We start from the raw sequence: 72,089 nt of genomic DNA on the forward strand, positions 1-72,089 counted from the left end.
TTTAGGGGAATTGATTTCAGAGAGTAAAACAAAAACAAAAAAAAACAAACATGTGAGCATTGAACAAAAGAAATTACACATCTCCTTCAAACTAGGTTATAGAATGCGATTTTCACCATAATTAAGAGCTTATTAATAAAATTAATTATCCATCATTGATTATATATATATATATATTTCAAACATAAAAATCAAACTTTGATTTATAAGTGAAATCATGTTTACTTGTGTGTTCATTAAGGGATGTTGCTCACAATATGCCCATTTAAGAGAAAAACCAAATGTAAAAAAAAAGAATATATATATATTGGATGTTGATTATGGAATAAATTATATATCTCCTTCATTTTGAGCAACCCACTAGTAAAATGTTCATGTGATACAATTCTTTGTGAATTTGTAATTTAAATAAATTGATTCGATGCCTAAGAATCTCTTTAGACACTAGTTTTTATACACTACATAGCTTTATCTTATAATCCAACAAAGTGTTACTAGATTTCAAACAAAATTGGCTAAAAAATGCTTTAATAAAATATTGAAATATTTTTTTTATAACAAAAAATAAAATTCTTTATTCTTTAAATGCCACATATCAACTTCATATATGCATCTCCCTCATATTAAGACCCAGTTGGATTTTTTTCTTTCAATTATGATATATATATATATATATATATATCATTTTGTCGAAATTTGTGTCCCTCTTAAAATAAAAATAAAATATCCTCTAAATAAAAAGACAATGTTGGTTATAATAAAAAATAAAAAAGAATATGCATGTTTAGTTAGTTTTAATTAAAAACATTATAAAAGATCAATGATTGTAAAGATCAATGATCGCTTTATTTGTTGTTGATATTACAACTCAATGTGATAAAACTATTTCAATTATTCTTAGTCATAAATGAAATATTTCGATGTCGCTTGACATAAATATAATTTCATATCAACTTTAAGAAGAATAAAATAATTAGAAGTTAAAAAAATGTGAAAGTAATATATTTAAATCCTATACTTTTCAAAGAAAAAAAATTAAAATTGAAAATATATGTTATTGGTACCAACTTCATATATATCTATGTATAAAAGGAAAATGTTTAAAAAAATATTTTAATGTTGTACATAGTAAAATATTCAACGTCCAAAGCAGAAAAAGTAATTGAAAGTTTAAAAATAAAATTAAAAATATAATAAGAATACTAAGAGAGAGATGTATAATATAAAATTAATATGCGACATTTAGAAAAAATCATAAAAATAATTTTTTTTAACCTAGGTCATCAATAAAATATTTTAATATACAAGAATAAGTAATATTAATGTATACTAAAAATATACATTAATAATAAAAAAACATGTACATGTTATGTAAAATATTTTAATGTCAACTGTATATATATATATATATTATATTAGCAATTACTTGTTAAGAAGAGGTAATAAATAAATTTAACTTTACAACATGTTTACTTGTGCCTCATGAATGGAGACCCCAATTCCATTTAATAATTATTAAGTTTTAATTTATAAAATATTTCCAATTAACAAAATAAATTAAATTAATGAAATTTAAAATGTAAAGTTTGAACTTTGAAATTCTTAATTGAATCTTTACAAATATGAAATTTACAACAAATTGCTTATTCAACATTGCAATTGTCCTTCAACTACTATATCATAGCCATCTAATCTAACAACTCTCTTATACATCTTCAAAATTTGTATGGCCACATGTACCCTTGGATCTAGCTTGATCCTTTGCACACAAGTAAAGAATCCAACCATAGTCTCACTATAGTAGTCAAAGTTACCAGAGTAAAACAATGTAATGCCCCCTCTTGTATGAAGTGGGTGTTGGAGCATATTGTTCCATATATTATCAAGAAAATCCCATGATGTACATGAGATTTCCCTCCTTACCTGGTCTCTCACAAAATGTTGGGTTAGATTCATTGTGACTCTATCCATTGCCTCATATGGGTAGGCTGTGATGGGCTTGTCACTATTAACCAAGAAATATTTATTAAATATTCACTAAGAGAGAAAAACCCCCTTCCTAAAACCCATAAGGAGTCTCTGCAAACAAGTGAAGGTAAACCCTGCCCTCGAGGTTTTTTTTTAAAGATATTAGCATACCATTCTATAGAAACAAACATTTTCCTCCACTCTAATTGACAATTGAGAATGGATTAGGGTGATGGTACAACACAACAACGTTATTTTATTTGTGATGTTGTCATGAGTGCTTGAACATAAATGAATTTGGTGATGCTCATATTCTCCTCATTTCCTCCTTAACAACGTCAATTTTTCCGATATCCTCCAATATTAAATCAATGAAACATATAAATAAAAAAATATTATGGGTTATCTCTTCATTATCAATTTGTTAAGTACCACATAATCATCACCTTAGTAGTTATGTCTTGAAGAACATGCTCCACACCTATCTCTATGTTGAATTTATCCAACAAATTATAGAAAATGGAGCATCCTCAAATTTTGTTATTAACAAATCAACACTTAAAAAGAGAAGATCAATAGCTGAGATAAATATAAGCGATTATACAAACACTGCCACTAAATTACATTTATATTGGATAGTGAAGTTTCATATTTCATATGTCACAACATATAAAATTTTCAGTGTCTTAAAGATGCAAAGACAAGTCAAGCTCCACATATTTTGTATTAAAAATGGTCTTGTTTCAATCAACAACTCGTTGTAGATTGGTGCAATTATCATGACAAAAAATCAATATGGATCACTCTCTTGGCTCTGCATGGCCTTCAAACCTCTTGGCTTCTACATCAAAGTACACAATAAATAGATTCACAGTGAACCTCAACCTATAAGGTAGTTTCCTACCTAAATTATGAGGTATGTTATAGTGAAAATCTTTCATAGTGCTTGGTGATGTAAGCTCATTGTGACCTAAGTTCTTGCAGCAAGGTTATCAACCAACAAACAAAATTTCATTATAGATAATTTTTTCCATGACTTCCAAAATCCATTAGATTACCCTCTAATGCAAATTAAATATTATGTTTCTCAACAAATCAATATGAATCACTCTCTTAGCTCTCCATGGCCTTCAAACCTCTTCTCTTCTGCATCAAAGTACATAATGAGATAAATATCCTAGGCCATTGAAGCATATGCATACCAATATTCTCAATAGGATGCAGAAAGGATTCAATCTCCGAAGGCATTACACAACTGGGATCCATGCAATCCCCTATAGCCCCAATAGTGAAACCACTATGAGGGGCCATTTTATCGGGCTTCTCAGAAGATGGCAAAGAATGTCTACTTGATTGAAAGAGAACCCATTCCATGATAAAAAAAGAATGTCTTATGAGTCCTTAACAATACCCAAGTAGCATAATTTAGTACCCAAATGGAAAAAAAATATATTCTAAAACATTATGGTTCCTAAAGATGTGTTGTACATAAAGCATTTTCTATGCACATGGATATTGGTTGAAGGAGAATAATGTGTGGTGTAAACAAAGTGTTTGCTTGATGTGGTTGGACAACAATTTTCATTCTTTCCTTGGTGTTAATATTATTGAATATTCCATATCTGGTGGAATCAAGGAAGAACCTTATTTGGGCTCATTTATGAGCAAACAATAATGGCATCTGATTAGTGCAATAACATGTTTTCTAATTTGTAGATAGGGAAATCCTCATTCTCAAGTTTCTAACAAATTTTAAGTACTTTAAGCATTGATTTCATGATCTTTTCCCTTTTGATCATGAGCCACAATGGACCTTGTTCTTTTACCTCTAACATGCCCCACACACATTGTATGTAGATACTCAACCACAATTCTCTATGTTGTCATATAGTTCTCCAAAATGTTCAGCTTTTTGAAACCCTGTGAGATTTTCTCATGTTCCAATGCAGTAGGTTGAAGATTTTTGTCGTTGAAAGCCTCAACACCAAAGCTCCCAAGGCTCCTAGACTACTTGCATCCTCTCTCCTTCAAACATGAAATACTTGAGCTTCATGGTGATGGGTAGAATTTACCCTACACGTTGCTCTACTCCAACCTCTCCCCTCATCCAATCGTAGTGGACACAAAGAATGGAACTTTGGTTATGTTAGACCTACTTATTTCTAACCTATTATCAACAATTATTTATATTACAATGTATAACCTATCATGAGTTATTTAGGATTGCAGTGGCACATTTGAGTTTATAAATCTAGGAAATTTACATCATATTTGAACCTATCTTGTTGGAGTAGGGTTTCTTAACTTATGCACTTGATTGTTGTAGAATGTTCATATCCACAAGGTTGGGTTTGGCTATGTTTTATTTCATGAATGGGAGCTATGCTAGGGAATGCAGTTGGGGAAGGAATTCTGAAACTATGAATATGCAATATTGTTTGTAGCATTTGTGGAGATGTGTTGTACATAAAGCATTTTTTGTGCATATGGATATTGGTTGAAGGGGAATAATGTGTGATGTAAACAAAGTGTTTGCTTGATGTGGTTGGACAACACTTCCCATTCTTTCCTTGGTTTAATACTATTGAATATTCCATCTCTGGTGGAATCAAGGAAGAACCTTATTTGGGATGATTTCTGAGCAAACAATAATGGCATCTAATTAGTGCAGTAATAAGTTTTCTATTTTGTATATAGGGAAATCCTCATTCTCAAGTTTATAACAAGTATTGAAGTACTTTAAGCAGTTAATTCATTATATTATCCCTTTTGATCATGAGCCACAATGGAACTTGTTATTTTACCTCTAACATGTCCCACACACATTGTATGTAGATATTCAACCACAATTCTTTATGTTATCATATAGTTCTCCAAAATGTTAAGCTTATTGAAACCCCGTGAGATTTCCTCATGTTCCAACGCAATAGGTTGAATATTTTTGTTGTTGCAGGCCTCAACACCAAAGCTCCCAATGCTCCTAGACTACTTGCATCCTCTCTCCTTCAAACATCAAATAATTGAGCTTCATGGTGATGGGTGAACTTCGGCATACAAATTTATCTACTCCAACCTCTCCCCTCATCCAATCTAAGTGGACACAAAGAATGGAACTTTAGCTCTAATAGACCTACTTATTAACATCTTAATAAAAATTATTTATATTACACTCCATAACCTATCATGAATTATTTAGGATTGCAGTGGCACATTTGAGTTTATAAATCTAGGCCATTTACATCGTATTTGAACCTTCATCATATGGAGTCTGTATGTATATGTATTTGAAACCAAACAACCTGCAAGCATTAGCCACATAACTTGTTGGACTAGGGTGTCTTATCTTTTAATGTTACCCTAGAAGACATGCTAGGTTAATGTACTGTGTTGCACTCTCCTTAGCTATTGGGCTGCATGTTTTCATTATCCATGTTTCTTGGGATAGATGGCACTAAATTATTTGAGAACAATATAAAACCCCTAGGGACATCCCCCTCATACTACAAAGTCACTCTTCCATCCCAAGAAATTCATTAGGCCTATAAAAAATGACACACAAAATAAAGGCTAAGCTACATCATTTGTCATTAGACTTATATAATCTAATTCTTGGTAGTCATGTATCAATCTTGTGCCCGTGGCTTTTGGTATGAACTTCATTATTGTAGAATGTTCATATCCACAAGGTTGGGTTTGGCTATGTTTTTTTTCGTGAATGGGAGATATGTTAGGGAATGCAATCGGGGAAGGAATTCTAAAACTATGGATATGCAATATTGTTTTTCAGCATTTATGGAGATGTGTTGTATATAAAGCATTTTTCATGTGTATGGATATTGGCTAAAGGGGAATCATGTGTGGTGTGAACAAAGTATTTGCTTGATGTAGTTGGACAACAATTCCCATTCTTTCCTTAGTGTTACTATTATTGAATATTCCATCTCTAGTGGAATCAAGGAAGAACTTTATTTGGGTTGATTTCTGAGCAAACAATAATGGCATCTGATTAATGTAGTAACAAGTTTTCTAACTTGTAGATAGGGAAATCCTCATTCTCAAGTTTCTAACAAGTATTTAAGTACTTTAAGAAGTCACTTCATGATATTTCCCTTTTGATCATGAGCCACAATGGAACTTGTTTTTTACCTCTAACATGCCCCACACACATTGTATGTAGATATTCAACCACAATTCTCTATGTTGTCATATAGTTCTCCAAAATGTTAATGTTATTGTAACCCTGTGAGGTTTCCTCATGTTCTAAAGAAGCAGGTTGAATGTTTTTGTCATTGCAAGCCTCAAACCCAAAGCTCCCAAGGCTCATAGACTACTTGTATCCTCTCTCCTTCAAACATCAAATACTTAAGCTTCATAGTGATGGGTAAAATGAAAAACCACTTTGATTTCAACCATGAATATGGTAGGCCTAATACCTAATTCCAAACATTTGGCCTTGAGTTCCACTCAAAGAGGCTAACTTCAGAAGCAATTCTCCCAATGCATTCCTACAAATTCAAAAAAGCCTATCTTAAGGCACAACAACCCATGAGATACACCCATATAAGAGCCACAAGTGTCATAATTAAAATTACGTTTGTTTTCTCCATTCCTCTTTTAGATTCTTGACAACAACAATTCTATCAATTCAAGATTGAAAATATTGGCAAATATTGTTAGCTAGATTCTGTTGATGGAACAGACCAAAAATGTAGAATGTTATCCAACATTTAAACATTTTGACTCGGTCAAATTGCATAAAAATAAAACAAACTAAAATAAATATTTATAAAAATTCAAAGTTAAAGATGGATCCAGGTTGGTTATTCTCAAATTATATATTATATTATTTTATTATAATATAATAAAAATATAAGAAAGATGTTTAAAAAATATTGAGAGACAAACTTAATCTAATAATGTAGAGAGATGTATGGAAACACCATAATTAACACGGCATCCATGGTGGACATTAATAATATTTACCCTAACACTTTAAGATAATTTAAGAGAATGCAAAGGGAATTAATAATAATGATTAAGTTGTTATTGTTTCTAATACACTTTATTAATAATGAGTGGAAACCTATCGTGAATGCGAAGGGGATTAATAATGATGGTTAAGTTTTTATTGTTTCTAACACACTTTATTAATAATGAATGGAACCCTATTTTGACTGTAAAACACAATTTTATTCTTAATGCAAGTTCCATGTTAATAATGACCTATGTGTTTTTTTATTAGAATATTTTATAACTTTTTTGATGATTAAGTTTTTATTGTTTCTAACACACTTTATTAATAATGAATGGAACCCTATTTTGAATGTAAAACACAATTTTATTCTTAATGCAAGTTCCATGTTAATAATGACCTATGTGGTTTTTTATTAGAATATTTTATAACTTTTTATAATATAATGATAATTTTAGAATTAAAGTTTAAATTTTAGATTTGAGTTTTTTAAATTAAAAATGAATAATATAGTATGACAAACTTAATTCCTTGAGTCCAAACATTTGGCCTTGAGTTCCACTCAAAGAGGCTAACTTCAGAAGCAATTCTCCCATATGCATTCCTACAAATTCAAAAAAGTCTATCTTAAGACACTGCAACTTATGAGATACACCCATATAAGAGCTACAAGTGTCATAATTAAAATTACATTGAAAACGACAATTATATCAATTCAAAATTTCGAATCTTGCCAAATATTGTTAGTTGGACGTTGTCGATGGAAAAGACTAAAAATGTAGAATACATTTAAACATTTTGAAAAGACCAAAAATGTAGAATGTTATCCAACATTTAAACATTCTCATTGTCAAATTGCATAAAAATAAAATAAAATAAAATAAATAATTATAAACATCCAAAGTTAAAGATGGATCTAGGTTTGTTATTCTCAAATTATATATTATATAAATAAATAATTAGAAAGATCCAAAGTTAAAGATGGATCTAGGTTGGTTATTCACCGATTATATATTATATTATTTTATTATAATATAATAAAAATTATTATCATAGTTTATTATCCTCCTCCTAGTCTTTCTAATTTCCTTCGGACTTAGGGTTGTCCTCCCTTTTTCTGTGTGTTCTAGACCGATTTTCATATTCAGGGCTTGGCCTCCGCTATCGGTGGTTCTATCTATCAAAAAGGCTCTTCAAAATCCTTTCCTTCTCCTGCATTAATTCCGCTCGTAACCTTGTGATTCAACCCTTTAACTATTGCATTGTTTCATATAGAGCTGCATTAACATTTCGTGACTCTTCCCCCAACTGCACCCACATCTCAAGGCATCTTTCAGTTGTTGAATTAGGACCAACACCAGCAGTCGACCTTGGCGGTGTGTACCCCGTTCTCCTCATTCTCTTGACTGTTATCACAAATAAAAAAGAAACATATTGTTATTAACGAAAGAACAAGAAAACATATTATTGTCTCCCAAAGGCCACAATGATGAAAACTTGGCTCTGATACCACTTGTCACAACCCTAGGTGAATTCCCAAGTAAAATATAGAACAAGGAAGTATTTTATCATAACATAAAGTTGGATTATGCGGCAATTCATATTTTGGTGACTCTGTTATGTTATTTTTACTTTAAACTTTCATTGAGAAAGGCATTGCCAAACACCTCACCATTATTATTATATGTATTTGATATACTTATTTTATTATAATAAAATAGTGACCTTCATGCTGAGGCCAATGTGAGTTGAAATCAAACCTCCTATTCTTATTCCAATGTTCAATCAATGCACCATCAAACCATGTCATGCCTTATAAGCTTATTGTTTAGTTTAAATGTTTGTACATTCGATGGATAAGGTTGGTGGAAATTTTAATAGTGTTTTCCTTTATGTTTTTGAACCCTCTTGATGCCAATCTCTGCTCCGTCCATCTGTCGCTGTGACTTTGAGATTTGTTACCGATCGACAGCCCTCTGCACTGTGGTCAAATGGACGGTGTAGATTGAAAGATGGGTAACTAATTCTGCTACCCCTCTCGCTTTCCGACATCATTCAATATGGCTCAAGGTAGGGTTCTTGCCTCGGAGTTTTGCGAGGGTTTTCTACCTCCAATTCTGTTTTCAGGTTTCCACAACTCCAACACCAGCTATCGAATGGTTTTTTCGGTCCTGCTATTTGACTGGGGTCGTGGAAAGTGATAGCCATTCTTATACGTCTAATTCTATCTTCTTCCAGCCGACTGCAACTGTTCTAATGCCACTATGTTTTCCTTTTTTATTTCCAGTGTTTGGCTAATCATGAAGTCAAGGCTTATCCTTCCGCATCCGCTTATTTACAATGTGGGTGAGGCCTTAACCCTTCCCTTCACTTTCCATCTGGTTTGCGTTGACGGTCTTAACACCAAACGTTTTTACAATTCCAGGCCTATGGATGGACTACCTCAGTGTTGAAGATGATGACTGCAGGTGAACCTTTTTAATAGTTTAATAGATGTTTTTCATTTATGAGGTGATGACTTCTAACCTCTTTCTCACTTTTAGAATGCAGGTATCACCCAAACTCGTTTCCGGGGTTTTGTTTCAAAGTCTTTGTTCCTGGCCTTAACAATGTGTTTCCACATGTTTCCCCAGGTGTGTATTTCTCTGAGCTTTTCATGGAAAGGTTATATCTTAGCCCAATCGATAACTAGAAATAATAGTTTACTGTTTTTGTTATTTTAATTTATTAACCTCAGCTAGGAAGGCGAGGGTTTAGAATTTAAAGCTCTGTGCTTAATTTTTATGACCTGGACCGAAATGAAGAGGGTTTAGATTTTAAATCTCTATTCTTAACTGATGACCTTAGTCGGAACGACAAGGGTTTATGATGTTTCCCTTTAATTTATTAGCCGCGACAAACTATGACAGGCTCTGTTATGATTTTAATTGAAGAAATGTCTATATTTTAGCGTACTCGGTTTCAATTTTTTGCCTTGCTACATCGGTGATTCTTCACATGGACTGAATTATAAAATGTTCTTAACAAAGGCAGTTTTCTTCGAAGATTTGTTTTACCGAATGTAGACTTTTACAGGGTTTCCTCCCTCCCTTTGAAGTATATCCATTAATTTTATATTATTCAGAGAGTAGTTATATTTAAATGGTTACAGTCAATTGAGATGCTTCTGATCTACATTCATTTCTTTGTTTCAGAATTTATTATTCCAGAAATTTACTATTCTCTATAGGGGTTTCTATTTGTATAGCTTATACTTATTTATTTTCTTCTTCCATCAACCAATGAAGGGACTGTTCTGGGTACTGGTCCTCTCCGGTACCTCCAGAACTAACCCTCCCACGATTTAACTATAATATTGTTATCTTTAATCAATTATGGGTATTTGTTTAATTAATCAAAACAGTTGCAGCTGCCTTGTAACAATAGTCTCTTGTCAGTAATCTGTAATTAATTTCATTAATCAAACTAATGTCTTGATTGCTCCTTCAATCTCCTCTTCTTCTCAACACATAGTTTAGCTAATATCCACATTTTATGAGATACATTCTGCATAAATTGTCACCATTACTATAATTTCTAGAAAAAAAAAAATTCAAGAAAAAAATTCATAATAAGCAAATGTACATCATACATAGTATTTAAGAAACATTATTTATTTGATTTCTTTCCTCTCTGTGGTGTGCAACCACCAAAGTGAGCAATGCTCTTCCCAACCATGAGGTTAGTCACAGTCACTTACCACTTACTGCACATCCCCTAAGCTAGCTTAACCCAAAGTAGTTTTCTCTTTTTTCTCTTGATATTATGATCAATTGGGATTATGTTTTAGGCTATCTAATCCTTACCATAAATACCCCGACAGACTTCACTGGCCAACCCTTACCATAAATACCCCGACAGACTTCACTGGCCAACCAACTCTTGAGTTTGTTCCCTCTCTGTCTCTTCTCCTCTTGCCTCAAGTTCATGATACCCTCTTGGCCTTTTTCTGGGAATTTTTATCTCCAGAGGAGAAGTTTGGGTGAAGTAGTCATGATACCCTCTTGGCCTTTTTCTGGGAATTTTTATCTCCAGAGGAGAAGTAAGTTTGGGTAAGTAACTACTTCACCCACAACTGTCCAACTCCCTGGGTCAGCTTACTCTAGCATTTCCACTTAACCATGGTTTACACAAATAATAACATGATATAATTTTTATTAGAACCAGTCATACATTCATGTATTTCCATCTAAATGTCCTGGCCTTTCCATCACACACTTTTACGTTAATTCATTTCACTATAAAAGTAAATTAGCAACTTAAAGTTTTTGAAGTTACCAGGGGTCGTTACGCAGACATATTAGAGCAACAAGACTTGGTAATTCATACTTGGTACCTTCATAATCAATAACAAGCCCTCCTCCAATGTCAATGATCTTCATATTGGCATCCAGCTTAACCAACTCACAGTATATGTAAGTCGCTTCACTCACACCATGTCTAAGAACTTCAACACATTGGATCTGAAACTAAGTATGGAAATCAAGAAGCTCGAGACAATCCAACATCTATAATTTCTGCAATTTCTAAAAGATGTTGACGATCATGTTCGGTCCTCAAATTGGCTCGAACCCCAATAACAGGCTTTACAGTTAACTTGCGGCTCACACTCAACACCAAATCCAATTCTTCTTCTTTCTCAAGCACAATAATGCAATAAAAGTTCACGCTTCTGGCAGTAAGTACCACCGAAATATATTCTTGATATTTGAGCGGCATGGGTCATTACTATAACGAACTTCAAACCAATGTTTACTATAACAAATAATGAATTTCGAACGCAGTGTTTTCCACAACCTATAACGAACTTCCAACCAATGTTTACTATAACAAATAACGAACTTCCAACACAACGTTTTCCACAACCTTTAATGATCCAAGGGTGGAATTTTCAACGACACAAACCATTCACCATGGCATAAAACTTGATATTCCATATACTGCAAATCCAAATAGCGCCGGTGTCTACAACCATGGCATACATTACCAATCGCCTTCTCTGCCCAAAATCTCTTCTCCATCGCCGTGTAATATCCCCATTCCAATGCTTCTACAGTACCAGTACAGAGTGCTCAAAACTTGTCCAAACAGTACCAGTACAGAGTGCTCAAAACTTGTCCAAACAGAGTGCCCTGCCCTACCCCAAGTAAAGATCTTAACAATTTCAGTACCAGATCCAACCCACCAAAGCTTTTTGAAATCTTCGCGCAGCAGCGATCACAGCCGCCGACTCCCAGTACCGATATCAGCGCCCTTATCGATACCAGATCTTCAAACCATTCACCATGGCACATAGGGGAATTATTTCCACGGGGAAATTCCTTATGGCATAATTATTTAGAAGAAATTTTTTATATATCATATAAAGTAATATATATATATATATATATATTTAATAGTTAAAATATTTGAAGTGGTCTCACTATTTTACAATTGGTCTTTTTTTAGGTTATATTTTTTTGTCATGAAATTCAACAAAGATTTTTTGGGCTTACAAGTTTAAGTTATGTACTCTATATAGCATTTAAAAATACAATTTAAAGAATGAAAAATTACACATTGAGACATAATCATTAATTCATTGGGATCTTTAAAGGGACAAGAGTGATGCAATTTTTTTTTACAAGAGGTTCGCACTTGAAGAGATTTGATCCCTTAAGTGCATGCTAGATTCGTTCTTAATATATATATACTTAGTTAATTATTATTATTATTTTTAATGTTGTCACATGAGGTCATTGTCTTGATGTTGACTATGAATTGACTTCATATGGTTATATTAGTTCATGGTCAACCTTTAAATATATTTTATCATAAATAAAATATGGTTTTCCAACTTTATCTTTATTGACTTCATATGATTACATTAGTTTATGGTAAACCTTTAAATATTTTTTTTTTTCAGAGAGAAAATCCACATATGGCCGAAGCCTACAGATATTTTTAAAATACGGCCGAAGCCAGCAGAATATGGCCAAAGCCAGTAGCAGTTCAAAATTGAGACTGGGGGTGCGAAAGCCAACCGCCCCAGTCGTCCTAACATGCACGTCATATATATTTTACCATAAATAAAATATGGTTTTCCAACTTTATCTTTTTATATAAATACATATGAAATTGATAGTAAAATATATTATATAACATGAATATTTAAATATATTTTACCATAAATAAAATATAGTTTTCCAACTTTATCTTTTTATATAAATACATATGAAATTGATATTAAAATATATTATATAACATGAATATTTAAATATTCTGCTCAAAGCCTTCTTTGGAATATTATAAAAGGCCAAAAATCTATACATCTCTCTCACACTAAAAAGAAAAAATATAACTTGTTTTTTCGTTTTTTTAATATATTATTTTATATAAAAAAATTATAATGCAAAAATTGAATAAAGGGTGGCACTTCCAGAAATTTAATCTCTTTGAACACCTACATTCCAAATAAAAATTATATATATATATAAATTATGAAACATATAAAAAAAGTCCATACACATTTGCATGCATACAAATGTGTATGGATTATATATATATATATATGATGGTTATTAAAGAAACTTTTAAAATAAAATGGGTCTCAGGAGGGGAGGAGTTATAAGCTCTAAATAAATCTAGTTATAAGTACTCTTAGGGGCTTGGAAGAAGAACCAATAACCAAATTGAAATGTATGGTCTTTTGCTTGGACCTTCTATACTATATATCACTTATATCGTGGGCGTTGAGGTTAATTCTCTTCCAGAGGTGCCCAAAGACTATCCATTCGAGATGGGTTGGCTTCCTAGAATCTATATATGATAATAGGCACTTCTTGGAAGAGGAGGCTCTCTCTTTTACTTAATTTACAGAGGGGAGAATTTATACTATGGCAATAGTCGTGTACCAGGAAACACGACAATCTCTTGGGCTATTAAGGTCTCATTGTCTGTGCAAGATGTTTCATTTCATTCATGTTCGATTCGAGGAATTCTAATTGACGAATTTTCTTAGGCTTGGGAGTGCGTGTACGTGAAAATAAATTTTATTACATACTCAATTAGCAGAGGGGAGAGTTTAATCCATGTTGATAACTTCGAATTGAGCATCACAACAACTTCAGGAGCTAAATGTCTTATTATTTGTTCACGAAGTCTCTGTTTATTCTTGTTTGCTTCATGCCAACCTAATTTGAAACTCTACTCATGCTTGGGAGTGCTCTTTTATGCTAGCCTAGTTTCCTCTTTTGGGTCCTAGTTTCCTCTTTTGGGTCCTTGTTAATTCAAGTACATCTCTTCCCTACGTGTGGATTTATCTTTTAAATTAGCTCTATGTGATGCTTGGCTTCTGTTCTGTGGCTTTTGTAACCCTAGCTTTGTGAACAATTGTAACCCATTTGTTCCTCTCGGTTTGGAGTGGCCACTCTACCCTTGCCCTTATGGTGTTTTCACTTGGCCCTGGTCTTTCATTATTTCTTTTGCTTCGCCTGACAACTTTCCCATTGGACCTTTATCTCCCCTAAGCCTTTTCCTCTTTAACCCCTGGAAGTTGCTCTCCTATAACCAAACCATGTCAACTAGGAATAAAAATTTTCAGGTCCTAGGGGGCATCAGTGTCTATATAAGTTGCTCCCAAAAAATTTAAGCTTTACAAATGGAGAATTTGGATATCAACTAGAAAATTCCTGGCAAACAATGATCTCCATCTCTCTTATGGAGGAGATCTAATCCCTTAAAGATAAAATTTCCCACCAAGACGATGAAAGTGAGGCATACATAGGAAGTTAGAATACCTAAAGTGTTTGATTAAGACAAATGAAATTCCACAAGTACAACATCTAGTCGCCCCATGGGACAATTGTAGTCTAATCTCAAAAGGCCTCTAGCAGAAGTTCTCTCTCCTTATCTATGATGATCTCTTATTGTAAATGTGTTTTATTACTTGACCAATTTTTTAATGTCTATGTATGTTAGCCTTTTGTAGTAGTCAGTTTTCAATTTAGTCTTTTAAATGCTCCTATTAGACTCTCTAGAGAGAGGATCTTCTGCAATAAGAAACATTGTACCAGATTTCTCGTGTATTGGATTCATCTAGTCTCAAATTTTAATAGAAAATTTACTCATTTATCTTAAAAAAAAAAGAAATTTAAAAATAAAGTTTGAAATATTACGGCTATAAACATGAATCTATTATTATTTAAATACCTTTTAATGAAATAGGTATATAATAAAAAAGTTTGAAATATTAGGGCTATAAATATGAATCTATTATTATTTAACTACCTTTTAATGAAATAGGTATATAATAATTTTTTTAATGTAATTTTATTAATAAAAAAGTTATTATTTTTTCGTATTGAATATACATTATATTTTATTATTATTACTATTATTTTTTATTTTATGTAATGCTTTACTACAACATTATTTGTTACAATATATTTTTCATCCTAAATTATAAAACCTGAAATGAAATTATTAATGTTTTATGATAATTTAATTATATATGTATATATAAACATTGTTTTTTATTTATTAAATATTATAGCTGAAATTCAGCAAATGTGTGCCACTTGATTTACATAGGCCATGGTTATCATATGTGACTAGAGAAATATTGTACACTCTTCAGATTCATCAATCTATCTAACCATAAACCCTTTAAAAATACCAATGTTTTCATGTTTTGGTTGACAACCTACAAATGGACATTACCGGCGTGTTAAGTGGCGTGGCCATGAGCTTTCCGAGGAAATCATTGCTTCCAAGAGCAATAGAGAATACCTAGTTACCACCTATTTATAATTTAACATAGGCAAATGTAAGAAAGGATAGGTGTGTCCCACAGTGTTGTACTATACTAGTTACCATGGATGCGCCCCATGGTGGAGACCAGATGGATGTAATGAAATAAAGCATAGTTTTTTTTAGCAAAGAGAAAACATTGAAATCATATTAATATGAAGTTATCCAATACATATATATACCCAAAAAGTCATGATAGTCTACTAATTCCCCGAAAACAACATAAAAACACACCATAATTCTAACACCATTGTCAGTAATTTGGAACCCATGGTGACTCTGTTATGTTATTTTTACTTTAAACTTTCATTGAGAAAGGCATTGCCAAACACCTCACCATTATTATTATATGTATTTGATATACTTATTTCATATAGTAAAATAGAGACCTTCATGCTGAGGCCAATGTGAGTTGAAATCAAACCTCCTATTCTTATTCCAATGTTCAATCAATGCACCATCAAACCATGTCCTTCCTTATAATCTTATTGCTTAATTTAAATGTTTGTACATTCGATGGATAATGTTGGTGGAAATTTTAATAGTGGTTTCCTTTATGTTTTTGAACCCTCTTGATGCCAATCTCTGCTCCGTCCATCTGTCGCTGTGACTTTGAGATTTGTTACCGATCGACAGCCCTCTGCACTGTGGTCAAATGGACGGTGTAGATTGAAAGATGGGTAACTAATTCTGCTACCCCGCTCGCTTTCCGACATCATTCAATATGGCTCAAGGTAGGGTTCTTGCCTCGGAGTTTTGCGAGGGTTTTCTACCTCCAATTCTGTTTTCAGGTTTCCACAACTCCAACACCAGCTATCGAATGGTTTTTTCGGTCCTGCTATTTGACTGGGGTCGTGGAAAGTGATAGCCATTCTTATACGTCTAATTCTATCTTCTTCCAGCCGACTGCAACTGTTCTAATGCCACTATGTTTTCCTTTTTTATTTCCAGTGTTTGGCTAATCATGAAGTCAAGGCTTATCCTTCCGCATCCGCTTATTTACAATGTGGGTGAGGCCTTAACCCTTCCCTTCACTTTCCATCTGGTTTGCGTTGATGGTCTTAACACCAAACGTTTTTACAATTCCAGGCCTATGGATGGACTACCTCAGTGTTGAAGATGATGACTGCAGGTGAACCTTTTTAATAGTTTAATAGATGTTTTTCATTTATGAGGTGATGACTTCTAACCTCTTTCTCACTTTTAGAATGCAGGTATCACCCAAACTCGTTTCCGGGGTTTTGTTTCAAAGTCTTTGTTCCTGGCCTTAACAATGTGTTTCCACATGTTTCCCCAGGTGTGTATTTCTCTGAGCTTTTCATGGAAAGGTTATATCTTAGCCCAATCGATAACTAGAAATAATAGTTTACTGTTTTTGTTATTTTAATTTATTAACCTCAGCTAGGAAGGCGAGGGTTTAGAATTTAAAGCTCTGTGCTTAATTTTTATGACCTGGACCGAAATGAAGAGGGTTTAGATTTTAAATCTCTATTCTTAACTGATGACCTTAGTCGGAACGACAAGGGTTTATGATGTTTCCCTTTAATTTATTAGCCGCGACAAACTATGACAGGCTCTGTTATGATTTTAATTGAAGAAATGTCTATATTTTAGCGTACTCGGTTTCAATTTTTTGCCTTGCTACATCGGTGATTCTTCACATGGACTGAATTATAAAATGTTCTTAACAAAGGCAGTTTTCTTCGAAGATTTGTTTTACCGAATGTAGACTTTTACAGGGTTTCCTCCCTCCCTTTGAAGTATATCCATTAATTTTATATTATTCAGAGAGTAGTTATATTTAAATGGTTACAGTCAATTGAGATGCTTCTGATCTACATTCATTTCTTTGTTTCAGAATTTATTATTCCAGAAATTTACTATTCTCTATAGGGTTTTCTATTTGTATAGATTATACTTATTTATTTTCTTCTTCCATCAACCAATGAAGGGACTGTTCTGGGTACTGGTCCTCTCCGGTACCTCCAGAACTAACCCTCCCACGATTTAACTATAATATTGTTATCTTTAATCAATTATGGGTATTTGTTTAATTAATCAAAACAGTTGCAGCTGCCTTGTAACAATAGTCTCTTGTCAGTAATCTGTAATTAATTTCATTAATCAAACTAATGTCTTGATTGCTCCTTCAATCTCCTCTTCTTCTCAACACATAGTTTAGCTAATATCCACATTTTATGAGATACATTCTGCATAAATTGTCACCATTACTATAATTTCTAGAAAAAAAAAAAATTCAAGAAAAAAATTCATAATAAGCAAATGTACATCATACATAGTATTTAAGAAACATTATTTATTTGATTTAACATTATTTATTTGATTTCTTTCCTCTCTGTGGTGTGCAACCACCAAAGTGAGCAATGCTCTTCCCAACCATGAGGTTAGTCACAGTCACTTACCACTTACTGCACATCCCCTAAGCTAGCTTAACCCAAAGTAGTTTTCTCTTTATATTATGATCAATTGGGATTATGTTTTAGGCTATCTAATCCTTACCATAAATACCCCGACAGACTTCACTGGCCAACCCTTACCATAAATACCCCGACAGACTTCACTGGCCAACCAACTCTTGAGTTTGTTCCCTCTCTGTCTCTTCTCCTCTTGCCTCAAGTTCATGATACCCTCTTGGCCTTTTTCTGGGAATTTTTATCTCCAGAGGAGAAGTTTGGGTGAAGTAGTCATGATACCCTCTTGGCCTTCTTCTGGGAATTTTTATTTCCAGAGGAGAAGTTTGGGTAAGTAACTACTTCACCCACAACTGTCCAACTCCCTGGGTCAGCTTACTCTAGCATTTCCACTTAACCATGGTTTACACAAATAATAACATGATATAATTTTTATTAGAACCAGTCATACATTCATGTATTTCCATCTAAATGTCCTGGCCTTTCCATCACACACTTTTACGTTAATTCATTTAACTATAAAAGTAAATTAGCAACTTAAAGTTTTTGAAGTTACCAGGGGTCGTTACGCAGACATATTAGAGCAACAAGACTTGGTAATTCATACTTGGTACCTTCATAATCAATAACAAGCCCTCCTCCAATGTCAATGATCTTCATATTGGCATCCAGCTTAACCAACTCACAGTATATGTAAGTCGCTTCACTCACACCATGTCTAAGAACTTCAACACATTGGATCTGAAACTAAGTATGGAAATCAAGAAGCTCGAGACAATCCAACATCTATAATTTCTGCAATTTCTAAAAGATGTTGACGATCATGTTCGGTCCTCAAATTGGCTCGAACTCCAATAACAGGCTTTACAGTTAACTTGCGGCTCACACTCAACACCAAATCCAATTCTTCTTCTTTCTCAAGCACAATAATGCAATAAAAGTTCACGCTTCTGGCAGTAAGTGCCACCGAAATATATTCTTGATATTTGAGCGGCATGGGTCATTACTATAATGAACTTCAAACCAATGTTTACTATAACAAATAATGAATTTCGAACGCAGTGTTTTCCACAACCTGTAACGAACTTCCAACCAATGTTTACTATAACAAATAACGAACTTCCAACACAACGTTTTCCACAACCTTTAATGATCCAAGGGTGGAATTTTTTTAATCGTCTGTCATATCAGATCAACGACACAAACCATTCACCATGGCATAAAACTTGATATTCCATATACTGCAAATCCAAATAGCGCCGGTGTCTACAACCATGGCATACATTACCAATCGCCTTCTCTGCCCAAAATCTCTTCTCCATCGCCGTGTAATATCCCCATTCCAATGCTTCTACAGTACCAGTACAGAGTGCTCAAAACTTGTCCAAACAGAGTGCCCTGCCCTACCCCAAGTAAAGATCTTAACAATCTCACTACCAGATCCAACCCACCAAAGCTTTTTGAAATCTTCGCGCAGCAGCGATCACAGCCGCCGACTCCCAGTACCGATATCAGCGCCCTTATCGATACCAGATCTTCAAACCATTCACCATGGCACATAGGGGAATTATTTCCAGGGGAAATTCCTTATGGCATAATTATTTAGAAGAAATTTTTTATATATCATATAAAGTAATATATATATCTATATATATATATATATATTTAATAGTTAAAATAGTCTCACTATTTTACAATTGGTCTTTTTTTAGGTTATATTTTTTTGTCATGAAATTCAACAAAGATTTTTTGGGCTTACAAGATTAAGTTATGTACTCTATATAGCATTTAAAAATACAATTTAAAGAATGAAAAATTACACATTGAGACATAATCATTAATTCATTGGGATCTTTAAAGGGATAAGAGTGATGCAATTTTGTTTTACAAGAGGTTCGCACTTGAAGAGATTTGATCCCTTAAGTGCATGCTAGATTCGTGCTTAATATATATATACTTAGTTAATTATTATTATTATTTTTAATGTTGTCACATGAGGTCATTGTCTTGATGTTGACTATGAATTGACTTCATATGATTATATTAGTTTATGGTCAACCTTTAAATATATTTTACCATAAATAAAATATGGTTTTCCAACTTTATCTTTATTGACTTCATATGATTACATTAGTTTATGGTAAACCTTTAAATATATTTTTTTTCAGAGAGAAAATCCACATATGGGCGAAGCCTACAGATATTTTTACAATACGGCCAAAGCCAGCAGAATATGGCCGAAGCCAGCAGAATACAGCGTAGCAGTTCAAAATCGCCCAGCGAGAGGCTGCCGCAGGACTCGATCACGACTGGGGGTGCGAAAGCCAACCCCCCCAGTCGTCCTAACATGCACGTCATATATATTTTACCATAAATAAAATATGGTTTTCCAACTTTATCTTTTTATATAAATACATATGAAATTGATATTAAAATATATTATATAACATGAATATTTAAATATATTTTACCATAAATAAAATATAGTTTTCCAACTTTATCTTTTTATATAAATACATATGAAATTGATATTAAAATATATTATATAACATGAATATTTAAATATTCTGCTCAAAGCCTTCTTCGGAATATTATAAAAGGCCAAAAATCTATACATCTCTCTCACACTAAAAAGAAAAAATATAACTTGTTTTTTCGTTTTTTTAATATATTATTTTATATAAAAAAATTATAATGCAAAAATTGAATAAAGGGTGGCACTTCCAGAAATTTAATCTCTTTGAACACCTACATTCCAAATTAAAATTATATATATATAAATTATGAAACATATAAAAAAAGTCCATACACATTTGCATGCATACAAATGTGTATGGATTATATATATATATATATATATGATGGTTATTAAAGAAATTTTTAAAATAAAATGGGTCTCAGGAGGGGAGGAGTTATAAGCTCTAAATAAATCTAGTTATAAGTACTCTTAGGGGCTTGGAAGAAGAACCAATAACCAAGTTGAAATGTATGGTCTTTTGCTTGGACCTTCTATACTATATATCACTTATATCGTGGGCGTTGAGGTTAATTCTCTTCCAGAGGTGCCCAAAGACTATCCATTCGAGATGGGTTGGCTTCCTAGAATCTATATATGATAATAGGCACTTCTTGGAAGAGGAGGCTCTCTCTTTTACTTAATTTACAGAGGGGAGAATTTATATTATGGCAATAGTCGTGTACCAGGAAACACGACAATCTCTTGGGCTATTAAGGTCTCATTGTCTGTGCAAGATGTTTCATTTCATTCATGTTCGATTCGAGGAATTCTAATTGACGAATTTTCTTAGGCTTGGGAGTGCATGTACGTGAAAATAAATTTTATTACATACTCAATTAGCAGAGGGGAGAGTTTAATCCATGTTGATAACTTCGAATTGAGCATCACAACAACTTCAGGAGCTAAATGTCTTATTATTTGTTCACAAAGTCTCTGTTTATTCTTGTTTGCTTCATGCCAACCTAATTTGAAACTCTACTCATGCTTGGGAGTGCTCTTTTATGCTAGCCTAGTTTCCTCTTTTGGGTCCTTGTTAATTCAAGTACATCTCTTCCCTACGTGTGGATTTATCTTTTAAATTAGCTCTATGTGATGCTTGGCTTCTGTTCTGTGGCTTTTGTAACCCTAGCTTTGTGAACAATTGTAATCCATTTGTTCCTCTCGGTTTGGAGTGGCCACTCTACCCTTGCCCTTATGGTGTTTTCACTTGGCCCTGGTCTTTCATTATTTCTTTTGCTTCGCCTGACAACTTTCCCATTGGACCTTTATCTCCCCTAAGCCTTTTCCTCTTTAACACCTGGAAGTTGCTCTCCTATAACCAAACCATGTCAACTAGGAACAAAAATTTTCAGGTCCTAGGGGGCATCAGTGTCTATATAAGTTGCTCCCAAAAAATTTAAGCTTTACAAATGGAGAATTTGGATATCAACTAGAAAATTCCTGGCAAACAATGATCTCCATCTCTCTTATGGAGGAGATCTAATCCCTTAAAGATAAAATTTCCCACCAAGACGATGAAAGTGAGGCATACATAGGAAGTTAGAATACCTAAAGTGTTTGATTAAGACAAATGAAATTCCACAAGTACAACATCTAGTCGCCCCATGGGACAATTGTAGTCTAATCTCAAAAGGCCTCTAGCAGAAGTTCTCTCTCCTTATCTATGATGATCTCTTATTGTAAATGTGTTTTATTACTTGACCAATTTTTTAATGTCTATGTATGTTAGCCTTTTGTAGTAGTCAGTTTTCAATTTAGTCTTTTAAATGCTTCTATTAGACTCTCTAGAGAGGATCTTCTGCAATAAGAAACATTGTACCAGATTTCTCGTGTATTGGATTCATCTAGTCTCAAATTTTAATAGAAAATTTACTCATTTATCTTAAAAAAAAAAAGAAATTTAAAAATAAAGTTTGAAATATTACGGCTATAAACATGAATCTATTATTATTTAAATACCTTTTAATGAAATAGGTATATAATAAAAAAGTTTGAAATATTAGGGCTATAAATATGAATCTATTATTATTTAACTACCTTTTAATGAAATAGGTATATAATAATTTTTTTAATGTAATTTTATTAATAAAAAAGTTATTGTTTTTTCGTATTGAATATACATTATATTTTATTATTATTATTATTATTTTTTATTTTATGTAATGCTTTACTACAACATTATTTGTTACAATATATTTTTCATCCTAAATTATAAAACCTGAAATGAAATTATTAATGTTTTATGATAATTTAATTATATATGTATATATAAACATTGTTTTTTATTTATTAAATATTATAGCTGAAATTCAGCAAATGTGTGCCACTTGATTTACATAGGCCATGGTTATCATATGTGACTAGAGAAATATTGTACACTCTTCAGATTCATCAATCTATCTAACCATAAACCCTTTAAAAATACCAATGTTTTCATGTTTTGGTTGACAACCTACAAATGGACATTACCGGCGTGTTAAGTGGCGTGGCCATGAGCTTTCCGAGGAAATCATTGCTTCCAAGAGCAATGGAGAATACCTAGTTACCACATATTTATAATTTAACATAGGCAAATGTAAGAAAGGATAGGTGTGTCCCACTGTTGTACTATACTAGTTACCATGGATGCGCCCCATGGTGGAGACCAGATGGATGTAATGAAATAAAACATAGTTTTTTTAGGAAAGAGAAAACATTGGAATCATATTAATATGAAGTTATCCAATACATATATATACCCAAAAAGTCATGATAGTCTACTAATTCCCCGAAAACAACATAAAAACACACCATAATTCTAACACCATTGTCAGTAATTTGGAACCCATCTCCATTTAAACAAAACTTAGAAACTATGTTTTCCTACTACACAAAATATGATCAGATAATGGACATTTAACATAGATATGTAGATTTGTCCATATCTTAAGAGAAAAACTAATATTCTAGAAAAACCTTCCCATCACACGATTGGAAAAAAACAACACATTGGGAAAGGTGGCTTTATTATGGATCTCGCCATTATGATAAAAACTTCCCATCGCAGGATTGGAAAAAATCAACATTGGGAAGGAGCCTTTGTTCTGTATCTCGCCATTATGATTATGGTTGTAGTAACATGAACCTAGAGCAACAGACAAACCCTTATTTGTTAACGAATCCGTTGTGACGTTGAAATCCCTGTAAACATGTTCAAAATAAATGCTTGTAAGTGTTTTCTTTATTTTAACTCAATGCGTAGCATCCAGTTAACCAAGTTGGGAAAGAAAGGTAGGTTTTCCCTTCCTTTAGACAGTTTAACAAGAACCCTTGAGTCACCATAGATAGAAATCCTCTCTCAGTGAAGCTTCCTAGCATTGTATAACAACAATCCCCTGTAAGCAATAATTTCTGCTCTAGTGTTTGTGGCACTTCCACAAAACCAATAAACTTGTATCTGAGCATTTGAGTTTTCCTATATAATAACCCCACAACCATAGTGTCCCTGTTGGGCTGCACCATCAAAATCCTAATTCATAAAATTTCTAGGTGACTTAACATTGTGATGCTTTTGAGCATATTCACGGAAATGGGTACATATGTTATTGCAGATACGAGCAGTGTTGATTAGGCATCCATCAAATATCAATGCATTTCTAACATGCTATAATTCCCAAATGATGAAGAGAGGAGGTAAGGTTTTGTGATCCTCGTGCCTACTAAACGACCATTTATGACATGCTTCTATTGAGGAGAATACCCAACCTGAATATAACAAAAATCCATGCAGAACTCGGCTCCAAACAACTACAACAAAGGGGCATTGAAGAAAAATATGTAGGACATTCTCATTCGAGTCCTTGCATGAAATATTTCGGACCATTAAAACCTATTTTAAAAATATTATCCCATGTGAGAATATGGTTCCTCCACACAAGCCATCCAAAAATAATTATCTTCATAGGTATATTCCAACTCCACACCTCCTTGTACCAGCATTGACTCATGGTTCTCTTTGAAGAGAATAGGTAATGTATTTATAGACACTTCTGAGACAACTAAATTTCCATCACATAGAGTACCATTCCATTCCTACTTAGGATGAAGAGATTCTAAGACCTGCACAGGAAGGTTATGTTTATCTTCCATACCTTGAATGGAGTTTATACCAACTAAAATCTTAACCCAATTTCCAAAAATCCATTATAGCATGTTTTCAAAAATCCATCTCCATATTTTTAAGAAGCTTTTCCAAATGTATGACCTACTCCTCATAGAAACATTCCCAAGTTTATACCAATCCAAAAAGAAAACATAGTTGTACACACATTAAAAAAAGTAATACTTATATTCAATCACAGATATTATATATATGGAACTAGATTTAAATTATTCTAAGCTAAGAAATTATTGTTGTTGAGAAAATCTCTCAACAAACCTTAAACCAATATCTAAAATAAACATTATTCATAACATGTTGTTGAGAAAATCTCTCAACAAACCTCAAACCAATATCTAAAATAAACATTATTCATAACATGTAATAACTCAGTATCATTAACTCAGTATCATTGTGAAACCTCACACAATAAAAAGTAGAGACATTGTAAAGATCATTAGAAATTCCAGTAGCTTCCCCATGTGGAACACAAGCTCAAAATATTTGAGTCATGGCTTATTACTGATAACTTACATAATTAGATCATGTCATGTGGGTTTAAAGATTAATGGTTTTTTTGGAATTGGAGGGAGAATGGTTTATTACTGATGACTTTCATAGTTATATGATGTTGTGTGGGTTAATTAATTAGATAAATGGCTTATTTTGTAATTGGAGGGATAATTTTAGATTAAAGAGTGAAATAGTGTAAAAAATATTAATATTAAATTTTCTCAAACAATTAACAATATCATTCAAAATTAACAAGCACCACTTTACCACTAAAATTCTAAATCCTCAAACATAACAATATCATTCCAAATTAACAAACACCACTTTGCCACTAAAATCCTAAACCCTCAAACATTTGAAACCCACATTCCTTCCCTAAGGTAAATCAATAAATGAGGAAATATGACTTTCATAAAAGACATCATAAATTTGTGTTGTGTTTCAAAAGAGGTTTCGATTTTCGCCATTGTTTGGAGCTTTGAGAGAATTTCAATGCACTCAAACGCACTTCGGCACCTTGAAAACATGTAATCATCATGTATGCGGTTTGAATCTTATGGTCTATTTGTTGAGTTTTATTTGCCCTTATTTGTGTTTATTTTGTTGAACAAGTTGTGAAATCTTTCAAGGTCATCGTAGTGTTGAGAGTGTGTTAGGTGGCAATATTTGAGACATATTTTTTTATTTTTTTTCTTTCAAGGTTAAATGTGTGTAATTTTCACATTAATTTTATTATCCTTATTACAGGTAGAGGATAAACCTATTCAATTCATGGTTTGACCATGAATTATTCTTATATTAACTAAAAATTAGATTTGATTTTATAAAGTTAACATTAGGAAGATAATTTAATTTATTTTTTAAAATATTTTAAATTTAATTTTCAGTTATTTGATTGGTTGAGGTCTTATTGTGTAATTATTTTTCTTGGTTAATGCAGTGTAGTGAAAACAAACTTCTCACCAAATCATAGTGATGTTTCATTTTAATTAACCGAATTATTTGTAGAGCACAAATGTGAGAATCACATCTTGGCCAAACTAAGACATGTCCTACAACAATATTATCCCTGCAACACCTGGAAACTCTTTAAGGTTACTCATTATTATCCCATAAACATGACATGATTTTTTCATTGGAAACCGAAGTTCATTTACCATATGACATTATTATCCCTATCACATTATTGTATTCATTTAGTGTGTGACACGAATTACAATTCACTAGATGTAGTATGTACATAAGATGAGATTGAGTTTTAAGCGAAATTTAATGGATGATTTTTGTTGTGATATGGTAAGATATGGTTTAAAATTTTTACGAGCAGGAGTCAGGGATGAAACACCTTGCTGGAAGTATGAAACACCATGGATAACAAGTTGGCATCCATGTAGATAACATATTGAAAATGAACGAGGCAATATTATTTTTATCAAAAGGCGGGCACTGAAAACAGAGCCATACCTGTTGGCCACTACCTATGTGGGGATTATTAGTTATTTTTTTCCATTCTCGTTAATGAAAAAGAGTAAGTTCAGGTGCTTCAAAATTGGTAAACTTAGTTGTTAGCTTGCAGATAAAAAACTACATTGCAGTCGTTGACTTTGGGGAAAGTCTTTGCTAAATAGGAGCTTGAAAGTTGTGGACTAGAGCTAGTAGTTAGTCAACCATTCTCCTCTAGATTTTCTAGATTTTTTAGCATACATAGGTATACGTATGTAAATTTGGTCTGTTTTTCTTCCAATGGTTATCATCTTGTTTTTAATAAACTTTCATATCTAGCTCTATAGTGATTTCATTGATATTACTGAATAGAGAATTTTCCATAATAAGATTTACTTTTGAGTTAGGTTGCATTGTCCTTTCACTCTGTGTAAATGGTCACTTGTGTGGCTTGTATGATTGTTGTTAGACAACATTGTTCTAGTTTTCTACAAGGAATTATACAGTTTATTGAGATTTTTCAATGAAGCTTGTGAATATATATCATTTGTTTTGCTTTGAATGTTGCACTTCCATTAAAATGCATTGTGGTTAAATGAGTGCCCATTGGCAATTAATTCCTACTTTGATTTTGAAAACCGTGTGCCGAAATGTGTATACTCGTTTGTAAGTTAGGTTTTCGGCTTCATGATTGCATGATTTTAGAGAAATGTTGATAGTGTGTGGATCTCGTCAAATGTAAGGTGAAATATATGTATTTTGCATGTTTTCTTAGGTATTTATCTAGTTCTAAGGTATCTTTGCATTCATGATGTCTTCTATGAGAAGTATTTGGAATATCCTTTATCTTGGATGTAGAAACTTGAAAAGTTTTGCATAGTTTTTTTGCTTAATTTGTTTTCTTATGTTCTCAAATTGAAAAGTTAGAAGAAAATGAAATTTTAGATTGTAACATAGGTTGTTCCTGAGTGCACTTAGACAAGTGTCTGTAAGTCCATACAAAAATCTAGTTCAAATGATGCTAGATCATTCCCAATGTTGAGAAGATTGGGAACATTACTATTTTTTTGTCACATTTTGCAATTTAGCAGATTCTACATTCTTCTTGGCTCATGTCATTCTAGATATTCAGATTTAATCTTTTGTTGTAGGTTATTCATACCTATTATGAACATTCGTTATCCCATTTGGGATGCACCCTGACAAGTATTTGCTTGTTTCCACATAATTAAATGTATTATTATGTTTATTATTCTTATCCTTATACCCACATTTGTAAGCTGCCATATAACCATTCACTTTATTTATTTATTTATTTTTTTGTTCAGACTGGTGGTTGTGAAAACAACTGACAGATTGGAAAACAAATGTAAAAAAAAAATTAAAATAATTGATATTACCATACAATTTCACATGATTTCGTTAGGTTCCACACTATTATGGAGACAACTTCTCTAGTGTGAGTATTCATTACATCCATGCAAATATGCTACAAGGTGGAGAATCATGCATTTAGTGATTTTTTTATTTATACTAACTAGAAGGATAACCCTAATAATGACATTGATAAAAGTGTTCTAAAAATAATAAAAAAATTGAAATGATGGAAATTACTCTTTCTATGCGGTATCCCTAGTCTAGACCCTTTGCTAGCCATTGGTGTGCTTCTATAGATACAATAACAGGTTTGAAACAAGCATGCATCTCTTTGATTACAATTTCAACTTTCATGTATATGTTTCAAACTTCTATATCATGCTTTTCATTGGTATGAAAATGTCGAACAATATAGGTCAATCTACCAGGAAAGATGAACTAGAGAAAGCATCTCAGTGAACTATTTATTATTGTCCTCTAATCTCATCATTTTTGTCAGGTTTAGTACAATCATTGGTGATTTAGTGGTTCTTTACATTTGATCAATATTTTTTAAGGATGTTATCCATTCTTGAAGTTTTCTACTTTCATTATATGTCACAAGTTAATGGTTTCACAGATACAAACTCATATGGAAACTTCATTTCCTTCTTTTGCATAGATGTTTTGCAAATACGTGGAAGTAACAACATGATCTTGGTTTCACCTTGCATTATATTTTACTATTGGTTTTGTTTCATTTCAAATACAATTTCTCTTTTACCTTTCATATTTCCCAATCTTGCAACAACAAGACAATTGCATTTAGCTAGGAAATTTCAACAAAAAAATTCACCAAATAACTATACAAATATGGTTGAAATAATTGATGTTGAGATTTACCAATTGAAAAAACAGTGCAACAATGATTCCATTATTAATGATGTCTTGAACACCAACAATCTTTTAGGCTTCAAGCATTTTCATTTACTTTAGGTGATTGTCTTTTCAATGCAAATTAAGTTCTTTTGCATTTTAATTATTCATCCATTGAATTGTGGAATGGCACAATAGACCACTTCTTAATTTTCCTCTAACAAAGTCACATAGAAGCAATAAAATCATTTGATTATGAGTTAGCACCTGATTTCCTATATCAACTTCATGGAATTCATGACGTCGAAACATATTTGCATAGAATGCGTCTTTTTGCTTCAAATGGTCCTAGCCAAAACAAATGAGGACTATGGGGGTATACATTTTCCATACGTTGGTTGGCCAAATGGTTGAATTTATCAATAAGAATATAGTTAATCACAAAAAAAATTGTATTTTCTCTCTAGTTCGAATGAATATACAAACCCATTGCATATATTGTTCCATGATACGAACCCTCTTAATGGACACTACGAACCATTATTGTATAAAAAAATAGTCGAATCCATTGTAACATGCAATGATGCCTATCACCTTTCTACAAAGATATACAAAAATATTGGCAAAGGATGATTGATAAAATGCAAGTCCGTGAATTGCATAAAGGAACAAATACTATATCTACTTGTGGAGATAACATTTTCTCTACACTTTGTCATTGGTAGCACTTGAATTTGATATAGAATCCTTAATACTTTACATTGTGCAATCCTTCTGCAATGCACAAGACGCATTACATTGTTTACAAAAACATATATCAAATGATATCATAAAAATTTGCGAATTGGTAAGGATACCTTATTAATATGGCAATGCCATATGAAAAAGCTAAGGTTGAAGAAGGGTCATTTTGTTTTCAATGGGAAACAATAATATTCAAAGTAAACATACAAGAATGCTCCTCTGTAACTAGGATCATTGTAAATTATTTCCCATGCAACACCAATTCAAATAAAACATACAATATAGTGTGATTTTAAACAAACTCGTTGCACACCCATCATACACCTTTGTCAATAGATGAACATGGAAACAAAAATAATGTACATTGTAAAATGGTGTGAATAGAAACAACCTCTTTGCACATGGAACATGGAAATATGTTGAAAAATGTCCATAGGCATTGAGACACACTACACTATTGTATGATGCTAATGAGAAAATATAGAAACAATAGGATCATTGTCCATATATTAAAACAAGTATTGCATTTAGAAACAAAAAACCATAAAAAAATCATGCAAACAAAAGTTTTAGAGTCAACATCACCTAGACAAGATACAAGACACACCTGAGAAGAAATGTCCAATATGTAAACAATTGCAATTTCAAAAGGATATGAGGAACATTGGAAAAGACTTAGAACAAATATATTTATTTGAAAACCATTTAACTTTCCCAAGAAAGTACTATGCAAGTTTGCAAAAGAGAACTTCAAAATGGAAAATTGCCACAATTTTCTTCACCTGAGAACATTAGATGAAACATACCATTTATGGTTGTAGTTGCACTCTCAAAACTTGAAGAACGTGTCATAGCATTAAGAATTTCATTTGCACAAATAAGAAAATGGAGGCAGAAACAATCACAAATGAGCTTTAATAGGAATGATTATCAATGTTCTTGTCCAAATAGACATTGTTCAAATTGCATTACCATAATTTATGGAAGGCACAACAATAGTTGTTGTTGCATTGAAACGATGATTGGAATGCAAAACTTCATTTCAAACAGGAAAAGTTTGTGTGCACAATGTCATGAAAGCATTGAAAGAATTATGTTCTCAACACTTTTATAGAGTTGAAAATATATTCATAAATAGAAATTGGGATAACATCCTACAATCAATTGTTTTGAACGCTCTAATTGAAAATGTTTACATTGAACAAAAAAGTGAAACAAGTAGCAATTCAGAAAATGAAACATTGACTAAAACATTGGTGCATAAATACATAGGGTCCCAATGCATCATTATTTGCAAGATAGGTTGATTGAGCTTGCTCTAGCTGAAGGGAAACAACCACTTGGAATTTTCAGAGACAAATATGCAGAGGAAATAAATTTCCCAACTCTTTTTTTTGGACACACACGTGATAGTGAAATTGTAGAAATATTTCGTTTTAAAAAAAAAACGGAATGGGAATTAATGCACTATAGTGGTTATTTTTCTTACCATACAACTAGTTTGTTTTTCAAAACATTGCATATAATAATTAAAAAATTCCTTTCATGCATTTCAATACGAATCAGAAAAGGGAAATTAAAATGAAGAGAGTTACTACCAAAAGATGTTAAATACAAACCAAACTTGGAGAACCCTCTTAAAAGTGACATTGGTTGCATGGACTTCAAGAACATAAGACTTTCTCCTGATTTCCTACAACAAATGGAAAAAACATTATTTAGCATGATATGTCAACAAGGCCCACAGACTTTATTTGTCACATTTACAAGCGTAGAACATCGATGGACTCCATTGATCAATACATTAACTAGATTACACGACAAAAGAGAAAACATATTGAAACAATAGAATATTGTAACATTGACTTTCTAATAAGAAAGAATCTAGTAACTTGTACTTGTTATTATAGGCATAAGATTAATGATCTAAGGAAAATGATATCTCAAGGAAAAACATTATTTGTAGAGATAGTGGATTACTACTTTGTAACCGAATTCAAAAATAGAGGAAGTGAACATGAACATGGGTTGTTAAGGGTAGAAAATGCACCAATATATGGAGTCAATGGTAACTTTGATGTTGAAAACTTTGTCAACAAGTGTTAAACTTGTAACAAATACCACCTTGATCTAAAGCGAACACCACCATACAAAAATTTGTAAAAAGAAAAAAGGCACGCATTATAGATACAATTTCCCAATGCCCCCCGTGAGAAGCATGAAATTTATGCAACCAATTGGTTTGGTAGGTGACACATTAAACAAAAAAGAAAAATTACTATATAGCATCTTGGAAAAGAAACAATATGATAGCAACACTATTTTTGACCAATTTTTGGATGAATTACATTTAGCCGAATCTAATTACATCCTAGTAATACAAAGTACATTGACACAACCAATGATTCTATTGGAACGAAAACCCTCTCACATTTGGAACAATATCTTTGCAAATAATATGCCGCAACTATGGAATGCAAATACTAATGCCCAATTTTTCCTTAATTCATATGTAGTTGCATCATATTGCACATCTTACATAAAAAAAAGTTGACAAATTGCATTTAAAAGGATACGAAGAGAACATGAAAAGAGAAAAATAAATGTTATCGAAAGTGTTCATTGGGAAATGATTTGCTTAATATTCAACAAATATAATCTCAAAAAGTAGACCATATAACACTTTATCTTCCATTGAATCATAGTTCATGAGAATGCATATTTATAAACAGAACGCCAATGGATGAATGTACATTTATCCTCAAACCATTGTTTCTACTAAAACAGGGAGATGGCAACTCTAAAAATGTGATGTGTAATTCAATTATGTATTATTATATTGGTCAACCTCATGCCATTAAGTATATATGCCTTGCTGAGTTTGCCTTAATATACAACGAAAATGGCACACCCATTTCAGAAAGGAAAATACCAAAAGTGATATGGTTCATCAGATACAAAAAGCACATTGACTATGAAAACTATTGTAGGGAGAAGCTTTTGGTATATTCCCCATTTGAAAAAAGCTAGAGTACATTGAAACAAAACTTGCTATCATGGGAGTCTGCTTATATCTTACATGCAAACACAATAACAATAAATGAATATAATTTCACATATAATATCAACCCACTATGGGGTGATTTAGAAAATTCCATTAAAGAGATCCAAAATATCTCCAAAAATCACATTGATACAATGAAGAGCAACATCCATGAACATGTTAGAAAAAAAATGATTTGGAAATAGAATATTAATGTTGCCATCACCATGAAAAAAGAAGACAATTAAGTATGGGATTCCATTTGTCAAAGCACCCATTTCTGCTTGAAAATGTAGAATATCGCAAATTGAGAAGAATGCTCAATGGAGAACAAGAAGAAGTTATCAAATACATTGCAATGAAACATGTATGAACATAGGCAAACCATTGTATTTATTCCTAACTGGACAATTCATAACTGGGAAAACATTTATGGAAAAATTAATAGTCCAAATGCTCATGTGGCTTTATGATGCACACCATTCAACTAGTCCTTTGAAACGAAAGGGGTTGATACTAGCATACACATGATAAGTTGCATATAATGCATGTAGTACAATGGTACATTATACATTGTTTATGCATTTTAAAAATTATACCCCCATGCCCCTTAGCAATAAAACATTAGATGTGCTTAGAAACATTTACCATGAATTGAGAGTAGTTTTCATTGATGACGTTTCCTTGCTTGGAAGTCGTTTCTTGTTTGGCATTGATGATTGATTGAGAAAAATTAAAAATGTCCAAACAAAATATTTTGGAAATGTTGATATGATGTTTTATGGTGATCTCTATCAAGCACAATCTATACAATATTCCTTGATTTGAACAACCTATTGTCAACAAACAACCAATCCCATATGACTTCTGGCAAGAAAATGTAAAGTGCTATGAATTGCATATTACAATGAGCTAGACATAAGAGAAATTAATCTCAATATTGAATATAATGCGAATAAACACTCAAACATAAGATGATTTGGCATACTTGGACACAAATTGGGTTAGACTTGCACCTATCGACCCTGCTTTCCCCTATCTTTCTTTTTTTAAATAAATATGTCATTGTGAACAACAAGAAGATGATGTCCATTTTTTCCAGTGACAAAATTTTCATCAATGCAATCGACCAAGAAGAAGAAACCCATGATGATTTCCCTTCCCATTTACATACAACAACATTGCCATCACAAATAGTCGTAAAATTAGATATGTTAATTAAGAACTATGTTGGAAATTACGATTCACAAGATGACATCATTAAGGGGGTAGATGGAATCATTAAAACATATAGAAAAACAAACAAAATTTATGTCATATGGATCAAGTTCCTCACTGCAAACATAGGACATCGCCAAGCCAAAAATTTAGCTCACTTTTTTAATGATGAGATTTGCCAAGATTGGATCCCCATATTGTGAATAGAAAAACCAATAACACTACTAGTAAAAATAGGCCATATCAAAATATGAAAACAGTTCCTTGTTCAATTCGCATGTGCACGCACATTCCATAAATCGCAAGGCCTTACACTAGACAACCTTGCATTTGATCCTACTGAAATATGGACTCATGTATTAGCCTATACAACTTTTTCTCTTATTAGGAACATGCAATCCTTGTTCCTATTAAAACCTATAAAGAAAGAAACCTTCAAAGTTATGCAGAAAATGACAACTAAAATGGACCGTCTACGACAAATTGCAAAATGGGAACTAGATTATAATTATCAATCTTTGCATAGACACTCATGCACATCAGTTCTCTCTCTAAACACTCGCAACCTAGAAACCTATATCAACAATGTGCTCAATGACTATGATCTAATGGAGGTTGACATTTTATGTTTAGAGGAGACATATTTAAAATGACATGTTGTAACAAAAGTTCAAAACCTTCAATTACATATCAAGTCATAAAAGATATGGATTACTCATATGTTTCAAAGAGACCATAAGAATTTTTGAGCATATGCAGTTTCAAGAAGACAATGTAGAATCACTGATAGAAAATATAATTCTCCATGGAATGCATATTACAATTGTTAGTGTCTATGCAACACCTTATGCCACATTTCCTAATATACTATATATTCTTGAAAAAATATTTTGCAATATATATTTTGCTAAACCAATACTCATCATAGGAGATTTCAATGTTAACATGTGTCAAAGTGACAATATAAAAAAGACACTAAAATACTATACGCATAGTCACAACCTCCATTTCCTTTTGGATACAAATACCTATGCACCCACGTCTCTTATTGATCATGTATAGTCTAACATAACACACAACCACACGATCTTCAAGCTAGATACATATTGGTTAGATAATGACACAATTTGTCTCATAATGAACCATATATATGCACATGAATCATAAAACATATTGAATTTTTCTCATATCTACAATTAACATCGCTTTTTTTTGTTTCCATTGAAACTTAAGTATTTATTAATATTTTTTGCAAGCATCCTTTTACATTCATATCCAAAGAAGCTTTTAATGCAATGTCCTTTGTGTTATAGAACCAAAATGGATCAAAGTTGCAATGACCAAAAATGCAAAATGAAAGTACCTACAAATATTGTTTCTACTTCTCTTTGGTTCCTCTTTTCCATAGATATACATATGTTGTTGATAACATAATAATAAAAAAAGCCGCTCTGTTCCCAATTGAACATATCTATTTAGCAAACAAATATGAAATTGGTTTCCATGTTTCCACTGTTACTAATTTCCTTTTTTGATCATTATCATTTGAAATGCAACAAATACCTTGTAGCCTTTAGCAGAAAAGCAATACATCATCAGAACAAAAACAAAAAATTGCAAAAAGAACCAACAAGGCAAGTCAATCTATGCCCATAGCTTATTTGCATATGTCACATATGTAATATACACATCAACATTTTTTTCCTTGTAATTGACTTTGCTTGACATGCCCACTATTTATGCACAATCCAAATGCATCATCAACCATTCCAATATCAATTGAAGAATTAAACATTTGCAAAACTTGAAAATTATTCCATGGCAATGTCATGGTTTTTAACAACACATTTTTGGGCAAAGCACAAAAACATCGTCAAATACTATGTGCATATCTAACTGATCAACATGGATTGATGACGATCACATTGGTTATTCCAAGTGAGCTCATTGAAAAAAAAAAAAAAAAAAAACCAGAATATATTTCCAGCAAAAGGAATTGAAGTGACAAATTTCCAGATTTTACCCAAAAAAAATGGTCGTGGCGATTGTGACCATATTCTATTGTTAAAAAATATAAGCTTTGTAGAAAACATCAAGCTAGTTAGTACATAATAAAAATTTGTTCCCAATGTAAAAATAAAACAATTGGGAGAAAAAATAAAAACATTCCCAAAAGGAACAATTGTAGCTCTTGTAACAACAACTCAAAACATTGATCTGCAATATACATTACAATTAGAAATGGAAATTTTGAAGATGATAAGGTAACAGTAACATGCTCACCCTTGCATCGTTTACCCATGAATCTTATGAGTTTCACTTTATTGTTTGTATGCAATGTCAACAATAACATTTTCATCCTTTAGGCTTTATATCACAACTACAACTATTTGAAAACTTTGCGCCTATTTACAATGAAATGTCATAGAAGTTGCAAAATGGAAATATGCCAATTATTTTCTTAAAAGCATTACAAAAAGAAAATACCTCAAGAAAAAATCATTTTGTACAACGCGGGCCACATTCATCACACATTTGAACATTGAGATAGAACAAGATTTTAATAAAATAATTGACATACAAATCTAGGTAAGTACATATATAAGAATCCACTCATCCTACATGTTCAGTTGTCTCTACGATTACTTATTTTTCATTATATATATATATATATTGACTAGTCTTATTTTCTAACATCTGCAAGGAACATTTTTAGTTTCAAGTGCATACTATACACCATTTGAACATGTTTGTGCACTCTGCTGCAGTTGCCCAATATTACCATCTGCAGTGATAGAAGATATGTCAATCTTTTGCATTCAATGCAAACAAAAAACCCCTATTCTCTATCTACATTATGTCAACTGCATTATAAGAACTCCTGATAATAGAACCTTGCAATGTTTCCTTAGAAACAAACTAGTTATAAAGCAGCTACTACCTACATTAGTTCAAATGTCTTACCAATAATATCTGGGAAAAAAAAAAAAAAAAAACAAAAAAACAAAAAAAAAAGACAAAAAAAAAACAAAAAAAAAAACAACAACAACAAAAACAAAAAACAAACAAACAAACAAACAAAACAAAACCAATATGTGTTGCATGATCATCAAATTCATGGTCTTTTCACTCTAAATGGCAATAATGAGACTCTGAATGGTGACAATAGCAACAAGAAAAACAAATCTAGTCAGAGCTTCAACTAGAAACTTTGTCTTCTCTCCTTAAGTATCATCCGAATTCTTTGACTTTCACTTTTTAGTCATATAATGAAATTCTTCAGTTTTCTATTTATGCAACCATGATAAGCATTTTGTATTACTTTTTATTCTTGTAGGGTTGGATAAACTTCATAAACAATACTCTTATTATGTCTATGTTGTCCGAATATTACAGATTTTAAGCATCAATGCTGAAAGGAAATGGAATATGAAAACGAATAGTTCCAAATTTTATGTTTCATACTTGATCAAGAATACAAACGCTTTATTTGTACTATGTTCATCTATGAAAAAATTTATACTTCAAAATAATTTTTACTATGTTTCCAGAGTTTCATCATATAGATCAGATGGATTTTTATTTGTGGATAGTGATTTTACTCTAACAATATTTTTACGTTTTTTTTTCATATATCTTTTGACAATTGTCACCTATAATAATTTTAATATTATGTTATTGCATAGGACATGCAATAATGGTTTTTTTCAAAATTTATTTATACTAAAATGTTACATGTGACTATTGCATATGGGAAAGTATTTTTAGCTATAAGATTATTGATGTTTTGATATGTTACATGGTTGTTGTAGGTAATAGCTTCATTTTAATAGTAATTTTTGCTTCGTGTTGCTTGCTAGTGTTATTAATTTGTCTTCTATGAAATAAGTAGAAGTTGCAAGTGGTTAACATCTTCCATTGTTTGTAATCCACAAATTTTACCACCAATGTTTTGCAATATGGGATTATTCTCTGAAAATGCAATTTAAATCCAGTAATTAAATGCCAAAAGCTCCATCTCTCTTAAGAGCATAAAATATCATGATCATTGCGTCATCTTTAAACATGTGATAGGAAATATATACCTTCATGCTATTACTTTGATATCTCTTTAAATTACCAATTTTTTCTAAGTCTGTCAAGTTATCAAATTTTTTGATTTTCTTTTTATGACCCAAGTTTGCTTATGGGTTTATTTTCCTTTGAAACATCTTCGCTATGAAAACCATATTCTTATTCACCTGTACAAATTCCCTTTAGATTCCAAAAAAAACTCTCGGAAGATATAAACAAATATGTTTACACTCATTGAAATTAAAAAGAATGGGACAAAGAGGATAAATAACTTATAAATTATCCTGAATTTGGCTTTGCATAAGTTTTTGTTACGACATGGAATATAGGTCAATTTAATGTGAACCTTAAGACAAAAAATGTGAATGAATGAAACATCATACAAACCATTGCCAACAAAGCTTATGATTAGCACAAATAAACATGCATCTGGAACTTATATAACTTATATGTTTTATGTGTTAGGTTTGGTTAGAATTTTGTGTTTTTCCGTCGAGTTGTTTTCCTTGTTTTGTACTTTATTTTTTCAAAGGGTAAAAAAAAAATTAAAAAAAATATATTATTATAATTAATGGTACCTTGTCATAATGAATGAAAAATATAAATGTTGATGTTAAATAAGATCACTAATTTTTGTAAACATTCATTCAAAAATATAACACTTGTCACACTTATTTATTTATATTAATTGTGATTCATCATTGCAATTACTATCCCTATTTGAGTGTCTTTCATTCCTCATTTCTTAATCTCTTGTGAGGCATTTTTTATTTGGATTATTTGAAATGCTTCATTGATTATCTTGATTTTGTTCACTCTCTTTATCTTCTATATATGAATATATAAATAAAATATAGTAATTATATCTATATTTTCATTATAATACACATCATTCTATGTGATAATAGACTTACAATTATAGTCAAGTTCAAACATAATCATTATAGATATGTTTGAACTTATGTTTCATTCTATATGGAAACATATCTTTTGTTGGATCCACTCTATAAAAAATGCTTTGCTTGAGTTATACTTCGAGTATTTAAACAACATAACTACTTACAAACCATTACATTTATCATTGATATTACAACATATACTCACAATCAATACTTAAAATATGCTTAGATGTCTCTTCCTTGTAGATAAGCACCTTGTAGAAACATCAACAAACATTTATAAATTAATTAAAATATAAAAATTACTAAAAAATATATATATATATATATATATATATATATATATATCAAAAACCAATATAATCAACTAATTAACTAAGTATATAAATCAATACGAAGTATGGGATGGTTCAACAAGATGGTTGTTGGAAATTCTCTTCTAGTTAGGCATAATGTAAGGGGAATGCATTGTGGAATGTGGAATAATAAGAATTTTACTATGGATGCTTTAGGGAGAAATGAAAACCAGAGTCGGTGGAAGCAAAAATGAACCAAAGTCGGTGGTGGGTTTGATTTTGAGAGAACCGAATCCATTACATAGGATCTATCTCTATAGGTATATCTCGTACTGGAGGTTTCTAGGGCTATAGGTGACTTGTTATTGCACTTATATTCTAAATTGGATTTGTATATAGGTTCCTCGTTGTTTTCAAAACGGAGGGTTTCATCAAGAAATGACCTCCAAGGTGGAAGGGGCTCCCCCCTCTTTCCAAAACATTCTCACAGGAAAAGGGTCTAACGACGCTTTGAAAGGGGAATATGAAGGTGGTCCATTAGGATCTTAGTACTCTCTTGTGTTGGGTTATTTATGAAAGAATGGATTGCGGGGACAATGTGTACCCAAAGCCCTACAAAACTCGAAATTCACAATTCCAGCGAACTATCTGGACATTAGAGGAAAATAATGAGATATCATGCTTTTATCTACAAGTTTATTGGGATTTGGTTGACATAAAAGGAGATCGAACATTTTATACAAGCAAATTGGAAGCCTAATGGAGAGGTACGTTTGTGAATATGCCCTAAAAGCTTTTTCCATCATCTTTTTGAATCTAGAAGACAAAGATCACATTTTTTAAGGAAGGCCTTATTTTCTAAATAATGCAAGACTGTACATAAGGCACTAGGAAACTTGTTTTAACTGAGCTAAGGAGGAATTTACAGCAACCCCAATAAGGGTTAGGTTGTACTCCTTACCAGTTGAATTTTGGTTGTTGGATATTTTCGAAGGCATAGGCTAGGTCCTGGGTCATTTTGTAAAGGTATCGGATGTTACTGAAAGGGGGAGGAATATTTGATATGCTTAATTATGTGTGTATATAAACATCTCACAACCATTTCTAGATTCCATAGAATTGGATTACCAGGGCGAGATCTAGAAACAACCCTTGTATTACGAGAATGTATCATTCTATGTAGACTTTACCATGAATATGTTCACCTATTTCATTAGTTTCCTTTGAAGAAGAAGGAACATAATCGGGGTGGCTCAATGTTTAAAGAGGGATTTACAAGAGTCACCAATCAGCGACGCAATCAAAGGAATAAAACCACTATGAATAGAAGGGGATCTGAGGAAAATAATTGTTTTTTTGTTTTTCAAGCTCTGGAGGAGGATAATCAAGATTTTGAGGCAACCCATTTGGAAATAATTCCATCAGAGCACACCCATGAAAAGGTGGCCTTGAACCGTAAAATGGGTGTGGAAGAAAACCTATAAGCAGGGTATGATCTTCTAGAACTATCGAGTTTGGAGGAAGTAGTTCCTCTCTTAGATAATAACATATAAGACCTATCAGAAGAAGAACAAACATTGGCCACCATGGTAAATGAATGGGATGCCAAGGAACTTTCTGATCTTCCCAAAGAGGAGAAGGAAAGGTATTACAAAGCTTATATTCATTGGAAATCAAAGAAACAAACAATTCCTCGAGCTAAATCTTTCCAAGCATTTAAAGATAAGGGGAACATTTGTTTATCAAAAGAACTACATAAAGTGCAAAAGAAGTAGAACACCATACCAAAGTGAGAAGTTAGGCAACATATGGGTACAACTTACAATAACTTAAAATAGGTAGTAGTCAATCGGGATAAGGGCTTGTGAAGTGCCTTCACATAATTAATGAAAATCCTCTCCTAGAATAATAGAGGACTCAATAACAGAGGTAAACAACGATACCTTATAGATCAAATTAAAATGGAAAACCTAGAAATAATAATCTTACAAGAAACGAAATTGATAGAGGAGAAAATGATTAACATAACTGGTTTTTTCTGGAAAGGATGTGAGCACACCTTCGACAGCTACAGGGAATGCATGAGGGATTTCATTTTGGTGGAACCATCAATTGGTGCTATTTCGGGAATGGTTCGCATCCTCTAGAATTTTGACACACAATTTTCGATATGTGGGAACAAAAGAAAATGTATTCCTTTCAGCGGTGTATGGTCCCTCAATCCCCTTAGAAAAAATACATTTTTTGAAGCAAATTTAGGAGACTAAGAAGCTTATATGATAAACATTTTGGATAGTAGGTGGCAATTTTAACATCACAAAATCATTGTAGGAGAAAAATGGTGGCTACGGTAGGTTGGATCTTATCTCAGTGTTTTTTGAGGAAATGTTAGACTCTCTCCTTTTGGTTGACATTCCCATAATCAATGGTTATTACACCTGGAATAATCATAGGAGGGGATCAAATTAGATATCTTGTCGATTAGACAAGTTTTTTTTATCGATAAATCTTATTCAAAAAGACTTGTTCATAGAAGCCTCTATACTGTTGTTATGGGCTCTTATCATTGGCCAATCATGTTAGAAATTGATTTTAGAAATTGGTTCCAATCTGAAGGTTTTGTGAATCTACTTAAGACTTGGTGGGAAGATATAATAGTTGAAGGTCACACCAAGATGAGAGTTTTCAAATTAAATTTGAAGAAGTTAAAACTCTGACTCAAAAGATGGAATAAGAGAGGGTTTGGGAATATTTTCACTGATAAGCATGAATTGGAAAGTAAGATGTCATCAATCCAACAAAAGATTATATGGGAAGGCAAATGCACTGAGTTAGTAGTGGAGGAGGTAGACACCTTTGTAAAGTTGGAAGATAGGAGGAAGCAAGAGGAGATTCTTTGGAAGAAAAAGTCTCGTATTTAGTGGCTAAAGGAAGGGGATCACAACACTAAATTATTTCATAATTCTATGATCCAACATCGAGTACATAATAGAATCTTATCCATTAATGACAAGGATGGTACGAGGCATTCGTCACAACATGGCATAGAAGGGGAGTTGGTTAACTATTTTACAGAATTATGGACCAAGGTTATTCCAAATTCCCATTCTATGATCTGTACTACTTCAGTTCTAAACCATATGCCCAAAATGATAAGCAAGGGAAAAAACAAAGCATTAATGAGACTTATTTCCTTATCATAATTTGAAGCAGTAATTATAAATATGCTAAAAAACAAGGCTCCAGGACAAGATGGATTTACAACGGAATTCTATCATGCTTGCTAGAGTTTCCTAGAAAAAGAAGTGCATGAGATAGTGGAAGAGTCACGAGAGACTAGAAACATACTCTCAACCTTGAATGCAACATTTATAACGTTAGCACCCAAGTCAAAGAAATCATAGATTCTGGAGGGCTTTAGAACCATAACATTATGTAATATAATTTATAATATTATATCTACATTGATAGTACATAGAATGAAGCCTTTTCTTTCAAACTTGATCTCACCAGCTCAAGCGGGGTTTGTATAAGGTAGCCAATATTACGGATGGAATCATAGTAATGCGGGAAATACTAAACTCACTTAAATGGACCAAGCACCTAGGTATGTTTATAAAGTTGGATGTGTCTAAACCTATGAGATAATTAGTTGGTATTTCTTATTAAAATTCCTACAAGAATTTGGGTTTTATGAGCCTTGGTTGGAGTAGGTGGGATCTCTTATTTCGATGGTTTTCTTTTCAATCATGGTCAATGGATCACCCTCACAGACCATTCACCCTTCCAAAGGTATCCAACAGGGTGATCCACTATCTCCATTCCTCTTCATTATAGCTATGGAAGGTCTCGGGAGAATGTTTCAAAAAGATGGGGAATCAGATTATATATATGGTCTTCGGTTGTACGGGAAGGAATTTCCTATAACGCATCTCCAGTTTGTAGATGATGTAATATTATTTGATATACCTACCAAGAGAGAGGTTTCAAGGATAGATAGGATTCTTCACACCTTTATGTCAACCTCTAGAACTATGGTGAATAAGGAGAAAACAATTTATTTATTTTTCAACTTTCTTCAACTGATGCACGAAAGGCTCTATCACACAATGGGATATAGTAAAGGTATGCTCCAAGCTAAATATTTAGGAGTAACGATAGTGTGGAACTATCACAGGGCCTCCACATGGGCATAGATATTGGAGAAAACACAACACATATGAACAATTGGTTGTTTAGGTTCTTAAATTTCCCTAATCATCTAGTTTTGACAAAAGAAGTTCTTCAAACTCTTCCAAACTGTCAACTATAGTTAATGCCAATCCCAAGAAACGTATGTCAGTCTCTCAAAATTATTTGGTCAAATTTATTATGGAAAGACCCGGTTAGCACATGTAAGTGAGCCTTGAAAGGATGGGATACAATGAGTTTAAAAAATCATATGGAGGTTTGGGACTTAGGATCCCTATTTGATCAATAAAGGTTATGAAATGAAATTGTTGTGGTTGTGGGTTCATGATGGTAACTAGGTTTGGAAGAAGGCTTGGGAAAAAAAATATTTGTCCCTTAATTCATAGCATGATAGGTTACATGTAGAAGGCATAATCAAAGATTCAAAATATAGAACTAGGCGTATGAGGCAAAAGATAAGGTAAAATGATTAACCTTTTAGGAGATAAGAGATGGTAAAACTACCTTCTTTTGGGAGGAATCATGGCAACAGAATCCACCCCTAGTTGAATGTATGAATCTTCTCGAAATAAATGAATGGACACAATCTAAAGGATTGCTTGAAGTAGTTGATTATTGGAGTCAACTGAATTCATATCTAGGGTGGTGTCTATGGAAAACACAAAATGATTAGGATAAATCGAATAACTCCTTTCCTTGGGTGGAGTTTCAACAATGTCTTCAGGGTATAAAAATACAAAATTCTGCCAAAAATGATATTTTGCGTTGGGGTAAATGACAATCAAGAACCTTTTATTTAGCTGAAGTGTATTTGATACTTCTAGGGTTACATATTCAGGTGGATAATCAAATAAGGGGTATTGTTTGGAATAAAGGAGGATGGCCCAAAGTTTCCACTTTTCTCTGGCTGATAGCAGGGGGCGTACATTAAATTGGGATTGCCTACGTAGAAAAGGACTAACTGGTCCATCAATATGTTCATTATGTCCAAAGGAAGAACAAAATGCAAATCATTTATTTATATATTGTGCTTGTTCGCAAGATATATGACAGCTTGTTAATGTTCTATTTAACCGACTCTTACCAAATTCATTGGATATCAAGACTTGGTTGATAGAATGGCATCAAGAGAAGTTTAAGAATTTGTGGGTATTGTCAGCATGGTGGGTATTTGTCGGTCTCTCCTTATGGAATTTATGGAAGGAGAGAAATATGAGGGTTTTCGATGGCAAAAGTAGACTCACTTATATGGTATATGAACAATTTTGTTCAAATGTGAGAGAATCCTTGTCAGCACATTCGCTAGAATTGAGAGAAGGGAAACATGATGAAGAAGAGGTGCTTATTTTGCAAAAACTATATCTAGAGGTAGATTCTAGACCTTCACATTACAATACAAAATATAAGACAAAACATAGAGTGTTTTTTTCAACCACCTTCCTAATCCTTCTTTGCGTTGAGCTTTGATGAAGCCTTATGAGGTTACCCAGGAAGGGCTGGTTGCGAGGGATATTGCGTGATGACAAACTAAATCTGATCCATGTTTACACTTTCTCATGTGGAGAAATGATCTAAAATCACCCCTAGGTGACCTCAGGAAATTAATGAAGGTATTACAGACTCATGTGTTGGTGTGTGTGTGTCTATGTTATCTTGTGCAATGGATCAATAAGATTGTGAAATACACAGACACTTGAAACAGTAAGAGATCACAGTAAGCAACACATAAACACAAAAAAAATTAATAAGGAGTTCACCCAATCCTCTTGGGTTACGTCTCCTGGTTCAGCCTTCAGTGGTGGCCCTTTTATTATGTTTTTAAAGCAAAGTCTTTCAATAAGGAGCTCAATCTGAGTCTCACTTGACAGAGGAGGATCAATAGGATGGCACTTGGAATTCCCAAGTCCTTAGAGTTCACAGAGTCCCCTTATCGAATTTCTACCTCAATTGGTCTCTACCTACTCGATGCTGCCCTTACTCTGATGGTCAGCTCGGCTTCTCTGTCCTCTGCAATTTTGCTTCTCTTTCTATGTCTCTCGGCCTTCGGCTTCTTCATTGCTTCTCTTCCTCACTCTCTCTGTCATCTCGTGGCTTTAAAGCCAGTTCATTCCTTTGTCTGTTCGTTTTGGCTTCCTGGCTCTCTAGATCGCCTGCCTCTATCCGCTGGGACTCCTTTTCCCTGCATCATCATTGCTACGCAACGCTTCGCAGAGAGGTGACCACCTGTCTCCTTGCGAACTGAGTGTCAGTTCTTCCTGAACGGTCATTTTTTTCCATTATTTCCTAGATGCATACGAAACGGATTCTTCTATTGATTCATCAGTCAAATCAAACTTCAAATCTTATGCATCGTAGTTTATTTCTCCCTTGGGTCCAATCATCCATCGGGTTGAACCTCTGTCGTTGATCTGGAGCCCCCAGATCCTATGGTCTTCGCTCCTGTCGCACGGTTGAGTTGCTCGACCGTTAATCCGTGATGTAAGTGGTTTCTCTCTGTCCCCGCCGCACACGCGTCACTCAGTATATGGAATCGTTGCGTCCTCAGCCAAACCCGCTTACCGCCCGAAATGCCTCCGATATTCCACCAGTTTTGAGCGTGGGACCCGCCTTGTCGGTTTTAGCGCTTTCCCATGGTTTTCTGGTTTCCCTTGTGACCGAGTGCTCGGGGCCTTTCCTTCTCGAGGGGTTTTTCCTAGCAATATGCGATTAGCACTTTTTGTATCAGAAACAACCTCCATTTCTGGGTCTGAGCTTCCCAACTGCCATTTTTGCGCCATGCGCGGTCTCCATGGGCCAACAGTCAGCGCGCTTTGACCAAAGGTCCTCGTTGTTCCATGTTGGTTGCAAATTACCATTATTTAGAGGTTATTTCTGATAGCTATAAGATTTTTCAAAGTCTTTCATTCATTCTTAACAGTCATGGAATTGTTTGAGGATCCAATTCGGATCTCGGCCTTCCCACTGGAAAAATATTTTGGACCACCAAAAGTTGGTTTTCAAGCATCAACTCAGTGAGGATACAACTTTCTCACCTATCCAATCTCTATCCATTTTGTACTTCTTGGCTTTGAACCCCCGAGCCCAATTCTGAGGTACTCAACATCTCCCCTGCGTGTTGTCCTCACCTTCCTATCTAGAACAATGTCTTCCTGTAATTCATTAAGATATTCAGGTAACAGGTCATCAATAGAAGGCAATTAACTCTGCTCTTCAGGATCTTCAATTAATGAAGGTTGAAATAGTCTCAAGCTATCTGCATTGACAACTGAGTAGATGTGCATATAAGCTGGCAAATCAAGGCGAAAATCATTCTCACCAATTTTCTCAAGGATCCTGAAAGGTCCATACCTTATTGGTTTTAGCTTTTTACCTTCACCTTGCATCCTGTATTTGCTGATATACAGCCAAACTTGATCACCAACTTGGAAACTATGCTCCATCCGATGCTTGTCATGCCTTGCCTTGTATTTGGCCTGGCTCTTTTCCAATTGTTCTTGTACTACCTGATGGATCTCTTGGATTTGTTCAGTGAACCTAGTTGCCTTGTCCACATCATTGTGTCCCTCAACTGCTGTGTCCTTACCAGAGACAAAATCCAAGGGAGACCTTGGTGTGAAACCAAAACAAGTCTCAAAATGAGATCTCTGTGTGGAAGAATGTTTGGCTCGGTTGTAGGTATGCTACACATAACACAAATGTTCATCCCAAAGCTTGGGATGCTTGCTACAATATCCCTTGAGCAACTGGATCACTGTCCTATTGACTACTTTTGTCTGGCCATGGTTTGTGGATGGAAAGTTGTGCTTTTCTTTAGTTTGGTGTCCATCAGTTCCCATAGAATTGACCAAAACTTTCCCACAAATCTAGTGTCTCGATTAGATATAATGGAAGTGGGTAATCAAAATGAACCCATACATGTTGAAAGAACAATTTTTCAGTTTGTTCAGCTGTAATCTGTTTATTACAAGGTATCAAAATACAAATTTTGTTGAACCTATCCACAATAACATATAGATAGTCATGACCTTTCCTAGATTTAGGCAGTCCTCTAATAAAGTCCATGGAAACACTTTCCAGGGATGAGAAGGAACTGGTAGTGGAGTGTACAAGCCTAGTTTCCTATTGTTGGACTTGCTTTTAGCACACATAGTACACCCTCTTACATATCTAGAAATTGTCTCGTTCATTTTTGGCCAATAAAAAAATCTTTGCAGCTATGCAACTGTCTTGCTTACCCCAAAGTGACCTGATATTAGAGGAGTGTGTGCTTCTCTAATTATCTTTACTCTTTCAGTTTGTGGAAAGCATAGCTTCCCACAATGATACAAGAGTTGGTCCTTAATATGATAATCCAATTCTTCTACTCGTTTGCCTTGATTTAAAGTTGCATATACATCTTTAAAGTCTATATCTTGAGCATATTGTTCAATGTAGATTTTATGTAATACAGAATTATGCTTAAGTATAGTAGATGCATTTATAATGGGTCTAGATAACATATCTGCAACTTTACTATGTATGCCATTTTTATATCTGATGACTAAATGAAACTACTGTAGGAACCCGATCCACCTTTAGTGTTTTGATTGTTGCAATTTAGTTTGGGAGTGTAGATGTTGAAGTGGTTGATGATCAGTATGTATAATTGTTTCTTTGCCCATTAAGTAATGTTTCCACTTTTTCACACTCTATACTAATGCATACAATTCCTTATCATATGTGGGATAATTAACTACTACAAAGTTAAATGTCTCAGAATGATAACATATGGGTTTATCGTGTTGTATCAACACTGCTCCCATGGCATAGTCACTCGCATCTATTTGGGATCTCAAACGGTCTTTGAATATCTGGCAGTGCTAGTACTGGTGATGTACTAATCTTTTCTTTCAAGGTGTCGAAGGCTTTCTGCTATTTGCCTCCCCACTGAAACACCTTGTTCAATCCTATTAAAGCATGTAAGGGAGCTGCAATTGAGGAAAAGTTAGAAATGAACTTTCTCCAATATTGTGCTGCTCCTAAGAAGCTTCTAAATTCTGTAGCTGATTTGGGTTTAGGCCAATTTACAATGACTGCAACTTTAGAGGGATCTATATTCAATTCACCATCCCCTACTATATGACCCAAATAATTCAAAGATGTTTTGCCAAATTCATATTTTGAGAGTTTAACATAAAGTTTTTCTTTTTTCAAAACATCTAATGTCTGCTTAACATGATTTAAATGTTCTTCCCATGTTTTGCTAAATATAATAATGTCATCCAGATATACAATAACAAAATCATCAAGAAAAGTTTTCAGCACATCATTCATTATTCTCATGAAAGTAGCAGGTGCATTAGTTAAGCCAAAAGGCATAACCATCCACTCATACAATCCTTGATTTGTTTTGAAAGCAGTCTTCCATGCATATTGTTCTACAAATCTGACCTGATGATATCCACTATGCAAGTCTAGCTTGGAAAAATAACAGTGTCTTGCAATTGATCTAATAGATTATCTATGCAAGGAAGGGGATAACGATTTTTTATTGTTATCTTATTCAGTGCTCGGTAATCAATGCACATTCTCCATGAGCCATCTTTCTTTCTCACCAAAATGATTGGTGACCCACATGGTGATGTGTTAGGTCTAATGAACCCCTTCTCGAGCAATTCCTGCACCTGCTTCTTGATTTATGCATTCTCTAAAGTGGACAACTTGTACATCCCAATGTTAGGCAATGGAGCATCTTGCTGCAAATTAATATCATGCACTATTTCCTTTTTGGGTGACAAACCTTTAGGTTCTTGAAACAAGATATCATACTCTGAAACAACTTTTTTCAAATTAGCTTGTTGTTTAGCATCACAGCCCTCAAATACATTGGTTTTATCAGGTTTCTTTTCCTTTACAACTATCAATAAAAATTGTTTGCATGAATTTACAATTTGTTTCATCTGCGCTGAGTTTATGAGAGTATAATTATTCTTGAGCTTATGAGCTCTTACAAAGTATTCGATTCCATCTTTAACGAGTAGATACTTGTTCTCAGCTCTATAGAAAATAGCTTTTCTGTCATACAAGTAAGGACTTCCTAAAACAATTCCACATATATCCAAAGGAATTATATCTAACTCAACCTCATCTACAATTGCTGACTCAAAAGAAAACTTAAGTTTGCATTGTCTAGTCACTTATAGTTGTGCTTTATCACTTAACCAACCTAATGGGTATGGTTTCTTGTGAGGTGTAGTCAGTAATCCCAACTTCTTTATAATTGCTTCAGAAATTAAATTTACTTGTGAGCCACTATCAAACAAAGTATCAATCTTTTGATGTTTGGAAATAACTCGAATATGGAAAAGCTCATGTCTTTTTCTCTCATTTTCTTCATCAATAGTAGATTGTGGAGAATTACTAGTAGATGCTTCAGAATTCTTACCTTTTATACCTGTGGCTGCAATGGTCGTTTCATCTCCTGAGTCTGACCCCAAATCTTTCTGAATTGCTGCAACAGTCTTCTTCTTCTTGCCCTCAAACTTCTTAGGTCTCAGCTCCGGATGCAAGATCCAACAGTGCTCATCATCACGCCCATCCTTCTTACAGTGAGTGAATGAAGACTTGCTTTTCTATGCAGTGTTGGCCTTCCTCTCTTTCCATTTCTGTTTTCTTTTCTCCTTATTCTTGCTTGCAATGGGCTTGGATGATCCTCCAACTTCTGGGTTCCCATTCTTTCTTCTAGCCTCTAGATGCGTAGCTTGAATAGATACCTCATCTATACTAGTGGGTTAAACATGAGGATAGCGTGCCTCAGGTAGCTGTGTAGACCATCGATGTACTTCAATAGAGTCTCAAGTGAGTCTAATGAGATTCCTAGAATCAAAGCTCTCTTCCTAAATTCTTGGGTGTAACTTTGTACACTTTTCCCTTTCAATTGACGAAGAGTTTGCCAGCTCATCATGGCTTGCTGCATGTAAGCCAGTGGATAGAACTGCTTTTTTATTGCAGAAACAAATTCACTCCAAACAGAAAGAGCCTTACCATGTTTCTTCATGTCAGCTTGGGTCCTGCCTTCCCACCAAACCAAGGCAATGCCTTCAAGGCGTAGGCTAGCTAGCTGAATCTTGCTCTTGTCTGAATCGTTACTCTGCACTCTACAATAAACATCAATTTGTCTGATCCAATTATCTAGCTTTTCTGCATTCAACTCTCCATCATATATTGGTAAATCAAATTTAACATCTAGTTTAATCAAAGATGCTTTCTTTTTATGTTCAGGGCTATTAGGAGGTATGAGAAGGCTTTCTTCTTTCCGTTTTCCTTTGGAGTGGTCATGGAGGAAAGATTCTTCTTCCCCCTTATCTTGTTTGGAGCCTGATGATTCCTCATCTTTGTGTTTTCTAAAATCCTTATACATTTCTTCTACCATGGACCTCATGGCCAGGAAACTATCTATAAATTGTGGGTCCGGGTCCACAGAACCTTCCTTCGACATTGTCTTCTGAGAATAGAATTTTCCAGTTTCAGGATTATTTTCGACCAACTCTCCCTCTCCTAATTTGAGCTTTGATCTAGTTAGCATTCAACAGCTAAATCCAGCACAAGCTTGTCTAACCTTAACAACCTAGAGCTCTAATACCACTTGATCTGAAATCACCCCTAGGTGACCTCAGGAAATTAATGAAGGTATTACAGACTCATGTGCTGGTGTGTATGTCTATGTTATCTTGTGCAATGGATCGATAAGATTGTGAAATACACAGACACTTGAAACAGTAAGAGATCACAGTAAGCAACACATAAACACAAAAAAATTTAATAAGGAGTTCACCCAATCCTCTTGGGCTATGTCTCCTGGTCTAGCCTTCAGTGGTGGCCCTTTTATTATGTTTTTAAAGCAGAGTCTTACAATAAGGAGCTCAATCTGAGTCTCACTTGACAGAGGATGATCTAGTAGGATGGCACTTGGAATTCCCAAGTCCTTAGAGTTCACAGACTCCCCTTACCAAATTTCGACCTCCATTGGTCTCTGTCTGCTCGATGATGCCCTTACTCTGATGGTCAGCTCAACTTCTCTGTCCTCTGCAATTTTGCCTCTCTTTCTGTGTCTCTCAGCCTTCGACTTTTTCGCTGCTTCTTTGCCTCACTGTCTCTATCAGCTCATGGCTTTCAAGCCAATTTGTTCCTTCGATTGTTCGTTTCGGCTTCTCGGCTCTCTGGATCGCATGCCTCTGTCCACTGGGACTCCTTTTCCCTGCATCATCATTGTTGCGTAATGCTTCGCAGAGAAGTGGCCACCTGTCTCCTTGCGAATTGAGTGTCAGTTCTTCCTGAACGATCGTTTTTTTCCGTTATTTCCCAGATGCCTGCGAAACAGATCCTTCTGTCGATTCATCGGTCAAATTGGACTTCAAATCTCATGCGTCATAGTTTATTTCTCCCTTGGGTCCGGTCATCCATTGGGTTGAACCTCCGCCGTTGATTTGGAGCCCCCAAATCCTATAGTCTTCGCTCCTATCGCACGGTTGAGTTGCTCGACCGTTAATATGCGATGTAAGCAGGTTCTCTCTCTCCCCACCGAAAACGCGTCACTTAGTGTATGGAATCACTGGGTCGTCAGCCAAACCTGCTTACTGCCCAAAATGCCTCTGATATTCCACAGGTTTTGAGCGCGGGACCCGCCTTGCCGGTTTTAGCACCTTCCCACGGTTTTCTGGTTTCCCTTGTGACCGAGCGCTCGGGCCCTTTCCTTCTCGAGGGGTTTTGCCCAGCGATACGCTAATCGCATATCAGAAAAAACCTCCATTTCTGGGTCTGAGCTTCCCAATTGCCATTTTTGCGCCATGCACGGTCTCCATGGGCCAACGGTCAGCGCGCTTTGACCGAAGGTCCTCATTGTTCCATGCTGGCTACAAATTACCATTATTCAGAGGTTATTTCTGATAGCTATAAGATTTTTCAAAGTTTGTCATTCATTCTTAACAGTCATGAAATTGTTTGAGGATCCAATTTGGATCAAGAAACCACAAACAATTTGGTGGGATTTTGGGCATTGGAAAAAGGTCTCCAAATAGAAACAAGGAAAGGGATATGGTTCTGTCGTGGTAAAATCAAAACCCCCCCATTTTTATCTTATTATCTTCATAACAATAATGGGGACCCTCTTACCCGATGGAGGTGTACATCCATATCACCACTTGACAAGTGGGCTGAGTACGAAGCTTGTTTGGCCTCCACGCACTCCATTAATCTTCCATGAAGAGTTTGGCATGCTCTAATTTCTCGCAGGAGGACACCTTGCTCGCACACATTATTGATAAATACCCAAGGCATAAAGGAAAATTCTCTAGTTGTATGTTTCAGGTGATGAATTGGGAGGGTGAAGAGGGTAGTAGTACTTATTATTTGAAAGTCCTGCCAAGGTCAAGGTAGTGGGTGCACAGAGCTACAATTGTATGGGATAGTCTGGGATGGCGTAGCACTAAGGATAGTGATTGTCCATGGGATCCTAGCACGAGCGATAATGTTGAGTCTCTCTATCTTCCCACCTGGAACCTCTGCTCGAGTGATGAAGAGTTAATGTTGGTGATAGAGGAGGCAGCTAGTCCTCGAGATAAGCTAGTTTTTACCCCATGCAATTTGTGTTTCAAGTGTTGGAGTGCCCAGTTATGCAATTGGGCTCGTCTCAAGCTACGAGCTTGTTGGGGTCATACTCCTTTCAGAACTCAAAGGAAGGGGCAGTCCATAGTGACATTTCTTCCATCAACAATCACGAAGGCGAGTCTAAGAGGATGGTGTCAGACGAGTGGTGGGAATTCTTTGTGTCCAAGGGTTAGGGTGCTGTGTGGAGGAAAGCCCCATGCTTAGATGCACCCTAGGAATAAAATTGTGTGTCATCCACCATGATTCTTGTGTTTGGTTGTATTGCATGGTATTATATATATCGGTGGTGGTTTTTCTACAGGTTTAATGATTGGGTCATACACAATTATTGTGGTTCCTATTTTCTAGTCTCTCCCTTCCTATGACAGCCTCGACTCAACATCATGTCACGTTAAACGGGACACCTTCGCTAAGGGGGAGGAAATCACCTCTGAGTTGAGTGGTCGAACCCAGGCAATTAGTGGCCCATAGAAACATCTGACATCCAGGAAATGGAGGAGGTAGTTGTTATCTCTCTAGCCTATTCCCCAGGCCATGTGATTTTTCTAGCCACCCTTGAGTCCATTATGGCCCAGCTGCGCAACGTCCAGGTGAACATGGACATTTTGAAGGATCATAGATATGAGGATCGTAACAAGCTGGTAGCATACATCAACGACATCCAGTATATTCATAACGAAATTCTGGAATAGACGGACATTCTTCGACGCACCAGTGACCACCTCTGCAGTCTGGAATTGAGGGTCGAGCATATTTATTTTCACATGCAAGAACAAGTTGGATACTTTCTTTCTCCTCCTATCATTCCTCCCAACCCATCTCTTTAATAGGTTTCCTCCTATTTAGGGTTGTCTTATGTTTCATCTATGTATGCCACGGCTAATAGGCATATTGGAAATAAATAATGCCATCGTTTGTTTATGTTTTCCACCAGGTCCCAATCTTAACAACTCTTGTCAGAATGAGAGAAAGGGGCTTATTGAGATGAATTTTGTACTCCACATCTTTTTGGTAATCTAATTAAAGCATCTTGATTGACAAAAAAAATAATGGAAACCCTCCAAAACAATTATGGTTATATCGCCATTTTGGTTAAGTGTGACAATTTTGTGAGGTTTTTTTTTTTTGGATTTTTATTATGGTTGCATCATTTCTTTCAATTTTTTGCTAGCTTTCCATCAGCTCTTTTTTCATCTCATTTGGACTCATGATTTACAAATGGTGCTTATCTAAAGTTCAGTGATTTTTACCGCATGGAATAAAAAATATAAATTACTTTAATTTTGTAAATTAATTAATTTTATATAAATATTATTTTTAAATTATTTCATTGTTAATTTTCCTATAAATCCACTGTAGTCGAGAACTAATATATATCATAATTAAAACTGTAGTAATATATATCTTAATTTTATGTAAATATTAATTTTAAAGTATTTTATTGTTAATTGTCGTACCGTGGTGAATATATATATATATATGGAAATCTCAGATCCAATCTAAGTAGTTGACTTCAATTGCGATTTAAAAAAATTACAAGATCCCATACTAATTAAGATTGGATATAATTTTTTTTAATTATATGAATAATAATAAAGTGATTGTAGTTTATATAAGAGGAAGGTCCCACCTCACCTCGCCTCTTCCCTCCTCTCCTTCCCCACTTCCATCTTGGGCCCTTCACTTGCAACTCTTTTACTAAAACTTCGCGAGACCCTTATACCTTTTCGAAGTCACTCTACCTCCTAACTCTCGAGACCTCCTCTCCTTTCTTCCACCTTATACTTCCATACATATTCGTATATAAAAGGTCCCATCACTCCTCTCCATCCATATTAACAAAATCCACCAATCCACATTGGCACAATTCTCCATTTTCATATTTTTTAAATTTTAATTAATTTATATATAATTAATGTAATAATCGTAATTAAATAATAATTAATTAGAATTTATTGATTTAGTTTAAAATTAAAAATGCTTAATTTTGGTTCAAACATGTATTTTTACATAATTGTAATAGTTTTGACTCTTCAATTTTGGAGGCTCATAAGTTCAGTTTTATTAGGATAAATGAGGCATAGGACGGCTCGTTAGAAATATAACATCACAGAGAATAGTTTTGAAGTTGTTTCATAAACAGATTTGGACATTACCTATGCCTAAAAATTAGTAGAAAATTAAACTCTGAATTTACAATCAAAACTAATTTTCTGAGCTTCGTTTTTACATTTTCATTTACCCAAAGATTTTGTTGTTCCAAATCTATTTGATTTTTTCTTCTTTGACCAACAAAATTTTACAGGGATAAATGGGAAGCTCAATTTTCTTTTTATTTTATTTATTTAATTGGATTTTGATTGGAGAATTGGTTTTTCCCATATTTTCTCGTCTTGATTTTAGTATGTAGTTTAATTTATTTAGTTTTGATTGGTTTATGGCAAGAGATTTGTTGAATGAGATTAATCACAACATATTGGGAGCAATGAGAAGAGAACAACAAGGAAGAAGATGCAATATTGGCAACAACAACTTCAATAATTCTCCATTTTTAATTTTTGTTTTTGTAATTAAATAAGAGTCTTGAGAATGAGGAGGGGGTTCCTCTTATCTGCATATAAAGGTTCTGAAAGCAATTTTGTTTAGGGGTTTGTAGTTGTAGGTGAGGGGAAAACTTTAGATATAAGGTGTTTGGGGGAAATTATGTGATTTTTCTTGCTGTGCATTTGCACTTTTGTAATGTACTATGAGTTGAATTATGGAGAGACAAAGCATTTTGAGCTATTAAAGAAAATATTGTTTTGCACTACTATAATAAATTTCTCCAAGGCGCTGAAGTTTTTCAAGAACTATAGATTTTTGTAATGAGATTTTTAGTATGATCTTAATTAATTTTCATTTCATGTGCACTATTGTCTGAGATGTAAATTAATCACTTTTTACCAGAATTTCTACATCTGATTTTAATTTATGTTCTAAATAGTGTATTACATTCTAATTGAACATTATTGTCATATCAATTGTTTTATGCTATTGAAGTTCTGTAAGATCTATCTCTGAGGAGCATAACAAAATTAGAATTAATATGAATTCATTGAAATAGGAATGTACTGAGAAATAACTATTTATTGTTTAAATACATTCCTATTTTGTTTTCTCTTTCATTAATTAAATGAACTTCTTCTTTTAATTGATGAAAATTATATAATGAATTCAATCATTATATAAATAGTCATCTTCCCCTAGTTAGTTAGTTCATCTGCTCTTGAATTGAGAGAAGGCTATCATTTTCCAATTCGAGACAGGGTTAGTTTTTTTCTTTTATATTAGAATAAATCTGCATTTAGATTTAATTATGCATTCTAGAAGTCCCCTCACGTAGGGGTAGACCTTAGTTGTGGCTTGGCTGAGCCATAGAGTCAGCTTAAGGATATTCTTGCTTGCATGTGCACAAAAAGAGGAAATATCTGATTTCTCTCTTTCTATTGGTAAATAATAGATATATTATAAGCTAACAAGTAGAGAGGGGGTAACTGGAGCCAATTTAACCAGTCATAACCAATACATCAAACGAATAAGGGCTTAGTTGGGGCTCTAACTGGGTGGTATTTCTCACATGATGATGAGTTCATTTTTGACCATCAACATTTTTGGCGCTAGAAGGAGGGCAACAATAAATTGTTTCTTTGAAGTTTTTGTTCTTTAATATTTTATCTTATTACTATGGCTCCACTTAAAAGATCACCTTGGATTTTCTTTATTAGGCTTCCACCAACTTCCACTCCAATAAATGTAGTCGAGACTGTAACTAATATCAAATTCGATAATAAGACTTTTGATTTTGATCATATCCTTCAGTTTATTTTAAATTGTAATAATTTTAATATTGACGAAGGTGTTATTTGCATGATCTTCACTCTTACGTTGATTGGTCAAGCTAAAGACTGGTGTTGATCCTTGCCAATTTCCTCTATACATAGTTGGGATGAATTTTCAAAGATTTTCCTTCATGCTTTTCAGGAATATGACTATGAAAAGGTTTGTGATCAATTGGAAGAATTGTGTAGGATGGAAGGTGAGTCTTTGGACAATTTTCTAATTAAATTCAAATTAATTTGTATGCAATTTCATTCCAAAGATTTACCTCCTGAATTTCAACTAATAGGATGGTTCAAACATTTATTATCTCTTCCTTGCATTTCTTATCAAGAACGAGAAAGTATATGTAATACCAATGAAGAATCAATTGCTCAAAATGACAACGTTGATCCTCCACAAATTAAAATTGTAAATATTGCTAATCATCAATCTCAATCAGATGTTGTTGTTGCTCAAATAAATGATGTTGATTTCAGATCTATTCTGAATTTAAATAATGTTGCTATATCTGATGAAATGGAAAATCAACAAGATGTAGAATACATTAGCAACAAGTGACAACAATTAATTCAACAACAATTAAATCAACAACAAATCAATCAGCTAAAGAATGTCAGCAATACACAAACTGTTGTAATTAATTCAAAATCTTCTTTTGTTGATAATTATTAATCTCAAACTTCATAGCAATATAGCAACAATTTGCAGATCAATTAAACATATGGCAGATCTGATTTTTGTGAAGACATGGATCAACAATTCAAAGTCTAGAATAATACAAATTAGTAAGAATCTGAAATATCTATTTTGGAGAAAGATACAAATTCTTCAAGCAGGGGAATTTTCAGTTACATAAATTCAAATTCTCATTTTTCCCTCTACCTGGATCTTTTTGATAATTTAAATTCATTAAATAATTCTTCAACAATATATTTTTACACCAATGTAATTTCAGAAAATAGAGAAATTGTCATTAATAATGAATTGCTAGCTAATTCTGATATTGGTAGAAAAAATTCAATCACTAATATGTTCAACGATCTTGGAGATTCTCTTAATCTTGCATGTAATTCTCTCCTTAGTTTTGATTTACCTTATTCAACGAGAAATAATATGAATGGAATCAATTTTGAAGACACCTTGAAAGATGAAACTATTGAGACTCTTCATTCTTCATAAAAGGTTTTGTCAAATTTCCATAATTCCAATTATTTAAGTTAATCTATTTTTGAAGATGAAGAAAACACCATCACATAAATCGTTCCAATATTTTCTCATTTTCAAGGCCCCATACATTTTAATGATTTCAGTTTTCAGGAATCCACTCCTATTTATGATTCTTATGATGATGAAGTTTCCTTTTCTAATCATGAGCTTGAAATGTTTTCATTTCCACGAGTTGATGCTAACAATAATTATAATTTCATAATTTCTACTAACACTTGTTGAAAATATTTTTTTGCAAATGAATCTCATTCGTGTTGTACTATTATTTGTAATATTGATGTATATTATAATTTTCCTTTTTCTCATTTTCTCAAGTTTGAGTTTGTTTTTCTTTCAAATTTCATTTTCTGAAAACATTACATTGAAACTTTGAATATTATGACTCTAAACACTCATTAAATGCATTGATAAGTATAAATGAAGATCAATTCCAAGGTCATGAGTATGAGCATCAACAACTTTTAATTCTTCAATTTTATTTAATGTTCATTTCAGGCCAATTTATGTCTTATTTTGAAATGAATTTTATACAAGTTTCAACACTTGAGAGTGCATCATTAGATTATGACCATCAATTTTTCACTTCTAGAAATATTCTAAATGTCCATCCATACTTTATTGATTCATTTGGAAAATATATAGAATTTCTAGTTCTCAAGAAGATTTATTCCCGAGACCTTTCTTATGTACATAATTTTTCATGTTTTCAATAGGCTTCAATATTTAAAAACATAGCATTCAAACATGGCTTGATATTTCCTCTTTCCTTTGAACTTTTTCCAATCATCCACTGAAATACATCCTGATTTTCATGATCCCGTAGGCAAATTTTTGGAAGAATTTCAAGGTAAGAAATTTTTAAATAAGTTTATTTTGTTGAACTTGTTAAATGTACATAGTAGGCTGAATGCTTCTTTTAAGAATTTAGCTGTAGTTTTATTCTTGTTGTTGACATAGGATATTTTCATATGCGTGGGAAATCAAATGCTTGCATGGTTACATTGGAAGTACGATTATATGTAGTTATGCTCTCCGTCTTGTAGTTAGGATGGGATTAGAATTAGTGTAGTTAGTTTTATTTATGTTTGTTTCTCCTTTAATAGTAAAGGTAGAATATTAAAGCGAGCAGTCAACCCTTTCCAGACCATAAACATGTTCAGGGAAGTATCTTCTTTCTCATCGGAAATACCTCTGATTTTATTTCTTTGTATTAGTGATTTTCTTTATATTTATTTTTCTTTACAAATGCACGAGATGCGCCAATAATCGTTTTTTTTATTTCTCCTTTATGTAGCTGAAATGGAATGTTGGAATCTTTCTTGTTCATATTTAAAAGGAAAAGGAAAATACAAATAAATTCTTGCAACAACTATAAAATGCTCTTATCCATGATTCTACTTTTGCTTGTTCTGAATCTTACACCGATTGAGTTGAATTGAACCTCTGCATTGCACTCGTTCATCTTGCATCCAATTTAGTAACATTTTCTTCTTACATATTTGAATCTCAGGCTTCTCCTTTTTCATATTTCATTCACAAAAGCTCCTGAGATCTTTCCCTCAAGACTTCAGACCTTCAGGATTATTGGACTCTCACGTCCGAATTATGTCGAAAATATTTAAAAGTATATTCTAAGATTTATCATCTGAGAACTCAATACCTCGGAACCTCAGAAACACATTTTATCGAAAGCATTTTAAAATATGTATCGAGATTTCTAACCTCAGATACATGTGGCCATTTTCTCTATTGTCACGCCCAATTTCCTTGTTTTCTCAATAAAATGTTTAATAAAGGAAATGGTTCCACTTCGCATTTTTTTCCTGGATCTTTTAAAATGGTTTTTGAGACTTACAAAACTTGATTTAATCCCCTTTAATCATATTATTGAAAATCATACTCATTTTCTCGAAAGTTTATTTTTATGTATATAATACGATATTTCTTTCCGAGATTCCTATTTTCTTCTATTCTAGGTTTCTTAATATCTCGGAAGCTTGGAATATTAGACTAATGTAATCTCGCTCGCCTGTGGTCAATTCATTCATTACTAGATGATCAGACCTATCACTATTCTCACATGGAGTCCTCTTTTATTATCTCTATATCTTTACGTTGACTTCCATGTTATCATTGTGTTCGAGAGCTTGAATGTATTTTTTATTATAATTTTTTCAAACCTCCTAGCATTCATTCCTGAGGATAACTAAGTGAATTTTGGGGTATCCATTCTTCATGGTGTATTGCAACCTTGTTTTATTTTCAAGGAACTCTTGAGAAACCACTATGGTAATGCAGCCAATTGGTAAGCAAATACGGAACACACAAATTTAATATATCATGGTTCATTTATGTTTGAATTCTCTTGTGGTTTTCTTATTTTTGATAAATCACTCCCTACTTATCATGAAAATATTATAGTCCTCTCCATATACTCATAAGTTTTACATAGGTTTGGGCTTGGCCTTGTTTTATAATATTTTATGTAAACCTTGGAGTTGATATGAAATCTAAAAAACAAAGAGAACAATTGCCGCTGCAAGTCATAAAGAAACGCATCTTCATTTTCATTTCTGATGGATTGTGTTTACTTTTGATTCCTTGAGCATGAAACATTATTTTCCTAGCTTTACTTCTCGCTTTATTTTATATTTAATAAGTGATAATTTTGGGTTAAAGAAAACTTCCAAGAGAACAACTTCTTCATGCTTTTAATTCCAATTAAAAGAAGTGGTTATCTTTTGATGGGGAAAATCGACATTTCTCAAGTAAAATTTTGATAAAATTATTCAATGGTAAGTCTCATATGCCCATTTTTGTCCTTTTCCATGTCTTCACACTTTTTGTTTTAGTTTAGCTTTTAGTTTTGTTGATATAACCTCTGTTTTGCAAATCTTCAATAATTTTTCACACCCATACCAGCTTAGATTTGGAACTCATACTACATGTTTTTCTTACTTTCGAGTTTTGTAAAAGCAGTTATGATGTTCATCAGACTAGCTAAAATTGGGGAGTCCCTGAACCTTCAATTTGTTTCATAAGCATTTCTTTTATTAGAAAAATGTTTAGATGTTCTCATGCAGGATTTGTTTTGAAACCTAAAATTTGCAAAGGGTAGAAACTTCTCTTTTGGCTTCATTTTACCTCATGATTGTTATTCAATTTATGATTTGAAAGCCTAATTACTTATAACTCAGCAAGATAAAATTTATTAAAATATCAACATAAGATGTACACGCATGTTTTTCTTATTTTACTTGTTTGTTGAAACATTCGTATAGTTAGCCTTGTTGAGGTTTTATTTTAGTTTGGGATTTTCTTTCAATTCCCTTTCCTCGTTTGACATTTTTGGAGTTCGTTGATTTCTTCTTTCGCTTTAGTTTGGATTTATTATTCTTTTTTTCTACTGATTATGGATTCATTTTTCTGATATTACCAAAATTTATGTAAATGAATTTTTCTTACCAACATTTGTTGGAAGACATGGGAAATTTTTACTCCGTCTATTTCAATGGGTTTCATTTACCTTAAAGAGATTTTTTTATGGAACCCTAAAGCCTTTTTGCCTTTAATATTTTTCATCGAGGAACATGCATCCTTTCTAAGTGATATAGTTCGTCTTTCAAGGAAAGAATTGCCCTGAGTTTAACTCAATGGATCCCTCCCATCTCTCCACTTTATAAAAGCCTCTGAATAAATAGTCGCGGAGAAAAGTTACAGAGTCAACATTATGGAAGTATTATATCCATTTTCTTAAGTATTTTTTTCCATCTCACCCCTTTCACTCGGCTACATCATAAACATAGCTCAAAAATGTGATTATCAAAAGGGTGATCAAAAGGGGAAGCATGGGAAATACAAGTAAACTCCTCAAGGCTATGGATTCTCATTGACCGTGGGGAAATGCTTGTATGGCATTAAAAGACAAATTCGTTGGGGTACTGACCAAAATCACTGGCATGGAAGCAATGTCAGAGACCATTCATATCGATGGATATATGCTTTATCGAAACTTCCCTATCTCTACCTTCTATTACTCATACGAGGTAATCTTAAATATTAAATATTCCCCAAAATTCAGATTCATGAATTTAGACTCACTCTGCGTCGAGTACTTATCTTTTGAACTTATATTGCTTGATTCACTAATGTGGGACCCATGGAAAATGCTTTACCATTTGACGGCTTAACATAATTCTTCACTTTAACCTTAGGTAAAATTAAAATCATCATCTTTTAACCAGAGACAACTGGTTCTTCCATGTGTGTCGTCATTATTGTGATAAAAGCACAACCCCCATTTTTAACTTATTATCTTCATAATAATAATGGGAACCCCCTAAATAAATTATGGTTACATCTCTGTTTTGGTTAAGCATGCAACAATTTTGTGAGATTTTTGTTTTTTTTTTCAGATTTCCATTCTGATTGCATCATAGTATTCAGTTTTTCGCTAGCTTTCCATCGGTTCTCATTTCATCTCATTTAGACTCACAATTTACAAATGGTGCTTATATGAAATTTGGTGTTTTTTACTATCTAAGCTAAAAAATGTATATTACTTTGATTTTTGTAAATTAATTAACTTTATGTAAATATTATTTTTAATTTATTTTATTGTTAGCTATCTTATAGAACTACCACAGGAACAACTAATATATATATATCACAATTAAAACTAATGTATATATAGTTTTGGAAATCTCATATTTTAATATGGGAAATTTATTTCAATTGTAATTTTTAAAAAAATTACGAGATCCGAAATCCTGATATGCATTAAAAGTGACTGTAATTTTTTTCAAATTATACTAATAATAAAATAAATATAATTTATATAGAAAAATGTGACACACCCCACCCCACCTCTCCCTCCGCTCCCCTCCCCCCTCCATCTCGGGCCCTCTCCTCCATCTCGGACTTTTCACTTCTCGTAGTTTTTTATTAAAACTTCCGAAGACCCTTATACCTCCGACTTCTGTGATCACTCTACCTCCTTATAACTCTCGATACATTCCCTCCTCCACCGTAGACCTCCATACATATGAATATATAAAAGGTCCCATCACTCCTCTCCATCCATATTAACAAAAGCCACCAGCCCACTTGATATTTTTTTAATAAATTAAATTAATTTATTTGGAATTAAAGTAATTTTTAATTATAAATTAAATTAAATTATATAATTTATTAGAAATTATTAATTTAGTTTAAAATTAGAACAATTTTGACTCTTCAATTTTAGAGACTTATGAGTTGAGTTTTATTTGGTCAAATAAGACTCACAATAGTTCATTAGAAAAATAAAATCATGGAGAATATTTTTGAAGTGGTTTCATGACCAGAGTTAGACATTAACTATGCCTAAAAGTTAGCAGAAAATTAAACTCTAAATTTGCAACCAAAACTAATTTTCTAAGATTTGTTTTTACATTTTCACTTGCCCAAACTTTTGTTGTTCCAGATCTATTCGATTATGTCCTCTTTGACCAACAAAATATTGATAAGGATCAATCGGAAGCTCAATTTTCTTTTTATTTTATTTATTTAATTGGATTTTGATTGGAGAATTGGTTTTTCCCAGATTTTCTAATTCTGATTTTGGTATGCAGTTTAATTTATTTTGTTTTGATTGGTTTCTAGAAGGAGATCTATTCAATGGGATTAAGCACAACATATTAGGAGCAATGAGAAGGGACCAACAAGGAAGAAGATGCAGGATTGGTAGCAACATCTTCAATAATGTTCAATTTATGATTTTCATTTTTTTAATTAAATATGAGTCTTGAGAATGAGGAGGGGGTTCCTCTTCTCTGCAACTACAGTCTCTGAAAGCACTTTTGTATAGGGTTTTTTAGATATAGGTGAGGGGAAAACTTTAGATCTGAGGTGTTTGGGGAAAATTATGTGATTTTTCTTGCTATGGATTTGCACTTTTGTAGTGTACAGTGAGTTGAATTGTGGAGAAACAAAGCATTTTGAGCTTTGAAAAAGAAGATTGTTTTGCACTACTGTAAGTAATTTCTCCAAGAAGTTGAAGTTGTTCAAGTACTGCAGTTTTTTGTAACGATATTTTTGGTCTGATCTTAATTAATTTTAATTTCATGTGCATTATTGTTTGAGATGTAAATTAATCACTTTTTACCAAAATTTCTACGTCTGATTTTAATTTTTGTTCTAAATAGTGTATTACATTCTGTCTGAACATTATTTTCGTATAAATGTTTTATGTTATTGAATTTTTGTAAGAGATATCTCTGAGGAGCAGAATACGATTAGAACTAATACAAATTCATTGAAATAAGAATGTATTGACCAATAACTATTTATTGTTTAAATGCATTCCCTTTGTTTTTCTCTTTCATTAATTAAATGACTTCTTCTTTTAATTAATGAAAATTACATAATGAATTCAATAATCATATAAATAGTCATCTTCCCCTAGTTAGTTAGTTCATTTTCTCTTGAATTGAGAGAAGGCTATCATTTTCCAATTTGAGATAGGGTTAATTTTTTGCTTGCATATTAGAGTAAATCTGCATTTACATTTAATTATGCTTTCTAGAATTCCCCTCACGCAAGGGAAGACCTTAGTTGTGGCTTGGCTGAGCCATAGAGTAAGCTTAAGGATATGCTTTCTTGCATGTGCATAACAAGAGGGCAGATCTAATTTCTCTCTTTCTATTGGTAGATGATAGATATATTATAAGCCAACTGGGAGAAAGAGGGGGTAACTCGACCCAATTGAACTAGTCATCACCACTACATCAAATGGATAAGTGCTTAGTTGGGGCTGTAACTAGGTGGTATCTCTCACATGTTGATGAGGTCATATTTTGCCATCAACAGGTTGTTACAAGTTTGTGGGGATTCCGAAATCATGATTAATATGGTGCAAAAACTCCTATTAGGTCATCCTTCTAATAAATCTATCACTAGTTGGTACCTTCAAGAGGTGGCAATCAATATCACTAATTTTTTACTATTTTATCCCAGTGCACACTAAGAGGGAAGGTAATTAGGCAGCAAATTGTCTAGCTAAATGGGTTAGTTGTGTGAATGATATAACTCTAGGGGAAGACTAGTTGGAATGGTTGCGCCATGAATCGATTCTAGCATTGAAGCAGTGGGTAGAACAAGATAGGAAACAAGTTGATAGGAGGTTCCCTAATGGGGGTGGTTTTCCAGCATATGGTTATCAGAGAAACCTAGATGCCCATTTTCCAGATTCTTGGCGTACATAAACTCATGAGTGACATGCATAGGTTATGGGTGGTCAAGTTGGAGTCGGCCCTTGGGGATCGCATCAGGTCGTCAACTTGGCTCACCATCTCCGACACATGGAGAACTCGTAGGGTTCAAGAGATGCCATAGTATCGTTGTTTTTCTATGGCATTAAATTCATGAGGGTGGGTACCAGTGAATCTGGGATTCTTTGAACCACAATATATTCTGTTTTTGTGCTTTCGATGCAAGCATGGAGCAGAAGGTATGTGGGTGATTGGATGAAGGGCTGACTTGCTCTGACAAGCGATTGGGTATCATTTATGATAGCCATATCATGCGAGTTTTTTGGTAAGCAGAACATAGAGGGAGGTATTACACTTGGCACTTGGTGGATGTCTAGTTCCGAGCTTGTTTTGGGATGAAAAAATGTTGAGTTTCCTTTGCAATGTTATATGCCAGATCGTACAATGCATAAAGGTGGAAAATAGATGAAATTATTTCAGGATGGCGTCTCCCAACTAAAATTCTTGCAGGGTATGCTCTAGATACTTGTTTCGTGCACAATATTTTTCTTTATATGACATCATTTGTTTCTCTACCAGAATAAGTACTCTGGTAGTTTTTTGTGCTAATTTCCAAGGTTTTGGTCCTTTCAAGTCACATGGTCTCGTTCTTGGTTATACATTTATTAGTGTCCAACTCGTATCAGGTATATGTTTGTTCATTTGTCTTTGGGGTGTTTATGTTGTCAATCATGGTTCATTAAATGTACATTGGGTATCTTCGTCCTGAACTTTTGGCAAACTAGTTTATCCTAAGTATTGTTGTTGGGTTTGATCATGGGTGGGAGTTATCTAATCTGGTTTTGTCTTTTTGGTAATTCTCCCACAACAAATGATTGGAAGGGTTCTGGGGTCAATTGAAGGAAACCAAAGTTTTTTGTGTGTTTTCTACACAATTCATCGTCGAGGCTGTCATTTGAGTTGGTCATGGTACTCCCTTCTACCAATTTACAATCTCTTGAACCTTCTGGCATATCGTTTAACTGTCATGTCTTTGTGGTCAGCATTTGGTATAATGGTCTTTCTCCATATGGTTCTAGTGATTCTTGTGTTCAAACCTTCCAAGGGTTTTATTGGTCATTTCAGGGGGAAAACTTGTCATTATTTTGCAACTCAATTAGTGTGTGTCCATATAGGTTTTAACATATATTATTATAGGTTCATATATGACGTCAGTCTTGTGTCTATACCAGTGTTTTCGCAACATTCAGTTTCTTTGTATGAGATAATATGGAGAATAGTGGTTTGGTCCTATCTAGTCATTCATCTAAAAGTATCTATGGGCTAATCTCAAAAGTATTTTTTTAAAGTTTTTTTGTAGTTTCTTGTTTGGTATGGCATCATGACAATGTTAATCAGTCATAGGGGAGGCTCATCAGGGGCTTCCTCTTCCATACAACTTCATCTTTTTAGTTGGGAGTTGGTGGCCAACTTCTTCGATGTAGTGCCTCTAGAGGTTCGAAAGGAGATTCGAACCTTCAAAGCAAGATAATTTGGTGACATAATGTATTAGTCTAATTTTGAAATTTGTATTGGCAAAATCAAATGGGTACCAGACCCAGGAAAATGGAGGAAGTGAAGGCTATACTTTTTGCACTCGTTATTTCAACATAGACATATGGATACTCTGTTTCACATGCCGCTACGGGATAAATAGGTGGATAATTACAAGCTCTTTACTGGTAAGGAGGAATCGAAAAGGATAATGAGGGATTTTCGATATGATATGGATGAAACTATGCTGTGCTTGAATAAAATAGAGCGCTACATCACCATAGATTCGGACGCTGACTCCTTTACACCTCAGAATGGAGAAGTGGTTATCAATGCTACCCCAATCAACATGGTCAGTGCAAATTCCTCTCCAGAACAACGAGTGATAATTCTAGATGAATGATTCCATATCTGACTTTTTTTCTTTACGGAGTTGCTCTCATGCTTTCTTGATACTTTTGCGTGTGTTTGTTCTATCACCCTAGTTTTCTATATTTTTCCTCACAGTGATCCACTACATAGTGGATATAACTAATTATCAGCATCTTAGTTTTTTTAATGTATGGTCAATTCTCAAGATTATTTGTTCACTCTAATGTAGCTCCGTTTTGGTAAGAAAGTCGGTAAATTTTGGGCTTGTGATGTCAGCAGTTTTTGGTATGGTTGATAAAGTGAACATAATGTTTCAAAGAATACCAGTTGTAATTTGGTCTTATTTTGAATATCAATAGAAATTTTGGTCAGATTTTACAAACAAACAAAATAGGATGGTTCAACAAAAAAAGTTCGTTGATCGAGCCAAAAGAAATGAAAAAAAAAACATATTTTAAATCAAGTTCGTTCGTGACCCAAACAAATTATTAAAATTAATGAGAACATATTTTATAACAAATATATCACAAACTAATTTGATCAACTAATTCACTAAATACACTAATTAATAGAAAATTAATTCAATTCATATGAAGAATGAAACGGCTTAAAAAATAAGTTCAATGGTAAAAAAAATAATATTTTGAAGCACTTATTTTAAATAAAGTTCCTTGGTGACCTTCAAAAGAATTAAGATGAAGAATATATTTTATGCTAGAGTCTATTTGGTCACAATTTTCAGTAAGATTGTGAATTTCTATTATTTAAAATGCATTTTTATGCATAAATGAATTTAGCACTTTTAAAAATTCTTGAGCCATTCAAACTTCATAAATTACATAAATTTATATTATGATTTGAAAAAATGTCCTCTGTATTTTTAACAAAATTAATCATGGAAAATGCCCAAAAAAATGATTTTGTCTATTAATTAGAAAACAAGATATTTTATAATAAAAACATTAATTAAAAAAACACATTAATCTCACAGTAAGATCTATATTTATTAAGATATTATTAAAATAATTAATATATATGTGATGCAGGAAAGTGTTCCCTCTGCGGACAGAGGCAACCCATCTAGCCCTAGAGTGGGTCTAGGCACAAATAAGGACAGATCAATGATAGCTTTCCTTAAACAGTCATAGTTGGAGGCCTACCTCAATCGGTGGTCGATGGAGTTCCGTTGCACTGCTCCAGATCCTGCTTCTTTCTCCCAAAGAGTGATCAACCTGAAACAATACAAAGGAAATAAAACAAAGCATGTAACCAGAACAACAATGATCTATTTACTCACAAAGTCAAGAAGTCATGAGCTATCAAGTAAATTACATACAAGACATAGAAAAACACCATTGATTGTATTAATAATGAAATAAAAGTAAGCTTACAATCGGAGTCTTGATGTCACAAGCCTTCTCAGAGGGATCCAGCCAGCATGTTCCTCAAACATTCACTCTATGAAGATGGATCTCCCAACATACAAGAGCTCTCTCACTCATAAGTTTTACACAAGATTAAAGACACTTCACAACCTTCCACAAGCTATCAACACTCTCACACTAGTCACACTCACACCAGCTATCTATCCAAACGGTAACAACACTGCTCAATCCAACAATTTTCCAACTAGCTGATCATAACATAGGTGAGTGTTTAAATAGGAGAAGGAGTCTCCATGAAAGGTGGAAGAGTGAGATTATCTTCAAGGAAGGTAGAACAAATGACGAAACCACCATGCCAGAGAAAGGAGGGCGATACAAACTATGTCAACAACCAGGCCTGGAGTCATTTGGAAGGCCGACTGTTGGAACAAATCGCCCAATCTGGATCATCGCGGGTACATAACTAGTCTTCAGCACTGACATCGCTATTGAGTAATACAGCCAGTCAGGTCATCGCAGAAGACTACAAGTAACCTCGCGCTGGGACATAAAATCGGACCAGTGCGGGAATCAGGTGTACTTCCGCACTGGCAGCGCATTTAGGCTGTTTAGGAGCGCCCATCACCGTGTTTATTTTATAAATAGACGCGATGAAGCAGATAAATTTAGGAAAGTGGGTCATTTGGAAAAATCAGAGAGCAAACGTTCAATATGAGCATGTTTGACTAGGACACATGACATAGTAGGAAGACTGGAGTGAATGTAGTGACAAATTACTGTGTAACAGATGCCCCCTAAAGTATGAAGCCCGAGAGAGAGGGAGGGGTGAAATGCTTTACGAAACCGACTGAGCTAGAACACCATCTGGAAGAACCTGCACGCAAGTACAACTGATATCTCTGATAGTGAAATACATATAATCTGGGCATGGGCGCAACCATCCGAAAGACATAAGAACTAGGTCTGTGGTATGGACGCAGCCATCTAGCTAGTAAGACCACGATAATAATAAAGGTATGGTCACAGCCATCCATGAGGACTTAGGTATGGTCGCAACCATCTGCCAATGAGTCATGTAATCACAAACCAATCCACGCAGCCCAAACATATGTAATCTGAGTTCGGGGTCTTGAACCCATCTGATCATAGTACAGATTCTAATCATGCGAATAGATGTGTTGAGGTCGAGCATGATAGAAAGTCTCTTGATTACCGACCAATGATGGAAACTGTTAACAAGCGCGAGAGAAACCACCAATAATGCCAATGGTCCTCAAGGTACTGTCCAGCACAATCCACGAAGTGTGAAAAAGGAGCCGAAGTCGAACACTCATGGAATCACCCAATCGATGACCAATGATGAAAGTTGACCTTCAGGTGCGAAGAACTTGCCATTAAGGCATGCAAGCTCTAAGGTACCAAAGGGGATCTCTAGATCAATCTCCTTGATAATGAGCTGATGTCGACAGGAGACGATCCGTCGCAGGAGGGCCATGGTGTTTCCCCCATCAACGACATGATATAAGGAAGTGAAACAAAGTATCAGAGGAGACAAAGGAGGTAAGCTGCAGAAGGATTATACTCTTGAACACGTCGGCGACATGACTATGGAGGGTGGAAACATTCAGATACCAAGGGATCAGAGGCACGATGGCATGAATCAAATGGAATGAGGCTAAATGACAACCCAACTCGCGGAAGGCCAAATGACGATATATGGATGTCCCAACCCGACAAGAAGCAAAAGTGATGTTCAAGAATGACTAGCTGCCAATCAACGATGCTTTCCAAAATTCCCCCCCCCATTGTTGGTGAGTACCCCAATTATTTTTGAAAACAAGCTTGAAGGGGATAGCATATGCTTGCGATATAAGTTTGACCTCCGGTCGAATCCAACCTAGTAATAGTTTAACGAGCCCTAGGGAGGAGAAGCTCGAGTCTCATCATGGTGACGAGTCCAATGCCATCAGGGTTTAACGAGTCCGACATAGGTAAAACTCGGAGTCTTTTTCATGTTTAGAGAGTTTGAAAAGACACGGAAAAGAAAACTCTGGGGGGTCCTTTTTCGTAGATTTGTGTCTCTCGAGCCCGAAAAAGTATAAAACGATGCTCGAAAGAACTGCTCGACCATTACGACCGAGGAGTACTTTTCGTGATTAGTGATCCTGACCTGAAAAAGTAGAAAAGTGATCAAAATCACATTGTTTTGTGACCAATAACGAGCTCGAAACGACAAAGGCCCGACAATCTTTTTGTGTTTACATGGTCAGAAAAGAGCTTAAAGGCGACCGTCTCTTATTAGTTTTAACGAGTCAAGAGAGGTAATCTCGGCAATCTTTTTATTTTCAAGTCGGAAAAGGCTTAAAGACGACTTCATGGATCAAGTGTGCACGAGGCTGACATAATTCCACCGCCCGTAGTTCTGCACAAAAACACGTCACCCGTAAACCCGTTCGATATAACATGAACATTATGCATAAAAATATAGTTAAAAAGCCAAAATTTGACTAACCATGTGACAAAAATGAAGAAAAAACCCACATTTATAAAATATAACTTTTAATTTGCAAAAATTACTATAAAAAGGGATTAACTCATTCATTTATACCATAACACTGTTCAATTCACCGTGGAGGGACTTGGAGCACTGAAGTTGGCGAGCGAAATTCGGCCCCGTTCGTGCATCATTCTCCCGAAACTTGTTCCAGGTAGACACGTGTTGCCTTGCGCTTCAATTTAATACTCTTTACATGCATTTTGAACGTTCCATGTGTTAGTTTAGGCATATTTTCAATCTGGCTCCGCCGCTCGGTCATCGCTGGTTTACCCTATCGGGTTCGCGATGGCCGAGAAAAATTTACACACGGTGCGTTCCGATCATCGCGGAAAAGTGGTGTACTTCCGCACCGATCACGAAAAAAATGAACCAGACACCTCGCGTCATTGCGTCTGTTTTAAAAACATACGCGATGACAACGCGAACTCATGTTTTTATGCAAATTCCACGTTAAATTTTCCAAATGAAGCGCTAATCCAACTTTTCTCGTCTTGTAGGCTATAATGGCATTCGTCTGGCAAGAACGCATGCACGATAACAACGATATAGAAGCTTTTGCCGATGTGGGGTGCCGAAATGCATTACGAGCATGTGGATTGCTCAAATTATTCCTAACTCCACACCTTCGGTCACAACCTGATTTACTGGAGCTACTGATCAGGGCCTAGGATCCCGTAGATGGGAAATTTATCATCCGAGGCCGGGATATCGAGTTTGACGCTACAGACATA

General features: G+C 33.8%; 1 protein-coding gene across 14 annotated transcripts; it reads left to right on the plus strand.

Moving 5' to 3' along the window:
• Positions 1-8,813: 8,813 nt before the first annotated feature.
• LOC149168305 (uncharacterized) lies at positions 8,814-27,656 on the plus strand. Of its 14 annotated transcripts, none has more exons than XM_089428240.1 (8): positions 8,814-9,010; positions 9,228-9,286; positions 9,366-9,408; positions 9,491-9,573; positions 16,721-16,775; positions 16,859-16,901; positions 16,984-17,066; positions 20,370-20,743. In XM_089428240.1, exons 2-8 carry the CDS (start codon positions 9,281-9,283, stop codon positions 20,573-20,575), a joined length of 519 nt encoding a protein of 172 aa, XP_089284366.1. In that variant the 5' UTR covers positions 8,814-9,010; positions 9,228-9,280; the 3' UTR covers positions 20,576-20,743. The 14 variants fall into 14 exon arrangements, 13 of the variants coding, with proteins under 13 accessions (XP_089284366.1, XP_089284365.1, XP_089284363.1 ...); XM_089428239.1 differs by having other exon boundaries at positions 8,814-9,067; positions 20,370-20,739; XM_089428237.1 differs by having other exon boundaries at positions 9,228-9,282; positions 20,370-20,716.
• The last annotated feature ends 44,433 nt before the right edge of the window (positions 27,657-72,089 follow it).

Source organism: Pinus tabuliformis, chromosome 4_2, assembly GCF_031772625.1.
Source record: "Pinus tabuliformis cultivar Carrire ecotype Pingquan chromosome 4_2, CPIR1, whole genome shotgun sequence".
Classification (NCBI taxonomy): domain Eukaryota; kingdom Viridiplantae; phylum Streptophyta; class Pinopsida; order Pinales; family Pinaceae; genus Pinus; species Pinus tabuliformis.

Coding starts and splice junctions, on each gene's coding strand:
- LOC149168305 (XM_089428235.1), top strand. CDS start 9,205: ATGTTTTCCTTTTTTATTTCCAGTGTTTGGCTAATCATGAAGTCAAGG. Junction 9,409..9,490: donor GTTGAAGATGATGACTGCAG/GTGAACCTTTTT, acceptor TTTAGAATGCAG/GTATCACCCAAACTCGTTTC. Junction 16,776..16,858: donor CGCATCCGCTTATTTACAAT/GTGGGTGAGGCC, acceptor TTACAATTCCAG/GCCTATGGATGGACTACCTC.